We start from the raw sequence: 72,089 nt of genomic DNA, 5'->3' as shown, positions 1-72,089 counted from the left end.
TCACAGTTCAACATAGGAAGCTATACTGAGTCAAACCATTGATCCACCTAGCTCAGTATTGTCTACACAGACTGGCAGTGGCTTCTCCAAGATTGCAGGCAGGAATCTCTCTCAGCCCTATCTTGGAGATGCCAGGGAGGGAACTTGGAACCTAGATGCTCTTCCATTAATAGCTAGTGGCGGTCTTCCCACCTAACCAGAGTCCAAGGACAACAGGCCACCAGTGTGAAATAGGGGATTTTTGAAGAGCCAGATTGCTGGGTAGGGGCGAGCTGTACCCTTGGAAATTTCCTCTTCTGCTATTCCTCTCTGACCTGCTTCAAAATTAGCCCCATGGTATTCAGAGGAACTATGAGAGCTGATGTGGCAATGTAGATGACTATAGGGCAAATGGTGGAAGACTTGACACAAATCTGACAGATCACAACACAGAAGATATATGCTCTAGCAGTGCAGGTGGCAAAGAAGTTGATCTTTTCTACCCACATTGCTTCCAAAAATTAATTGTCAGCAGAGTTGTCTAGGATTGTGAGAGGCCTAGTATGTGCCCCTCCCCCTTGAATTTGAACTTGAAACCATCAGTCACTCTCTGTGACATCTTTAATGATTTATTTGCTGATAAAATCTCTCTGGCCAAATTGGATTCCACAGTTATTGCAGAGTCTACTATGGAGGTGTCCAGCATCTCCTCTTATAGGATTAGATTGGATCGCAATCAGTTTGTGCTTCCTGAGGATGTGGACAAACTGCTTCATACTGTAGATCCTACAACCTGTTCTCTCTTGATCCTCACCCAACTTGGCTTATTTCATTTGGTAATTGTACTATCTGCTTCTCTGAGGGAGGGCAAGATGCTTCCTTGTCTTAAGGAGGTTATATTGTACCTTACTTGAAGAAACCTGTGTTGGATCCCTAAGAGTTATCAAATTACAGACTGGTTTCAAATCTTGCATGGTTGGGCAAGGTGACTGAATGGGTGCTGGCTCTCAGCTCCAGGCAGTTTTGGATAATATAGATTAGACTCCTTTCAAATTGGCTTTGGGGTTGAGACTGCCTTGGTCAGCCTGATGGATGGTCTCTAGCTAGGTATTGACAGAGGGAATTTGACTCTGCTGATCCTTTTGGATCTCTTAGTGGTTTTTGATACCATCAAACATGATAACCTTCTGGGTTGCCTCAGGGAGGTGAGATTGGGTGACACTATTTTACAGTGGTTCCATTCCTACCTCTCTGGCAGATTCCAGATGGTGTCATTTGGAAACTATTGCTCTGCAAAGCAAAAACTAAAGTATGGAGTTCCACAAGCCTCCATACTGTCTCCAGTGCTCTTTAACATCTACATGAAACCACTAGGAGAGATCATCAGGAGCTTTGGTGCAGGGTATTATCAATATGACGGTGACACCCAAATCTATTTCTCCAGATTGACCTCATCAGGAAATGGCATAACTTCCCTAAATGCCTGCTTGGAGGGCTGGATGAAGGATAACATATTGACATTGAATCCAGATAAGCTGGAGCTACTGATTCTGGGGGATCAGGACCCAAGGGGTGGTTTAATTATTTTATTTTATTTATTTAACATATTTCTATACCGCCCAAAACTCACGTCTCTGGATGGTTTACAACAAGCAAGATCTGCCTGTTCTGGATGCTGCACTCCCCCATGAAAGAGCAGGTACATAGCTTGGGAGTGCTCCTGGATCCAAAACTCTGTCTGGTTTCTCAGATTGAGGCAGTGGCCAGGAGTGCTTTTTGTCAGCTTTGGCTGATACGTCAGCCATGCCCATTTCTGGAGGTAAATGAACTTAAAACAGTGGTACATATGTTGATAACCTCCAGGCTTGGCTACTGTAATGCATTCTACATGGGGCTGCCTTTGTACAAAGTTCAGAAACTGCAGTTGGTACAGAATGCAGCAGCCAGATTGGTTGCCAGATCATCTTGAAGACACCACGCTACTCCTATATTAAAAGAACTACACTGGCTACTAATAGGTTTCTGGGCAAAATACAAGGTCCCGATTAAAACCTATAAAGCCCTTAACAGCTTCAGTTCAGGGTACTTAAGAGAGTGCCTTCTTTGTCATGAACCCTGCCGCCAATCTGGGGAGTTCCTGTTATGGCTGCCACCAGCTTGTTTGGTAGAGACTCAGGACCAGGCCTTCTCTGTGCCTACAGGGCTTTGGAATATGCCCCCTGTCAAAATAAGAGCATCTCCATCTCTGATTGTTTTCAAAAAGACTCTCAAGACACATCTATTTTCTCAGGATTTCAACTGAAATTAATTTTAAACTCTTAAATACTTTTTATTATGTTAAATTATTTTTACTCTATTTTATATTTGTTGTATTTAAACTGTGTACCCTGACAAGAGATAAACATATCAAGTGGTATATAAATATGAGAAACAGACAAACAAATATTAAAAAGGTTATTACAGTTTCTAGCATAGTAAACATACAGGAAACTAATTTTCCTTTGCTTTGGCCACCCAAAATGTCACTTCAGGTAAAATCTGAGTAGTAGATATGGCCCCATGGTTATTCCTGGAATTACTGCAGGAGAATGTGAGCTGAAGATCACTACATAACCGTGTTATGGATCTGAAGGTTTTGAATGTGAATGAATTTTGAATGATTTTATCTTAAACTGTATAAGATAAAGGTGGCAGTGCGGGAGGGGTCTGCCTTGTAAGAAGAACATATAAGAGCAGGTTTGGATCCACACCAGAGATTAAAGTTTGCTTTCATTTACCAAGCAGTTAATGAGAGTAGCTGAGGGCCAGGCTAGATGTGAAAGTGGAGATGTGTGAATATATTTCTCATTGCTTTGTTCTGCTAAAGCAGCATGGGGAATTTAGATCAGGGTTGTGGCATGAGTGTATCCCTTCCATTCATGTGACTTCCATTCATGCCACCACTCCAGAGTTGCCATCAGGTGTGGAGGGGAAAGCACACAGGAACCTTAATTGTCCTGTATGCCATAGACCAAAGTCAAATTTATCTCCTCCCATGGTAAATAAATTCTCACGAAATTTTCACAAATATCCTGCCATATAAGGTATATCAAATATTTTCTTTTGATGTATATAAAAAAATGGGCAGTAAGACACCACTGCCCCCAACAGAGTTCCCTATCCTTGCCAGCTGAGAGTGCCAGCCTAGGGCTGCAGTGGTGCAAGGGTTCTGACTTCCAGGCTAAGGATGCACCGTTGCGTCAGGGGAAGGGTAATTTTTGATGATCTCCTTTGAAACCCACTGTGTATCATAAAAACATGTCCCTGCTGGTAGCATGACCCTCACAGACATATTTGTGATGCATGCTGGGCTTCAGAGGAAAGGGGACTGTTGAAAAGAACACCTTCCTCTGCTCATGCAATGGTGAAGACATAGGCTGGAACTTAGCATTGTTGCATAAGTGTGCTGCTAGTCTGGATGTCAGCCATTGTGATGTAGTGAAAGGAACAGGGGACATTTAGATAGTCATTGCAAGACAGTGACAGAGGTAAATGGACTGCTAGCTTAGCAGTGTACTAACTATGACTGCTTATTGGCCAGCAGAATCAAGTGTTCATGCAGGCCATGATGTGAGCAGCCCACACTGGACATTTCTCGTCAGTCAGTTTCTGTGCACCTGTACAGTTGTGACCTAGCAGCCTCTGCAAGCCATGCCTCCACTATCTAAGCACGTCTGCTGACCTTGCATTCTTTAGGTCACTGCTCAGTGGTGGCAGCCTCTTGTTTCCTAATATATGATCTCAAATCTTCCTATCAAAGTGTTAAGACTAGCTGCAGATCTAGAATACACAACTGGCATTCTTTGAATACTGCATTTTGGCCACAAGCTTATAAATAAGATCAAACTAACATTTGATCTAATCTATTGTTCCTCTCTATTATGCTTATCTGAGACACATTAGTAAATGGTATTTAAAAGATACCTGAACTCTGAACAATACACCTTGCTCTTTGATCTCATCTTTCCCTGAACATTAATATTGTTTGATCTCCCTACCTCAGTTTGGCCTCACAGTCTTCTATATTCAGAATTTTTCTTTGTCTCTTTTCTCTGTGTGAGACATGTTCACATCAGAAGAGAAAAAGGCAATATGTCCAAATACCATGGATTCATTAGTTAGGCTGACAATTCCACTGGAAATCAATAGAAAGATATGGTGGGGATCAAAGGTTGTAAAAAAAAATGGTTTGAGCAGCTGGATAACTCAGTTAAAAATAACTCAATTTATGACTACTGGTGTGAGTAACCTAATGTGATTCATGTCAGGTACATCTTACTTGTCATCCTGATCTAGCCATTCATTCTTCTATTTGTTGCCACCAACCTGATAGAATAATCACTAACTATCACAAGGAATGGTAGGAGGGCTGGTAACAGAGGGGGCTATTCTATCACTTGAAAAGTGTTTGCATTTCTAAGATAATGATGTGATGCTATAGGGTGAGGCTGTTGTCTGTGTAAGTCTGAATCTAGAAGACCCTTTTACAATTTGCAGGACTTTGAACTTTTTATGTGTGCAGTTGTATTTAAGTTATTCCTGAATTCAGGCCTGTGTAATTATTAGTTCTTCTAAAGCAGGGAGGGGCACATTACAGTAATGACCAAGGAAATGCTAGAAGAGTCTGTTGTGAGCTAGGAACAAGAGTAGAAACGTTTCAGTGTTAGTATAAGTATTTTTTAAAGAATTAAAAAACACTTTTTTATAAATCTTGCATGCTTTAACTTAACTTTGGATAAAGGGGAATAGCTATTGGAGGGGTGGGGTGGAAATCCCTTGGTTTACAATAAATCAGGGCTGATTCAGACAATACTTCTCCAAAGAGCACAACAATACTTAATAAAGGATGTGTGCATGATGTGACTGTGCATGTCCTTTCCCACTATCAATGTGCTGGGGTGTCTCTCCCTAATTGCTTTGGGAAGTGTTAGTTCAAAACACCTTGCAGTGACCAGTCTCCCCCTCACTCTAAAGAATTAATACGAAGTGAACTGTCTTGACTGACAGACTGGTGACCTCCAAGGCTCGACCAATCAGTCCAACAGGTGGATGGGACATGAAAGCTGCGGGGGGGGGGGGATTCTGGGAACAAGAAAGGAAGTCGTTGCAGAGAATGCACACTAGCATGAGGTCAGATGCCTCATGGTGGAGCTGCAGGATAACCTCTCAGGGTGAGAGATCTGCAGGAGGCTTGATTCTCTTCAGGAGCTTGGTGAGTTCAAAGGGACAGGAAGCCAAGGCTAGTGGCTTTGGAAGTTTAGGGCAGGAGAAAGTGTTTTAGTAAGAATTTGCATTAGAATTTCTGTTCCTTTGGTGTGTGTGCTTTGCATTTCCTAAATAGTTGTTCTTTGCAACTGAGTATTTAAGTTTTAAAGCAAGCCGCCCTGAATACCCTTGGTGCTTTTGAAGTAATATTGTAACCTAATAAATATTTTAAATTGTATCTAAAAGTTGAGAAAGCCTCAGACGGAAGTAGTCTGTAGTATTTGAATAAAAGCTTTCTTTTTTCTGTTCTTTACTTTTCACAAGCCTCAGAGGGTTAGCTATTAACCCATCAGGAGGTGGGAGAGGACTTCTCTGGTGCAAAACATCAAAAAGGAGAGCTTGGCCAAATTAACAATTAGCTCCACATGCAGGCAGATGCACGGGAGAGAAATGTCCCCCCCTCCATCTTCATTCTGGTCCTGTAACAAAAGGGAAAGAGGAGGGAGATGGGAATTTTTAATCACTCCAATTCCCGTTAGGGACAGCTTGGTTGTATAGGAGAGATTTGGTGGCAGCAAGATTTACCCTACCAGAATATTTTCTTCCTCCCCGCCCCAGTTTTGGATCTTCAAGATCTTTAAGTCATTCAGTCTGCTTCTCAAGCAGAGGAAAGGGGTGACTCAGCATTAGTTCCTTCCCTTGTGCTGCAGAGGTGACTGAGACTTGTCAGTGAGTTAAGCATTAACAGGCTGAGTCAGAAGAAAAGGAAATTTTCCATACCCACAATTCACCAGATACCTCCTCTACACAAGATATAAATACTAGTTTAAAATGTGCTCCAACACAATTAAGGAAAGGTGTCCAGACACACTGGGAGTGGAGATGGACATGTGCACACATCCTTGTTGTCTGTGGCTGGGCTAGTCAGAGAAGTATAATTAAAACTGACCCATAAAGGTTCAATTATCAATATGGTTGTAGGTTCTCCTGAAGTTGCTCTCACACTGATTGGGCTGGCTTTGCTCCCCTAAGTGAACATTGATCTGGTCCACAACCCTGGCATCATGTTGTAGATAGTAAAGAGTTCCATTCTGTTGCATAGAAGAAGGGAACAGTTGATTACAATTGAGAAAACCAACGAAGGGGGTATCGTAATTGGTGCCACACCAGCCATGTCATTCTAAGGGAAAGGGTGATATGGAGAAGGGAACTGAGTTCTCCCTAGACAAACTTCCTGCTTACCCTTGAGTTGGGCTGGTCCAACACAGTGGCAAAGGAATGCCTCTAGGGATGTGCAGAACTTCCCTAAGAAATTCAATTTGCCTTCTAGAAACCAGTTTTGGTTCTCTTGAGCATTCTCAGATACTTCATCTTGGGATGATCCTGAACTTGTTTCTAATTATACCTTTTTATAGGAAAGTTCAATAAATGAAATCCAGGTAGACATCTAAGATCATGGAGTGGGGGAGTTCACAATATTTTTGTGCTTGACCTAACCCCAAAATTAGGGTAAGGTTCCTTAACTAAACAATCCACTCTTGCAGCAAAAGTGGATAGAGCAGCCTGCACAGGGAAAGCTTCCCTGTGCATCAGCGGAGAAGTATGGGGAGGTGTTAAATAGTAGGGATGTGCGTTTTGTTTTGGATACAAAACGTTTTGTGCACAAAGCAGGCCATTTCGGCTGTTTTGTAGTCAAAACAAAACACCCAATGCTCAAAACAGAAAATTTTGTAGCCAAAACAAAACGTCCCTGTTTCGGATACAAAACATTTTGTTGTTTCAGCTGTTTTGGAACTCCATTTTGCAATCGTGAAAAGTCTTTCTCTTCCGGTCTCCATTTTGAGTTTTGATATCTGTTTGTATTTCTGGCCCTTCCAGCCTGCAGATTGGCCAGAGAAAGCATGGGCTGATCTGCTGGCAATTGCAAGCAGATTGCAAAGAGCCAGCATGGTGTAGTGTTGACCCGGCCTATTTTTAAAAAATAGTTTGATCCAGATCGTACAAATGCCCCTATAATAGGCACAGTGTAAAAGAAAAGAAAGTAAGACAGAGTCAATGTCACCCGAACCACATGGACAACCAGTTCCTTAGGGGTATCCCCTTAAATCTGCCATCCAAAATGGCAGAAGGCTCTCCTCTGATTTAAAGTGGTCAATTGGATGAGATATGCAGCTGGCCAGGGGTAGTTTGAAAAACCACCTAAAGTACTACTGATGGTAACCAGACTTAAATCCAATTGCTTCTCCATATCGGCCACACGCTGCTTAATAATTTCTTTGGCAGCATCATGACCCAAAGCGATTAAATATTGCAGCGAGAAGCCATATATGCCCAAACTGACATAGAGGCTCTTGCAACAGGTTGAGTGAAACTCATCTTTCAGTACCAAGGAGGCAAGGCCCTGGGGACAGGCATATAATTTAAGCCAATAATTAAATGTGCAAAGCCACGCCTGTGCCTCAACTCTGGTCAGCTCTGTTTCTAAACACAAGATAGCATTCGATATGCATCTGGGGACTTGAAAAATGGCATGAAGAAATCCAGATTGAACTACTTCCAAGGACTTAAAATTACAGGTGGGACAAATCTGGACCCTGTACAACATTTGTGCAAATATTTTAGCCTGATACACCCTAATTGCCTCAGGAATGTAATGTCCCTGAAGCCAGAATCCTTCCTGCTGGGAATAACACAAGGAGTATTTTCTACAGCTAATTTAACATTTTTAATGTACGCTTCCACGGCGGCCAGAATAATATATGCACAGAAATGGAAGAGTAATGAACTGCCCTCAAAAGAAGATTGGCTGATAAAAATTTTGGAATATGCGGAGATGGCAAAACTTACAATATTGATAAGAGACCAACATTTAGAATGTTTTAAAGAAGATTGGAAACCATTCTTGTTTTATCTAAAGAACTATTTTCCTACTATTGATTTTACAACAGGGTTTGAAATTTAGTAATAATTGCAGGTGGGGTAGATTAGAATCGTGTTTGTAAGGTTTAAATTTATGTTTTGAATTATTATCATAGCAAGGGTTAATTCTATAGTTGATGATTCATGAGGAGGTGTGAACAGGAAGTCCATATTTGTTTAATTGTTGTGAATGTTAATGTTATTATTGTTAAAATTAATAAAAATTTAAATTTTTAAAAAGGAATGTAATGTCCCTCAGTAGTGTGAAAGACTTTGAGTACAGCAGATGCACTCCTCTACGCACTTGCTGCTGTGTAATAGCTTGCATTAGATGAAAACTGCTGAAATGTTGGGATGCTAGAAGATATCCTTGCAAACTGGATCTAGGAAAAGATTGAGTTCATGATGTATAGGGATGCTCATTGTGCAAGTCCTTATGAAAGAAATGGTTCAACAACTAAGTGTATAGTCTGCAAAAGAAAAGAAACAACTGTTCTGATTGTTAAGCAGAGGCTCATTATCTGTAATATACTCTGACCGCATTTGCACGTAACACAGAACTGGAGTTTTAGGGGGCAGAGGTTTTCTCACCATATTGTCCAAATGCTTGCAACTCTGGTTCCATGAGCTGACTCACCTTTGGTTTCAATTTTGTAAGTGCAATCTGAACCCTCAGGTTGTAGTGAATTTTGTCTCCCCAGCTGGAGGTTCCATGCAGCCTGCGTGTCATCCAAATTCAGAACAGTAGGCTATGTTAGCTGTAGGTGGAGTTGAGGGAGGAAACTCCTCCCTCCCTCCCTCTAGCTGTGATTGGCTGTGTGGGCTTTCATTCATGCCAGAAAGAATCCTCATAGCCAGTTCCCCCTCCTCCCTGCAATCTCGCTGACTGCAGAGAGATTGTTCTCCGTGAAGTCCAAATTCAGACAGGAGAGTGGGAGGAAGGGTAGTGGAACTGTGGGTCCCATGCTTCTGCATTATGTGCAAATGTGGCCAATATGTAAGAGTGTTTGTATTTCATCATAGAGAACTTGCTAGGTTGCTAGTAATAGAGTAAATCAGGTTGCTTACCTGTAACAGTAGTTCTTCTTGTAGTCTATTATCCTTCACACTTTGGATGTCTGCACCAGTGTAGACATGTCCCTGGAGCCTTTTATAGCTGTCACAGCTTTTTGGTGGTAGCCCCACCCCCTTTGATGACATATCCCTTATCTCAGGGTTTACTTCCCTCAGTCCTGACCGCCGCAATCAATGTAACCAGTTAAGTGACCGCTACAGCAGGGAGGAGGGAGGGTCGTGTGAAGGACAATGGACCACTACAAGAACTACCGTTATAGGTAAGCAACCTGACTTTCTTGTTAGTGGTCCTATTGTCCTCCACACCTTGGAGATTAGCGAGCTACTCATCAAGATGGCAGGAGAAGTAGACATCAACTGAAGAAATGTGTTGAGGATTGCTGCTCTAAATTGTGAATGGGCTCTTGACCTGGTATCCAAGGCATAGTGGTGAATGAAGGACAAGGATCCATTTCACATTGCTGCTCTACAGATAGCATCTAATGGAATTCCATAGAGGTAAGCTGTGGAAGTAGCCACTGCCCTAGTAGAATGTGCTTTAATGGAGGGTGGTAGTGGCAGCTTAGCTAGTTAGTATACCTGCTTGATGGTTGATGTAATCCAAGTGGACAATCTCTGGCCGGAGACTTACTTTTCTTTGTTTTTCCCAGCATAACAGATGAACTGGATTGACAGAATGGATGAGTACGATGAAGGTAAAAAGATAGCACATGTTTCATGTCCAAAGTATGCCACAACTGTTCTTCAGCCAAAATGAGTGAAGGAAAGTACACTGGAAGGCAGATGTCCAGAGAGACATGGTACTGGGACACCACACTTGTTAAGTACTGAACGTCCAGTCTAAGGAGGACCTTGTCCTGTTGGAAGGAAATGAATGGAAGGTCTGCCCATAGTGCTCTAAGCTCTGACACATGTCGGGCTGAGGTAATTGCCAATATGAATGCTGTCTTAAGGGCAGAGGCGTAACTAGGGAAAACGGCGCCCGGGGCAAGCACTGAAATTGCACCCCCCCACCCCAGTTTATATCACGCTCTCCCTCCAAGTAGCCCAGTGTGTGTGGTGCACTACATACTTAGGTTTTTCCTCACAACAACCCTGTGAAGTAGGCTTGTGTACACACACACCATATGTACACACACACCATATGTACACTCTCAGCTTGATTACCAAATGTAATTGGCAGTCTCATAACTTCACACAAACTTGACAGTACTCCTCCCCCCACCCTTCTCTGTTAGTCAGCCCTCTGCAATGTAAGTGGATTGGTTAGTTGTTTACTGTGAGTCTCTTCCTGTATGGCGGCAGATTGTTTACTCTGCAGAGAAGTATATGTGTGTTCTGAGATAATTATGGATGCATTTTGTGTGTTGGAGACTATCCCTAACTTGGCCGAGAGGGAGAGCGTGTTGTCCGCTCCCCTTTGCGAAGAAGAAACCAGCTTCTGAGCAGAGAATAGTTTTGCAAATGAGTTGAACTTTTCCTTTTTTCCCTTCCCTTTCCTTTTTGCCACTGGCCTCCTCTTCGAGCAATTCCCTTACACTGAGGCTTCAACACATGGATGCCACTAAAGGAAAGGGGAAGGTGGAGAGAATGCCTTTGACTCTGCATGTCTACGATACCATTTACAAAACTAAGGCTATGGTTCTTTGTCTCATTTGGAAGCAAGCTCCACTGATATAGCCTCCCCTCATGTAGGTTTCAATCTTGCGCACACTTTCCCAGCCCCTCACTGAACTCCATAACCAGGCAAAATTTTTTTTAAAAGGCTTCGATTCCATGCCCGCGCTAGGGAGTTAGTCCCATTGAAACCTGTACTTCTCAGCACACGGGACTAAATTGGCGCGCGCACACACACACACACCGGTGCACTTCGGGGCGTCTCTCACAAAAATCAGTGAAGGCTTAACACACAACAGCTCCAGCCAAAAGCAAAGGGAAAACACCGCATCTTCTCGGGGGGGGGGTCCAAAAAACTAGATTATTTTTTTTAAGGAGAAAGAATCTTTGAAAAGGAGGCAGGGGGAGCGGAGCCAGAGGAGATGCTACATAATTACGCGTTACTCTGTGGCAGACCCTCCTCCCCGCCTCCCTCCCTTTTGCAAAGCACACACATACCATATGATACACACAAGATAGGAAACATTTGCATAGATAAGCAGAGCTGTTCTTGTCTCTCCACCACCACCACCACCACCACCCCCGCCGCCACCAAGCAAAAGAAATACCCCAAGAAAGATTTACCTCAGCAGTGCATCCAGTAAATCAATTCCATCACCCTTTTTTGTTTTGTTAATGAGCCTTTTCCTTTCTCTCTTTCTTTGCTGTGCCTAATGACTGTGTGTTTGTGCACTGCAGTTGGTTATGGAAACTAAGGCAGTGGATCTGTAGCTAAGGGTAATCCTGTTTTTTACTTCCTCCATCTTCAGGGAGAGCAGGGTTAGCCTGGTCAAACCCCGAGAAACCGATCCGGCAAACTCTCTCGCGTGCGCACACACACATTATACACATCTCACCCAGACACCCTGAGCCTGGGAGAGAGAGCGAGAGAGAGATCTGGGAAGCGTGTTGTCTGTGCTTGGCAGAGCCGCTCAGCAGACTCAGCAATCGATTACAGAACAAGTGTTCAGCTTGATCTGAACAGCAGATCTGCTTGATTGATCAGCAGATCTGCTTCTTTTCCTTTCTTTTCTCTGGGATGGCAAGAGCTACACAGCAAACAGAAACAAAACAATGACCGGCAATTTGAATAAAGTTAACTTTATTTCTAGTGCTTTTGTTTACTTGCTTGTTTTTGTTCTACACCCTCCAAACCCCACGACTGGGGACGGGGCGGGGCAGCGGGGCGGGGAGTGAGTGGAGTGATGTGAGCGGAGTGATCTGATGAAGAAAGAAGAGACGAAGAGGTCCGCTGCAGACGCTGAAGCAGCAAGCAGGCACTGCAAACTTTAGGCGCCTGCACCGCAGCGCCCAGCGCCGGAGCCGAGCAATGGGGAGGGGGCGCCGGGGAGGGGGCTCTTTGTGGACTGCTGCGCAAAAAAAAAAAAGTCACCAAAAAAAAAAAATCACCAAAAAATTTTTTTCCCAACAAAGGCAGGGATGGCGGGGGCACTTTTTGGCGCCCCCTGCCAAGTGGCGCCTGGGGCACCTGCCCCCCCTGCCCCCCCTATTGTTACGCCCTGCTTAAGGGTCAAGAATTTGAAGGTGTAGGTAGCCATAGGTTCAAATGGCTTATGCATAAGGGAAGTCAGAACCAATTTCAGATTCCAAGGAGGTGCCAGCCTTGGGGCCAGGGGATACAAACCGAGTAATCCTTTAAAATACTTTTTAACAGAGTACAAAGAAAAACATTGAAAATGCAAAATGTAGGCCACAATGGCAGCAAGATGAACTTTCAGCGAAGGAGCAAAAAGATTCAAATTCTTCATATGTAACAGATAAGAGAGAATGAAGTGCAATGAAACCTACTTGGAGAAGAGCCCCTTGGAAATTGCAAAAATAGTAAAACATGTACATTTAGCTTTATAGGAGAGTTGTGTTGAAAGTTTCCTGGTGGTCAAGATGACATCCAGGACTGCTTGGTCTCAGATCACTGGCCGATGACCCTTCATGCCATGAAGTGAAGACTCTGGATATAGGACTGATCCATGCTCCATGGTGAGTAGATCAGGATGGCTGGTTGTTGGATAGAGCGAGCAGCATGGAGAACCGGGCTTGTCAGGGCCACCGGGAGGGATGAGTATGCAATCTGCACACTCCTTCTTGATCTTCCATAGCACTGCTGGTATGGCAGTAGGGATGTGCGAATTGATTGGGTACAAAATGATTCTACCACTATCACGTTAGAATGTAGGGTGTAGAAACTAGGGATGTTCATGAAGCATTTTGTGCACATCCTCGGGGGGGGGCACTTTAAAAGGAGGAAGGCAGGTCTTACCTGCCCCTCTGTTGCCCCCTGTTGCTCCTTCACTGCGCTAGAGTGGTACTTTTCAATGCCAGGCTTTTAACATCAATTCTTAGCTCTGCTGGCTCTTCACTGTATTGTGGTGGTGCTGTGTTTCATTGTTTTTATTGTGTGTGCATTTTTAATCAAACACAAGCTTTTGATATTACTGTGTTTCTCATTGAGGCTATTCCCACAATCAGCCGAAATCAGGCTAGGGTAGCCTAGCCTGATTTTGGATGATTGTGGGAGCCACCAGGCTCGCAGCCAAGCCCGGTTGCCTCCTGGCAGTTAACCCGCCTAAGTACCCCTCGCCTTAAACCCGGTTTGCGGAACGAGCGCTCTGCAAACCTGGTTTTTCTGATCGTGAGTAGCCCCCTGGAGGGGAGGCAAAAAGCCGCCCCACAGCTCCGGGGGTCTTTCCAGTATGCTCTGCACGCTTGCACAGCCCCCAAGCTCCCCAGCCCCCGCTGGCTCCGTCACAGAGCCACCAATCATGTGGGCGGCTGACCCAGCTGCCCAGGGCTCCCGCCCTGCTTGTGTGCTCTCGTGTGCGGCCTGCTCATGTGCGCTAAGCGAGCTGAGCCCGCTCTCCCCGCTTCCCTTCCAAAACCGGGTCTCACTGATCATGAGACCTGGCTCGTTGTCTTTTGTAAATTTTGAAAGCTGACTTGTGAAGATTTTCTCTTAAAAGGTGGGGTAGAACTATATTTAAAAATAACCAATTTGAGTTTAATCCATGTGCATGGGTACCCTTTTTTAAGGAGAAACCCTCAGAACAAACAACATGCAGGGATTGGAAGCTTTTCCAGGTTTTATGCTGAATGTGTGTGTTTATACATGCTCTTACTCCACTCTGCCTCATTTGTGCCTAAAGTTATTTGCTAATATATTAGCTACATGGTTTGAACATATGAAGCTCAGTATCATCGATGGTGCTTGGTAGCAGCTCTCCTGGGTTTTAGTCAGAGGTCTTTTCCAAACATAGCTGGAGATATCAGGGATTGAACCTGATACCTGCTGCATGCAAAGCAGATGCTCCATCATTGAGCTACAGTGATAGTTCACATCTCCTTTCAAGTTGAGATACTGTCCTACCTCCATGAGGGAGACTGATGCACACAAAGAGAGAGAGAGAGAGAGAGAGAGAGAGAGAGAGAGAGAGAGAGAGAGAGAGAGAAGCAGAACTAACTCCGCACAAAAGAAGGTGCTAAGTTTCAGTCAAACCAAAAGAGAAGAGTAGATGAGATAAGAAATTTCATGTTCTCAAAAACCACAAGGGCTAGAAAATGGTTTTTTCCTTTGCCATGAAATCTGAGATAAAACATTCATCAGAAGCTGTGGGTTAGTGTTTTAAATGTCACATTCCATTCCCCATTGCAGAACTGCAGATCTTTGAACTGTCTACCTCAACACAGTATATTTTCCCAAAAGCAAATGGCATTTTCGTGTTCAATTGTGCTTCCACTGTTTTATGCATGTCATTTAATTGTTCTCTCATTGCAATGCTTGTGGAACATTAATTTCATTAACATGTAGAGCTAACTGCTGTCAATCTACAGTTCAGTTCTATATTTCCCTGTTTTTTTTCCCCTGCTGATAAGTTAATAGCTGCCACACTGCACATGATATGAGGTAGCCTGAAGTGATGGAAAGCATATGAAAGGAGGATAGGAAAAACCTGATTAAAATAGCTAGATGTCACATTCAGTATTTGAACATTTATTCCATAACACCTTTTCTATCTTCATCAGAAAACTATACATTTGAAAGCTCACGGTGTGTCATGTTAGACTAAACAGAATAAAACATGTGTTAAAACAGGGCATAATCAAAGCACTATTCCTCCTCACAGCTGAAGAAAGTGAAGACGTGACCATGCTCAATCAGACAGGAAAGTTCCAGGAGAGATTTTAATATAGAGCCTGTCTGAGCTCTTTTCTCCATTTACTAAGCAAAGAAGAATATGTTTATTGCTGGGTTACCTATCCCTTAAGATTTGGACTGGACTAGAGATGTCTTATCAGTTCTTTTTTTTTTTTTTAATTCCAATTAAAGCTATGGTTCACTACATGTAAATATCTAGGGAGTGCCTGCACCCCTTTGACTTCTGTTATCAATTGGGAACAGCCTCTTAGATTTACTGTTTATGTGTCAAGTCAGTTATATAAGACAGTTTTATTTAGGTGAGATTTTGGTAACCAAGAAGAAGATGAGATACAGAAATGATAAGAGTTTCATAATAGCAATTAGATTTTAAGTTTCAATGTACGGTTACCCAACTAAGCCTCTGAGATGTGCTTTCAATGAAATCAAATCATACTCAACCTGCACACTAATAAACTAGGGATGTGCACAGAACTGGCTGTCTTGGTTCGGTTCAAGTCAAGACAGGACTCGAACCTGACTGGGCCAGTTTGGTCTGGCACCCCCTCAACCCCCCCCCCCGGCTCGGTTTGGTCTGGGTGTGTGTGTTTCATGAATGTGTTTTTTAAATAACATTTAAAAAAATACTTTACTCCCCCTCAGGGGAGTTCCTGGAGGCAGTGGGGCATCTGCAGAGGTCCCCCCCCGTTCTTTTTATAGCCCCCTCTGGTTGGTTTGGCTGGCTCTTTGGCCAGTTTTCAGCTTTCTCCCAGCAGTGCAGTGGCCATTTTGGAGGCCAAGCACCTGTGCAATTGGCCTCTGCGTGGCCCGGGTTACACAGAGGCCAATTGCGCAGGCACACAGCCAGAGCTGTATAAAAAGAGCTGGAGGGGGGAGAGGGAACCACCGCGGATTCCCCCGCCACCTCCAGGAACTCCTCCGCAGGGGAGTAAGGTTAAAAAAAAAAGTTCAAACATTCACGAACCCCCAAACAGTGGGGGGGGCGTCTTCAGGGTTGGACCGAACAGGGGGTGGTTCAGTTCAACCCCGAATGGTCAAACCAAACTGGTTCGACATTGAACATGTTTGATGTTGAACCTGTTTGCTCACCCCTATCACAAACCCCCATAAAATGTATGGCTGTTACTCACTCCTAGAAGAAAATTATGAGGTGATCCATGCAATCAAAAGTTGTGTTCTACTCAGGTTTAGGAGCTTTGTGTGCTCACAGTTTTCAGTTGTGTGGAAGCAAGGTAGGAGGAAAACCTGAGTAGCTTTTCTTCCTACCTTGCTTCCACATAATCACTTCTATCCAGGTTTTCTTTTCTTTAAAATAACAAACAATAAAACAGGATATATCTACTGAAGAGCTAGTGAGGTCATTCATATACAGTCAAAACCTATGTTCTATCTGGGTTTGGGAGCTGTGTGCTCCCAATTTTCAGTTCTGTGGAAGCAGGGTAGGAGGCAGAGCTACCCAGCTTTCCCTCTGACTTTGCTTCCACACAACCGAAACTGGGAGCACACACAGCTCTCAAACCTGGGTAGAACCCAGTTTTTGATTGTGTGAATAACCCCAATATGCTGCACTTAAAGATAATGCTGCAGTGAAGGGGGTGGGTTGGGGTGAATATATTCCAGCCAGTCCTGACAGTGGGAATGGCACAGTCTAGAAAGCTGAGGACTCCTTTAGGGGGCAGTGGAGTCCCTGGCATTCTAGGGCCGGGGACTGAACAACCTCTTCCACCCCACTTTTGGTCTTTACAATATAGAGGACATCCCTCCATGCACACCCCACCCATCATAATGATGGGCATTTTGCTAGCACATTTTGGCCTGGTTCACACAGTGGTTCAAATCTAGGTTTACTACTACTACTACTACTATGAATTTTTAAATACCACTTTTCAACCAGATGTGGCTGAAGACTGTGGGGGCAAAGAAGAAAAAATGATGCTAAGAGAAGTCTTCAACCAGAGGAACAAAACAGATGTTGAACTGCACTGGAACGATGTGAATATTTGACAAGGTGAGGGCTGGGTTTACTGTTTTGTTTTGTTAAAAATAATTTGTTGAGCTACTTTTGAGACAAATATACAAAAATTCAAGAATATTCTGTGCAGTCTGTGTACAAAAACAGTACAGTGGCTCAATGCCAGTTTGACAGTTTGGAGCTGAAATATTTCATTGGTAGTCCAGCATAGGCATATGTTTACAGCTCCCCGGATACTTTGGTGTCAGGTTAAAGCATAGTCAGGCTGAGCCATTTTGCCCTGATGCATAAGAAAGCATATATAAAGATTCTCTTCATTTCCAGCACAGTGTTTAATTGAAAACACATGAACAATCATCTTTAAATCAATGTGAATATTTGTAATTAGCAAAGCAAACACACACATTTACAAATAGGACCCAGAACTGTGATTTTAAGAATAGTTTGGAAACAGAGTGAAGCAAATATCAAAGCAGATGCATGAACAGTGCAGCATTGCCAGTTTACCTAATAAGGAATTCTGACAGACTAATTTCAGTTAATTACAGAAGTCATTATTTACAGAGATGTACTTACTGTAAAAGATGGCTTGGGCACTGCTGAACCGGATGACACAAATCACAGATTTGCAATTTGCAGGAGAGCTTGTTATGGTGTATGCTTGTTAATTTTCTTCTTGTTATTTTTTGCCCCCATTTTTAAAGCATTGTTTAAAGAGCCTCATATTAAGCTGTCAGTATTCATTCAGATTCACACTGGTTTATCTACTTTTCTCCTGAGCAAAACAATTCAAATAATTGGAAAAATCATTTTCCCCCTTGCTTTGTTTACAAGACAATGTTAATTGCAATTCTCTGGCATGAAAATCCTAGTGGTGACTAGAGATGGTTTAATAACCTCAGTACAATCTTGAAAGCATTCAGATGGACCAGATGAGATATCAAATAAGAAATCAAAACTGTAATATTGGACACCTAAAAAACCTCCCAGATATGCAGAGGCCTTTAAGACCTGGGGAAAGTCACTTCCATAATCCCTATTAACCATGGTATGAATATCTTAGATCCTGTAATGGCCTTCCTGGCAAACATTTAGGTAACCAGTTCTACATTTTGAAGCTTACTTGGGTGGGGTGGGAGCTCAGTTGGACATCAAAGATCATGGGTTCATCTACCAAAGAAATGGTTGGCTTTTGGCTGTTGACTCAGAAGGTAGAAGAGGTTCAGAAGGCTCTGAACTTTAACTGTGGCATATGTGATCACCCTTCGTTGCTTTCTTTCCTTTAAAAAAAGGGATTCTAAAAAGTAGTAGTTCATTCTGAAAGCTGTCTAACAAGAGGGCTGTCTAACAGAGGGCTGTTCAGACATACACAGAGGACATTTCTTTTCATTAGACTCTATAGGAGGCAAGGTATTAAAAAGATACCACTTACTGACATCTGTATACATCTCAGAAAGAAAGACAAATTGTACTACATTGTAAAAGCTGTCGACAAAGTGCACAGCCTCTGAGTGTGCACAGAGTACATTTCTCTTCTTTTTAATATCAGGCTTAATGGTCACTATCTCTTTCTTGTTGGACTTATACAAAGTAAGAAGGGAGGTCTTCTTTGAAATATAATAACAGATCCCATCTCCTGTGGGAGGCTGTGGAGTGTGTGTGCTAGGCAAGATGGAGGTTGCTTTATCACATCCTTTTAAATAATTGTTCCATTATTTCCGCCCCCTACTCTTATTTAAAAGGAACTTTCCATTGTTTTCCCCTTTTAAAGGGGTCTTTCCATTATCTGCTCCCCTCATTTTTTAAAGGAATTGTTCCATTCTGAGAGCAGAGATTGCTGCCTTGTTGAGTTTCTTTTTTGTCAGTACCTGCCTAAAAATATTGACCTATGTGATATGTACAAAATTGCAGCAGATTGGACAGATAACTAATAAAATGATTGGATGTTATGACTGATAGAATGTTCAGAGCTAATTATGGCAGAATGCATTTCTTTTATGTCTCACCTCACGTTGACAGACACAACGATGTCTGAAAAACTACAAGAGAATATCAGGCAACAAAATATACATAATCAATAAGTAAACAAGAAGCCAATCCCTGCAATAAATCACAACAAAACATTAAATAATTTCAGCACTTTAAAATCACTTCCATATGTTAAATTCCTAGAATTTCTTCTTTGTAGGTAATGCTGTAAATAATAGTACTAATTAGAAGGAATGAAACAAGCCTCATCCTGAAACAGTATCCTATCTCACATTGGTTCCAGTTTTTAATTAATGACTGATATCCAGACAAATGTTGCACTACTGCAACACACAAAGATACACATGCCCAAGAAGGTCATGGAAGTGAGCGGAGGCAAAAAGTTGCTCAGTGTCCTGAACTCTTGGTACATTGATGCTCTTAGTCTGCTTGCACATGCACAGCATAGTGGCCAGCTTGGCATAACTCAACTGGAAGAGATTTCACAGCATGAGGAAGGGTGCTCACGTGCACCCTATTGCATCAGCAAAACCCTAGTCTGGATTGCAAGCTCCCTAGTCTGGAAAATTAGCTAGCACAGCATGCTTGCACTAGTACAACATGTTTGCACTAGTGCAGCGTTCATCTGGATGTCAAGCAATGTGGGTTTTTTTTTTAAAAAAAAGTTCCATTCAGAAGGAACAATTTGGGCAGGTTGTTTAAGCAAAGTAAATGTAAACATTTGAAACTCCAGTGAACTGTTTGGTTTGGTTTATTCCACATTTCAATGTTTGGATTTTTAACTCAGGGATAAGTGGAAAGAACGTACACAAAATAGTTGACATGTATTACCTGCATCAATGTAATCATAAAAGTAGTTCCAATTTACTAAATTGTTGTTAAAACTAATTTTTAAGTAGTGGTTAGTAGTTGGAATGTGTGTGTGTTTAACTACTTTTAAAGTCAGTAGTGCCCCACAGTAGAAAAAGGAGAAGCTACAGTCTAAATTCATGAATATTTCATTTTCCCTTAAGTCGTCTCATTACACTCTGGTGCTCCTTTTCCATCTTGTCAAATCCTGCCATCTCCCACAGCTTGCACTAGCTCAGGCTAAGTGTATCACAATCAAAAGACATTGCTACTCTAGTTCTTACTAGAGTACCACCGCAGAGCCCTGTGCCTTGGGATAGTTTTGCCTTCAGCCAAACCAGCAGCAGCAGCAGCAGCAAAAAAAAAAAAAAAAGGAGCAACAGTATCGCTCACAAGAGGCAAGCAGGTGCCGATGCTATTCAACACTGTAATCAAACTCACAGGGCCCTGGGATCCTTTCCATGAGTGTTATAACCCTCACTACCAATGTCATGTTTATTATTACTAGTTATATACTAGGATTCCCTTTATTTTTATTTTTTTATTTTTTTGCCTTTTAGAAAGCTCAAAGAAAGTTACAGGGTGTATCCCATCCTACCATTGCACTGATATGTTTGAATAATGCTACAGCAACTGAGACTTTGACAAATTAGCAATAGCAATAGCACTTACATTTATATACCGCTCTATAGCTGGAAGCTCTCTAAGCGGTTTACAATGATTTAGCATATTGCCCCCCAACATTCTGGGTACTCATTTTACCGACCTCGGAAGGATAGAAGGCTGAGTCAACCTTGAGCCCCTGGTCAGGATCAAACTTGTAACCTTCTGGTTACAGGGCGGCAGTTTTACCACTGCGCCAAATTTCATTCTATACTCTCTCAACAATTATTTCACAGTAATGGTTTGCTTCTTTTCCATCTGTATTCAAATCTTAATGTAATGCAGTGAGATCAAGTGGAAACTTTTCCACTATGATATTAGATAACTGTTATGTTAAATAATAGAATTAAAAGGAACATATAAAGCGGCCTCATACTTAGACCGTTGGCCCATCTAGCTCAATATTTATGACAGGCTGCTGCTTGCACAGCAGATTGCACAGGGTTTTAGAGGGGGTCTTTCCTAGCCCTACCTGGAGATGCTGATGACTGAGCTTGGGACCATCTGAATGCAAACCATGTGATCTACCAGAGAGGCATAACCACATGTATGTGTTTTAAATGTCAACAATGTAAAAGCATAACATGCTGACAGATGGCCATCCATTCAACCCATGCCACAGATTATCCATGCCTTGCTGGGTCAATCCGTCATCATTACAGAAAGACCAGACCACTTCTGGTGAGCCTCTGTAGTGGTGATCCAGACTAATGCATTGAGGATCTTTCCAGAAATTCAAGGACAACTCAACCTGCTGGTGTGGCTCATTGATTTCAACCATGGCACTTTCCTGCATGGTATATCCTGTGGGTTTAAAATCCATCTTCCCCAGTGCAAAGACCCAGTGGAGACCTGTTTGTTCACCACTTCTCTATGGGTCTGTTCAGACCACACATCTGCCTCTGGCTTATCCTAATAATGTGGGGAGAAAGTGTGGGTGTGCATCACTTTCCCTGATCTGGTGTACTATTTCACTACTACCTAATTGTGATTAGTATTTTGTTTGCATCCTCAAAGTTCAGATGAGCGACACAGCCTGCGTGATCAGGTAGAGGTGAGACAGTATGTTGGGTAGGGGGAGATGTGCATCCCCACACTCCTTAGCCATGTGATTAGGATGGACTGGCAGGTATGTCATCCAAACTGGCCCTCTGTCATGCACAAAATTGGCTTTTCAGAAAGCATAGCTTAGTCAGCAGTAGGAACTAAACTCTTGATAATTGAGGATTTGTTAAAAAGGAGGTAATTTAATTATCCTGTTATGTCCTAAATTTGGCATTCTTATTGACAAGTTTGCTTTGTTAAAAATTCCACGAGGGGGGATCTTGACATTTTAGCAAACCAAAATTGTTTATATATATTTTTAAAAGCTAAAGACTGACACTTCTCCCAAAAGGCAAGTTGGTTTAAAACATTTCATCCTATACATTTTTTCTCACTAATTATTTCACAATCTGTTGTGTGCTATTTCCCCTCTTTTCTGCTTTTATTCTAGTCCCAATGAAATGCAGTGAGATCAGGACTGAAACTTTTCCATAATGATATTAAGTAGTTGTGTTCAAGAATAAAAATAAAAAACCATACATAAGTTTTAAATGTCAACTGGAAATAAAGCAGGCTTGCTCTGCTATCTATATCTATATCTATATCTATACACACACACACCTTCTGATAATGGAGGGGACCCATCACACTGGAAAACAATACAGAACCTGTTTCAGTGTGAGACTAAGCATATCTGGATTCGGTGTAAAAGAACTCACTGCCATCTGCTGAAGAAAGCCCTCCAATCCCAACACTGAGTTAATGATTCCATATGTACGTACCTTAATTAATAGCTTTAATGTGGATAACAGGCAGTGTGATTTAAACATTGTATGTTGCAGATTAAAGTGGGCAATTTGGTTGCTGAGTATAGGCAGGCAAACATTAAAAGGAAACTAACTCTTGAAATTGTTGTTTCAAGAAAAAATTATATATGTTTTCAGACCATATATGGATGAAATATATCACAAAGCCAAGGACATCAAATGTTTGGCTAAATTAAGCATCTTGCTACCCAAACACAATACAATCCAAAGAGAAGCATCTGTTAGAGGCTTTTATCAATAATAAACATTGGCATTGATACAACAGTAGGCGATATTACCTTGAGATTTGATCCAGTACAGCCAGCCCAATAGCATTTGCTCAATGCACATAAGGCTGATGAGTGATGAGGTTCAGGAAATGTTTTCATCTAGGAAAAAAGAGCACCAATGCTCCTGCTAGTCATCTGTACTTGGATGCCAAGTCTGATGGGGCCTCTTCCAAAGAGGAAGCTCTCAGTACAACCTATGTGCTATGTTTCCTAGCAGAGACTGGGACTTGGTCCCTGAGGAATAGCTGCAGGCATGTCTTCCAGATGATACTCTGCCAAAAGAGGCTACAATATTGAGGGGACAATGCCCCTGATGGGACCCTCAGTCCAGCTCCATTTAATAGTAGGGCCTCAGAAGCAGAAGTGATGATGAGCCTATGCTGCAGCAGCAATTTGGCCATTCAAAGCCTCCCTTCTTTTATCACTAATTTGGCATTAGCATATGCTGCTAATTGGGCAAAGAGGCACTTTGAAGTGGTGGCTTTCTGATATGTAGCAAGGGTATAGCCACTATCCATGTTCAAACCAGTATAGCCTCCTCCCAGTGCTATAGCTGGTCTTGCTTTTAGATTGTGAGCTCCTTTGGAACAGAGAGTCAAATTATTACTTCTACAATGTAAACCAGTTTGAGGATGTTTTTGTTGAAAAGTGTTATATAAAATTAATAGCAAAAATAACAACAGTGCTGCTGCTGCCCATTCCAGACTTAGCATGTCAGCCTGCCCAGGTAGACCTGTCCTCCAAGGCAGGCTAATGCACCAAGTCTGGAGCAGAGGGTTGGTCTACTCACCAATCTCAATTGGTTAGACCAGCTCTCCTGTTTTTCCAGGGAGAGCTGGTCTGGCAGTTGGGATCAGCAGGTCAGGTAGAGCATAGAGGTGTTCACAGAACCAGCTGGTCTGGTCTGGTTTGAGTCTGAACTGGCACCGCACTGGACTGCGCCAGTTTGGTCCAGCACCATCTCCTCCACCACCCCACCAGTCCATTCCAGATGACTTGTCCCCTTAGCTAAGCAGTGTCCACCCTGGCTGCATATGAATGGGAGACTTGATGTGTAAGCACTGTAAGATATACCCCACAGAGGATGTTGCCACTCTGGGACAAGCAGAGGGTTTCAAGTTCCCTCCCTGGCTTCTCCAAGAGAGGGCTGAGAGAGATTCCTGCCTGCAACCTTGGAGAAGCCGCTGCCAGTCTGTGAAGACAATACTGAGCTAGATAGCCCAATGGTCTGACTCAGTATATGGCAGATTCCTATGTTCTTATGTTCATGAACATTTTTAGGGTTTTTTTTTTTAATTACCCCCTTGGGGGAGGGGGTTCTCCAAGACAGAGGATGTGTGTGTGTGTGTGTGTGTGTGTGTGTGTGTGTGTGTGTGTGTGTCTGCGGAGGTTCCCCCTCCCCCCCACAGGCCTCTCTGCTTTCCGAATCCAGCCCATTTGGCCATTCTTCAGCACATTTGGGCTTTTCCCCTAGTGCGGTGGCCATTTTGCTGCACCAGGGGAAAGACTTGAATGGGTTGAAGAACAGCCAAGCAGGGCAGTTTTGGAAGGCAAGGAGGCTGGCAGGGTGAGAGGGTATCTCCGAAGACACACACCCCGGCGCCCTGGAGAACAACCCCCCTTGGGGGGTAAGTTTTTTAAAAAATATATTTTTACCTAAAAATGTTCTCAGAACTCCCGAACCAGGGGTGGTTTGGCTAGACCCTGAGCCTTTGAATTGAATTGGTTCGACTTCTAACCAGTTTGGTTCTGAACCTGCTTGCACTTCCCTAGTAGACCTGCCCTCTGGTAGGTCTACCCAGGACAGGTCTCTCAGGAGACCTGTCCTCTGAGATGGGCTGATGTGCTAATCCCGGAGCGGATGGATGGTCTACCTACTGCTCCCAACTGGTAGACCAGCTGTCCATGGAAAAAAGCACAATTTTGTGGGCCATTTCCCCAGCGAAACAGGCCCCCCCAATGGCATTTGAATCACTCAAATTGTTTTGGGTCAAGTTGGGGTTGATTCTCCTCGAGCCTGCATCATGTGATTCAATTCAAGATTGAATCTGCAAATCACCCCCGATTTGACCCAAATCAATTAAACAGAGAATCAGTTTGCTCTTCCCTAATGGTGATTATATAGTGATATCCTACGAATGGTAGGCATAGCAGAGTGATGCTGTCTCTACCTCCAAACCATAACAGTCACCCAATTGAGATTAACAAATGAAGTCAGATAATCCCCAACTTTCTTGCCACCTTGCCAGCCTGATTTGTAATGATTGGCACTTCCCACCTTTTCTTTTTACAATGACACTGAAGCCAGATGCAGAAACCAAGGCAGCTTAGGAGGAATGGGAAGTTGTGGGCCTCTTCTTGAAATATCTTGTGTTCTCTAGGACTGAAAACACATCAGTCTCCTTCTCACTTTCCGAGTGGGACAATAGCAGCAGTTGCCATGGAAGAAGAAAGCAATTCCTGCAGCAAGGAAGTCGACTTTCAGCCTCAGAATGACATAACCTGGACACTGCCGACTTTTCTCCCCATCTTCTTGGAAGAGTGAACAAAATCCCTGTTGATCTGAGTTCACCCTGTTCTGTTCTCTGTTGTCCTTGGGAGACACTGAGGCACTACATGTTCACATTGCATGTTCCTAGCTTTGAGGACCGTGCAAGTCTGCAGCTACCAGAGCTTCATGTGTTGATAAAGCTCTGAACATGGAATTAACAAATTGATCATCATGGATAATAGCTAATAGATCAATCCTATCTCCCTTTTAACCTTTTTTTTTAAACCCACATAAACTAGTGGCCATCACCATAAGAATTCTGCTTCTGTCATAGCACAAGATCACACAGTGTACATTTTCTGTAGGAAGAAATGCTGTTCCTCAAACAACAATGTTCACATACTTTTGTGCTGGAATAAATGTTACTGAGAATTTAGAGATGATGCCAGTAAAGCCTGTTGAGATCAACTTAGCATTACTAGAAAAGAGGTTTTCTTACAGGAAATATTCTTTCATCAAAAACTTACACTTAATTGACGTGTGCCTTAACCAGGTCTTTAATTTTGTACCAGCAATCAATTATGGGCACAATTATGCAAGTGCAATCAATTGCAAGCACAAATCATCTTTCTCTCCCCGATTTATTCCTACAATTGATTGCACCTGTTAATTCTGGAATGTAGATTCTGACATAAATAATAGTTAACTGAGGAGCAACAACTTCTTTCCTCTTTTTTAAAATAAAAGACTGTAGATGGCTATTTACAATTCATTATTCCGAAGAGGGTCATTTGTGGCATGAAGGGGCATAGCCACCATTGTGTGAACGGGTTCAAAGAACCTGGGCCGCCAATGGTAGGGGCAGCTGAAGCCCCCAGGGGTGTGTGGCTCGAGATCCAGAAGAGCCCCAAGCGAAACCCCCCCTCACGCCCAGGCTACTAAGAGCCCTGAGCGAGCACTTGCCCATCCTTTTTAGGCAGAGTTTGCTGCCTGAAAGCATCTATTTCCCTTTCTCTCCCTCCAGAGAGGGCAAGAAAGGGAGAGTAGATGCTTTCAGGCAGGAAGCGCTGCCTGAAATGACAGGTAGGGGCTTGCTCGAGCTCTTTGGAGCTCGAGGCCATGCCCCCTTTGCACATCACACACAAAGGGGCATGGCCTTGAGTTCCAAAGAGCCTGAGCGAGCCATTCCCTGTCATTTCAGGCAGCGCTTGCTGCTTGAAAGCACCTATTCTCCCTTTCTCTCCCTCCCTGGAGGGAGACAAAGGGGAATATATGCTTTCATGCAGCAAATGCTGCCTGAAAAGGATAGGCAAATGCTCACTCACGGGTAGGGAGGGGATTTCTCTCGGGGCTCAGGCACGCCCCATGTGTGTGATGTCACATGCACAGGACGTCTTCAGAGGGGCTACTGGGCAGGGCTGGATCCAGGCCACCACTCAGCTGGCTCCACGCCTGGTGGCATGCAAAATCACACAAGGGAGTGAGTGACCTGTGCACCTGGGAGAGGACTGGCAAAGGGCTCAACTGAGCACTCTTTTCTCTCTCCCCCTCCACAGCTGACCCTTGGAGGTGTTTATGCACTCTAATGTATTGGTAATTCCTTTCAGTGGAAGGCTCATTACTCCCATTTACACATCCCACAAATTATTCATTCTCTGAGGGCCAGTCAGGGAGAGGGATGAGGAAAAAAGGGCTCCATTGAGAGGTTCCTATGCTGATCTCTTCCCATGTACACAGCTGCAACCAAAGGGAGATGGATTGTGCCTACTGGGTAGCTAAAATGTAGCAAATCAGAGAGAAAGATAGCTAGCTACCACATTTCATCTAACGTACCCAAGGAACTGGATGTGTTATATGAAAGAGCTTTAAGTCTAGCAAAATTTCTCAGGAGGGTTTGCACGCTCCTTGTTATCACTGAAATCTGCCAAAAGCGAAGACCCGAGATGATACATCTACTTGGACAAAACAATTGAAGAATTTAGAAGGAACAATTTTTGCCAGACAAGTACAATTCTTCAGTAGGAGTTTTCACATCATAATTTGCTCATCTTTGCTAGGAGAAAAAGAACCAGTTTTAAACCTAGAACAGAAACTGCTGTAGAAGTGAAGGTGTATGCAAAACTTCCTTTAGCCCAGCTGCAGAAATGATGTTAACAGGAATACTTGGAGATGTACTGTTAGTGAAACTGCATGTCTAAGTATTTTTTAAAAGTGGCAAAAACTCATAGAGTCAGGCATTGCCTGCTGGCGCAACAAAGAACAAGCACATGGGTTCTGTTAGTAGGTTTGAATGAACAGGTGGGGATTAGCAATGGTAGCCTGGATGTGGATTCCCAGGGTCTCAGCCCCAGGCCAGGTCCTTCAACACCAGTAAGGCCTCAGTGTTAGGAGAAGTGTTGAGGAAGTGAGGAGGTTCAGATATCTTCTGTTCCATCGTCATCTTGTAGTCCTTGGCTTGTTCTTTGCTGGTGCTCAGCAGGGGAGATCACGCAACATCACTGAGTGATGCAGAGCCCATGTGTCCTCCTCACTTTCATCATTATTTATTTATTTATTTATTTATTTATTTATTTATTTATTTCTATACTGCCCAAAACCTATGTCTCTGGGAGGTTTCAGAACATTAGCTCTGTTCTGAAACAGAGACTGACAGTGTCAAAGCTTTTGTGAGAGCTCTAATCCCCACCACACATAAGCGCAATCCAGCTGATGATGGGAGTCTCACAAGAGCAAATCAATCTTCCCCCAGCTCCTCCCTCCAGTTCACCAAGACCTGGCAGTTATAGCAACTGTCCCTGATGTCTCCCTCTCAGCCCAACCAGTGCCGACGGGACACTGCTTTCTCAATACATGGCTCACCATGCGTTCATTGCTGCATGGATGGCTTTGTGAAGAGGCTTCTGTCTGCAAGCAAACTGCAAAAAAAGAAGAAGAAGAAGAAGAAGTCTTTCTTGAATTGGTCAGATGTGTTCTGCATAGATGCATATAGCCCAGAATTCTATTCACAGTAATGGCCAATACAAATGTACAAGGTTATTATATTTCAAATATTCAATCAAATTCAAAAGAGCAGTGTTTTGAAAGAACAAGGTGGAATACTCACTGGAATGATGTGGATTTTGAATTTATCTGCCAAGCTTTTAATCACCATAATTTAAATCAATCTAATAGCACTAGCCTTGTTCATGTTGTTTTTGCTAATAATCTGTTAAAACACAACTAATTTGGCACTCACAAGATTGATTCACAAGATTTATTTAGCGGCTTAATTTTTTAAAAGAGCATAATAATATTAGCAGATATCTATCTATTTATCGATATAGAAATTTTGTGTATTCAAAGCACATTTCCTACATTGTCTCAGTAATCCTGTAAGGTAACTCAGTATTATTATCATCCATATGCTGCAGATGGGGGCTACAGACACCTAATAGATCCATCACTGTGGTGAGATTTGAACTGTAGACTTCCTCTCTCACGTTTCACATTCTTAACTAATATATTACAATACCTCTCAGAGCGTTACTACTTTGTGGAGTGTTCTTTTGAACAAGTTTTAAAATTTGAAATCCTAGGTTGCAAATTAAATGTGTTGCTTTTGAAGTTCACTGCAATTGTTAATCTCAATGCTAATATTTCAAACCAGAGTATAAATATTTATGATCTAAACCAAGCTTAAATGGCACAAGCACACTTATGTTCCCTTTGGAAGTCACCTTTAATATTTTTAAATAGGCCTGTGATTGTGTTTGGGTGTTTTATTCAGTCCTATTACCCAAAGACCTGGAGCAGGTTACAACTAAGAAATGAGTTAATTAAAACATGCAACTAATCATAATTGCAAGAAGTATGTAAAATAAATTGTAGTTGTAGTTTCAGTATATAGCAGGAAATGTGTTGAGGAGAGGACAGCATCTAATAAATGTGTTATCTGCTGGTGGGCAACATGGGATCATTTTCCATTGGAGCCATGACGCATAACTGGTTGATCACCATTAGTTGGATTAGTTCCAACCAATTAGTTCCATTGGGGCCATGATGCATAACTGGTTGATCGCCACTTGCTCCCAAAGGTTGCTGCCCACTTGATAAGGTCATCTGAGGGAGCTCTGCTCCTGGTGCCGACAATGAGGGAGGCTTGGCTGTTGTGCACACGGGACAGGGCCTTCGCTGTTGCTGCCCACAGACTCTGGAATGCTCTCCCGGTGGCTATTCGCTCCTCGGTCTCCATCACAGTTTTTAGAAAGTGTGTGAAATATTGGCTTTTTACCCAGGCTTTAATGTGGTTGTCTCTACTCCTGCGTCTTTGTATTGTGTATGGTTATCTTATGCTTGTATTCTAAATCCTTTAAGCCCAATCTATGTTTTTATATTTTAGCTTGATATTTTAATTGTGTGATTTTTATAGTCTTGTTTTAATTTTTGTGTGAACCTCCTTGGGATTGTTTTAATGCAAGGCGGTATACAAATGTAACAATAAATAAAATAAAATAAATAGTTCACTGGTTGATCAGCATTAGATCATCAGCAGAATTAAACTTCAAGAAAGCCTTGCTTCAAGTGTCTCCCTTTATGTAGAAAAAATAAGAATCTGGGAAACTTCCAATAATGCTCCTTTTTCTCCTTGAATCATCAGAAACCTTAAATTAAATGTTTGGAAGCACCATATGAAATAAACATTTAGCCAGGTTCAGAATAACCAGAATGGTAGAAACTAAAATTGCAGCAAATCATGAAAATTGTTCTAATAAATGATTGAAAACCTATTCCTGGATCTAATTTCCTAGAAGGAGGTGGTGGTGGTTTAACCAGTATCACAAGTTATGAGCCTATACATAGAAATAGCAATGTAGAGTGAAGTTTGTAACCTGAGACTGTTTTATGTTGAGAAATACCCTGAGAATAAGAATTTGATTTGCCTTGAAATGATTCCCTTAAAAGGATAAGGAGTGATCCAGAAGTGTTCAAACAAGCTTATCCCTGTAAAAAGCTGCAACAGGCCTACACAATCAGTCATGTGGGGCAGCTCAACAGGGATTTGATGCATCATTTTTCCCTTGTATGTTTGAAACTGCAGAAACTATAACTATAGATACACACAAACACACACACAACTTTTCAACAAAAGTTCTCAAAGTGGTTTACATAGAAAAATAAATTATACTGGCATAGTAATGCCAGTATAGTTAAGATGAGGAGTGTTTTCAATATCCCACCGTTATAAGCCATGAATATTCTATTGCTTACAAAATCAAAGATATCCATCCAATCTCCATGAAATTTTGCACATGTCAACTAGGGGACAGGAGACACCACTCCTCCACATTTGATGCAAATTTGTTGCAAAATGTCAGAGATACCTCATTTTGCACTTTTAACTCCTAAAAAGAGGGTTCAAAGTGTTGGAGACCTTTTTTCACCACACATACTGTATATTTTTAAATGTTGGATGCCTTTTCAGTATGCCCCCAAAATTCAGGTCCAAACTGGACTGGAGCCTTTTGCTGGTTTGAAAAACACCAATCCAGTGATTTTTTTTCGTATTTATTGTCCAAAATTCCCATTATCAAGATACAATGAGAATTCAAAAGGACCAATAAACAGTATACTATCAATCTTAGTGAAAATTTAATAATATCAGAATTCACAAATATGTCCCCAATTATAACAGTTATACAAATAACATATAACAGTTATACAGATCAATTACTTGATCTATATAATAAAATATTTGTTCTCATACATAAATCGATTATACAAGTAATAATAATTATTAGTGGTGATGCTCTTTATTTAGCAAGGGGAGAGCAAATGGCCCTAACCATCCCCAGAATAGCATCCCTCCATGGCTGATCCTGGTGTCTATCTTATGCTTCTTTTTTAGAATGTGAGCCCCTTGGGGACAGGAAGCCATTTAATTAATTTATTTATTTCTATGTATGTAAACTGCTTTGGGAACCTTTGTTGAAAAGCAGTATATAAGTATTCATCTTATTTGTTTTACAAAAACAACTCATTGTTCATAAAACATGATTGTGTAACTAGCAGATACAATTAAATCTATGGAAGCCATACAAGGGAAATAATTGATAGTCCTCATGTGAAAAAGTCTCGGTATTGGTCCAAAAATGTATGTGTATCGCTTATTACAGAAGGGACTGTCAATAAATTCTTTGGTCTATTCGCATGGAGCCTGCTTTTGTGTCAGCACCAGCTGGGAGCAGCCAGCTCTCGCATATGAGCAGTTAGCCCAAGTTAAGAGTGCACTCGTGCCCTTAACCTCGGCTAACTGGCAGGCTCCATAAGCTGGACTGCTACTCGCGGTACCTCCAGGAGCCACTCAGTTCCCACCAGTTCTCACAGGCAGCCAAGCCCGGGCTTAGCTGACCTAGCCCAGTCTTGGCTGCTCGTGAAAACAGCCTCCTTAAATTGAAGTCAGATGTGTTTCGAACCACTGGTGGGTCTTCCTCAGTTGCTTGAAGATTATAAGAATTCAGTCTCCCAATGTTGTGGGATCTATGATAAAATGTCATCTATGATAAAATGTCAAATACAATAAGATATAAATATTGATAAATAACCCATTTTAAAAAATGTAATAAAATCATAACAAATATACTCAAACATCTAAAATACGTGAAAATCGCTGATATTCAACCCTTACAGTAAATGAAATCCTATTGTCATTTACTACCAATGTTCTGCCTTGGTGAAACAGAAAATATTAGACACGGAGCGGCAGGAAGATTTATCTAAGTCTCCGGGTTTCTATTGTAACGATACCACAAGGTACCTTGTTGCTCTTTTATCTTATCTGCAACAATTAGACATCCCCAGATATAGGTTGGCTTTTACACAGGCCAGATGTAGATGCCTTCCCTCTGCTGTCCTTGAAGGTCGCTACAGTGGGACTCCGTATGTGGAGGGTCTATGCCCCTGTGGTGATGGGGAAGTTGAAACAATCGAACATGTTTTGATTTATTGCTCCTTTTATAGGGACTTACGTTTAGAACTAATATCTCCACTGTTAGCTCATTTCCCAGGAAATCCGCCTAGTCAACAAGTGGCTTTCCTGCTTGAGGACAGCATACCTGCCATCACTTGGAAAGTGGCGGGTTTTTGTGCAGCAGCTCGAAGAGTGCGCCAGTTTTTAATTAAGAGTTCTAGTGCTGCTCTATAACCTTTCAGTTATAACATTGTTGATGGGTTAGACTGTTGACTTGAACTGTGCAGAGTCCAAAACCTTTCGACTTCCAGTTGGTCTGCCAACGTAGCTGCATGCTTCTCTGAAAGAATTCAATTAGAACAAAGCTGGAAACACATGCGAGAGCACTAAGGGAATACTGTAAGATCCAAAAGATCTCTCAAGGTCTCAGAGTTATTAAAGATCCAGGAATGTTTCCCAGTGATTATAATTTCAAGAATAAATGGTTTGCTGTTTTAAATAAATGTTCATTGCATTTGATGATATTATTAATTGAGACCTCTCAATTGGAGATTACATGTACTGAAGAAGAAATCAAAGTACTTAAAGAAGAGTTAAATAGAAAATTGGGGGAGAAGATATTTCAGGATAAAACCATGACATTAGAGGAGGACTTAGATACACAATATAAAGAACTCAAGGAAAGAAATCAAATTTCATGAGTTCCAAAGGGATTTAAAGGACTATGCAGATAATAAGGTCTGTTCTTGGTGAGATGGTAGTCGTATTAGGAAGCACTCTGGATGAGAGTTAGTCAGTATCTTTTGATCTTTCCTCAAATACCAAGCTAGATAATGTTAATGGGACTGCTCCTGGGGAATTGGCAAACACCCCTGACTAATTTTTTGGGCTTGTGTAGGGAACTAGTAAGAGTGAATGGAGCAGCCCACCTTGGAATAAATTAGTGCAAAGCTTCAACTTGGAAAGAACTGACAGAGAGTTTGAAGTTAAAAAAAAAATCAGATTTATTCTAGGATTTAGGGGTAAGTAGTGATTAATAGGAAACACAATATTTACTAACAAAACTATCAAGACTAACAAATCAATAGGACTAAGTTACAGCTCACAAAAAGGCAATTTGGCTCGAGTTCCTAATTAAGACCACTCAAGGCTGATGAGAGAAACAGTCTTTATAGAACAGCTTTGGATTCTAGAGGGAGCAAGAAAGGAAGGGAGCAAGGGGTTTAGGAGCAGAGATTAGTGATAGGACCTAAGTTTGTCCGATGGGATGTGTGGGCCCTTGTGGGCCCTTGTAGCTAAGCTGATGCTGAGGGACCTCTCTCCTCTGGGACAGGCAAGAAAGTAAAAGGCAGGAACGGGGACCCAAGGGCCAAGTGATGATCTGGGAACCAGGCAAAATTCAAAGGGGGCCTGATCTCGGGAGACCAGTATCTTGCAGTCAAATGTGCTGCACAGATTGAGCATGAAAAAGGGGCCAATCTGGAGGCAACAAGCAGAATATGAGCAGAAGTCCAGGCAAGGCAAGATGGAGTGGCCAATGCCCAAACGTATGAACATGCAACTGTTGAATCCGAGGGAGGGACACACTAACTGATTGTGTCTTGACTAGATACAGACAACATCTTGCCCTGAGGCAGCATGCTGACCACACCTTTCTGTTGACAAAGGTGACAATAGGGATAGACAAATAAGCCCTTTTTTGTCTGGTTAAACTTTGCTGGCAGTGCTCTTTCAGCACAATAGGTGAATAGGTTTGAGAAACCTGTGTGGAACAAAAAGAAATGGCACATCAGGGCTTATCTTGTGCTTTTAGAAAACCTTGGGAGTAACTAGGAATGTTTTAACAAGCTAGCTTCCCATGCCCTGAGCCAACCATGAACACTTTGTTAAAGAAGGAAATGAGCTTGTTAGCTCTCATCAGTCCCTTCCTGCTCATAAGATCATAAGATCGAACTGATCTAATGTGCCAACATATGGGGAGAGTATTTGGCTAATTCTTGAGAAGAATAGTGTTTAATTAACTCGTGTCTGCTCCACTAAACTAATCAGGGAGGTGAGCACAGGGATAGTCCTTCTGCAGGCTCGGGTTTGATCTAGAGCCACTTTTCCTCAGGCTCCATGCCTGGTGTCAATATGACTGCGTGTCAATATTCCTATGAGTTATCTCATGTGATTCAAATGGTAATTTGTTTCCATGAGTTTTGAAAGGAAAAAAAAGGAAACTACAAGCCTGTAACTCCAAACCAAGTATAGGGGTGCTCCTGGGAGCTCCCAAACAAACTATTTCGGTAACAATAAGTAAACTTCTACAGTTAGTTACAAGGAACCAATAGATATTACATCTCCGGCTAGAACCACATCCAGTTTAAGTAACATTCCCTAAGAAGACAGACCTTTTGGGGGGTCAGTCAAATCAGAAATATAGGAAAGAAAGGCAGGACAATGGAATACCAAGCATCATACAACAAAGAAGTCTGAGAACAGTACGATAATAAATCTATCAAGACATCAATTGCCTTTGAAGGAAATGCAGGTTTTGGAAAAGGCTTTGTCTTTTATATAAAATGAGATTAGCTGATTTTTTTCAAGGATAATGAATAAGATAATAAGGTCTCTCCAAGGTCTTTCCTGACCACACAAGATAAGCTCTGATGTGCCCATTTCATTCCACTCTGCACAGGTATCTTGATACAATCATCCCATTGTGCTGTTAGAAGCACACCCAGTAAAGGTCCAACAAGACATAATGGATTCTTTTGTTCACTATTGTTGCCACCTTTGTCCAAGGACATAATGCCTCAGGGCAAAATGCTGTATATTTCTAGTCAAGACACAATCAATCAGTGTGTCTTTTCCTCACTTTCACCAGCTGCTTGTCATCATGTTCGCGCATTGGCAACTCCATCTTGCCTTTCCTGGACTTTAGCTCCTGTCTCGCTTGTCACTTCTGGACTGGCCCTTTTTGCATAGCCTGGTCCGCACAGCACTCTGGATTGAGAGATCCTGGTCTCCCATGATCAGATCCCCTTTGGGTTTTGCCTGAGTCCTTTGCACTTGGCCCTTGGGTTCCTGTTCCTTCCTTTTGCCTGTCTGCCTGTCCTGGAGGTGAGAGGACCCTCAGCATTGGCTGAGCTACAGGGGTTCACACACCCCACCAGGGTAGTATCACTAATCTCTGCTCCAAAACCCCTTGCTCCCCAACTTTCTTGCTCCTTCAAGAATCCAAATCTGTTCTTTAAAGACAATTTCTCTGGTCAGCGTCGAGTGGACTTAATTCAGAACTCAAGCCAAATTGCCTCTTTGTGAACCATAACTTAGTCTTATTGATTTATTAGTTTTGCTAGTTTGTCAGTTAATATTGAGGCTATTCCCACGAACACTGGAAAGCAGGCTAAGAGAGCTTAGCCCGCTTTCCAGGAATCGTGGGAACTACCAGGCTCGCAGGTGAGCCCGGTACTCCAATGGCAGCTAGCCTGTCTAATTCCCCCTCCCCTTAAATGAGGTTAATGGAGCGAGCACTCCATTAACCTCATATGGTTGCTTGTGTGTCACCACGGCAAGCAGCTCCCCGGGCTCGAGGGTCTCTCCAGGATCCCCCGTTCTTGTGCAGGGCATCCTAGAACTTCTGGGTGCCTCACAGCCCCCAATCCCCGCAGGTCGTACCAGCTCTGTGAAGGAGCCGGCAGCCGTGTGGGTGGCTGATCCGGCCGCCCAGCTACAAGTGGCTACTCATCTGCGGGGAGAGTGGGCTAAGCCAATTCTCCCCGCAGACCACATTGAGGCACTTTACAGCAATCATGTGAAGCTCCTCATTGTGTTGCTCATTAATCATTATTCCTTTTCCTGTACTCCCAAACCCTAAAATAAACATGATTCTATTTTTGAAACCTCAATCTCTCTATCAGTTCTTTCTGAGATCGAAGCTTTGCACAAATTTATTCGGAGGTGGACTGCTCCATTCAAGTTTGCTAGTTCCCACACAAGTCTAAAACTTAGCCAGGGGTATTTACCAATTCCCTGGGAGTAGTGGTTAGAGTGCTGGACTAGGTCCAGGGAGACCCGAGTTCAAATCCTCATTCAGCCATGATACTAGCTGGGTGACTATGGGCCAGTCACTTCTCTCTCAGCCTAACCTACTTCACAGGATTGTTGTGAGGAGAAACCTAACTATGTAGTACACCGTTCTGGGCTCCTTGGAGGAAGAGCGGCATATAAAATGTTAAAAAAAAAAAAAAAAAAACCCTGAACAAACCTAGATCTAAATTTAATCCTCAGTCGAATAATCCCTTTATTGAAGTCCTCCAAGAACTACTTCTTAAGGATATTTAAGAGTTGGAAAGTAAAAATATAAATACATGGCATAATCTTACCAAAGCTGAATGCCAAGCACTGTCGGATTTACATCAAAAACAGGATAGTATATTTAAGCCAGCTGATAAAGGAGGTGCATGAGTAATTCTAAATCAATATGATTATCTCCAGGAAGCTTATCATCAATTAGATAATCCTTTACACTATACAGCCAGTCCAACATATCCTACATAGCAAGTACAGAGAGATATCATTGATGTAGTGGGATCAGCATTTGATAATATGACTACATATGATTTCCTATTGGAATCCCTACAGAGAATGCCCCTTGTCTATATTTTACCAAAAATACATTAAAACACCTATCTGGTTCCTATCTATTTAAATGTATTTAGAAACATTTCTTAGACCCTTTGTTTCCAATATACCTACTTATATTGGAAATGTCCTGAATTTCTGCCAGGACATTTACTATAGTATGTAGCTTTTGCAGGAAGCACCTTGTAGAGATGCATCATCCAGAAATTCATCAGGGGCATCTCTAGGAAGTGATTGGGTAAGCTGCACCTGTTGAATATCTGCCTGGATGCATCCTTCCCTTGTTCAGTCCCCAGCTGAAAGACCAAGGCAAGTTTGGGTGCATGGAGCCTCATTTCTAAATCCATCATAATCTACCAGACGTACAATGTCTTTGCAATTTATATGGCATGGAAGTTAAGATGGGCTCCTTAACTTTGAATTTCCATGCCTTTTAGAGCATGGATGAAAATGTAAAGCACCTTAACTCTCATCTTAAACTGAAAGTTTTTGGATGACAGAATAATAAATAAAGATGCTTCCCTGCCGCCCGCTCCCGCAATGGGCTCCTGTCATCTGCTCTGAAATTGAGGGGCTGGTAAAACAATTTAAGCTTGGTAAGGCCCCAGGGAAGGATTTTATAACAACTGAGGTAATATGTAATAATTTGGAATGGTGGGCCCCAGTATTAGCCTCTCTTTTTACTTATATAGATCGCACTGCTAAAGTACCCAAAGACTGGGGAGTTGCCATCATAATCCCTATATATATATAAAAAGGGGAAAGGGATGAGCCTGGCAATTATCACCCAATCAATCTTCTGAATGTCACCAGTAAATTACATGCTAAACACCTAAATGGGAAACTCCTGGACTGGCTTGAATCTAATAATATCCTGGAGGCCAAGCAGGCTGGTTTCTGCAAGGGGCGCTCTCCTATTGATCAGGCTCACATTTTGCAACATCTAGTAGAGAATTACACTAGCTGCCAGAAGGCTGCTTTGTATGTGGCTTTTGTAGATCTTAGAGCAGCTTTTGACCTAATGTCGAGAGAAGATTTGTGGTCAAAACTCGGGGACTCTACCATAGATAAGTGATTATTTTGTTACTTATTTATAAATTACATAAAGATTCACACCTGAAGGTGCGCTGCAACACTAGAGGACATTTATCAGCAGAAATTCCAACACAAAGGGGTGTTAGGCAGGGATGTATATCCTGGCCCCGATTCTGTTTTATTTCTATATAAATTCCTTGGTGTCCCACCTGAATAAACCAGACATTCACCCACCCAAATTGGCAAATAAACATCTGCCGATCCTGCTTTATGCAGATGATATGGTCCTGTTAGCACAGATGCCAATTGGGGTCTGAGTTTATATTGTGCTGAAGAAGCGCTGGGAGTTAAATACCCCAAAACAAAGGTGCTAAACGACCTAAGATGTGCAAAAGATGTGCTAAAGGTGCTAAACGGCCTAAGGTGCTAAAAGACCTCTTCGCTAAACGACCTAAGTCCCACTCATAGTCTATGAAAGGCCATGCAATTGAACAAGTTAGAACCTTTAAATATTTGGGAGTCGTCTTCCATTCCGTAGGAGGGCGAAGAACACACCTTAACTACGTGACACAAAATGCCCAGCAATCAGCCAATGCTATTAGGTCTTTTTATTTCACCAGGGGAGCTCTCTTCATTCTGGCTGCCACCCACCCCGCTGCCCCCGGAAGTAGTCCAAACCGAAATTTTAAGAGCAATATTTCAAGTGCCATACTCTGTGTCTAATACAGCTCTCAGAGATGAGGCAGGGGTTTTTAGATTAGAAATAATACTCTGGCTGAGTTTGTATTTTTGTATTTTTGTTTAAGTTGTTATTGTCCCAAGTGGTTTTGGCTCCCTTAACCCTTATAGATAACTACACTTCGAGATGGAAGGCGTTGTTAAGCCAGAAGTTACAATCTTACTACCTTTCCCAGGAGGAGCTTATTAGGATGGGGTATGACCAAGCAATACGGGTCATCAAACAGTGTGTATTTGATATGGAAATACAAGAAGAGTCAGCCAAGCTGCCTAGAGGGATTTATATAGGTAATCAGTTTTCAAATATAAAAATCTGCTGAATACCTAATCAACCCCAAAACAGCAAAATTTAGAAGAGCTATGACCCTTGCTCGGCTAAATGCACTTCCCACTACAACTTTGGAGGGGAATTTTAAGAAATTACCATACTCAGCTCACTTATGCCCTTATGGTTCGGGAGATATGGAAACTTATTACTCTATTGTACATTTTACAAGGATATTTGAATTAATTTTATTTCTTCTTTTAAAATGGAATTTCCTGGCCACACCAATGAGTTTTATTTAGATTATTTGTTGTCAAATTGTAAAGACTCAGTGTCTTGGAATGTGGCCATGCTCTGTTATGTAGTTTGTAAAATTTGCAAAGAATTCACCATCTAATTACTGTCGGTAGCTGTTATCTGTTTATTGTTGCTGGTCAGTGACCGAAATAGAGATATCTGTCTATCTATCCCTGTCCCCAAAGGACACACAACCTAAAAAGAAACATAAGGCATCCCTCCAGTGGTTGCTGACACCAGTTAAAGCCACTGGAGTGACACCATGCTGAGTTTGAAAAGGGACAATTGCTCGCTCCCTGCAATTAGTGGTAAGAGAATCATCACTTCTAAAGGTGCCTCTTTTTTCAGGTAGCAGTGGTCGTAAGAAGAGATAGTCAGCAAGCACATGAACATAACTGACTGAGCAATTGAACTGGTGCACCAGAACCCTATCTACATCATGTCCCTGATGGAGCTGAAGTGGAAAATATCCTAGAAATAATTTGCTGAAACTCAAAGGGCCAAGAGATGTGTGATGAGATGAGGCTGGTGTGTGTTTAAAGAATGTTTAGTGCTATGTGGTTGTTTGGGTTTGGAATGTTACCTGGGCAAGAAGGGGTTATATCAAGAGTCCAGCAGAGAAAAGCCCTACAGCCAAGACTGAGAAACCTTAGTGGAGGGAGGGAGGGAGGGAGAGTTTTAAAATGTTCTGTTAGAAAGCAGTTAGAGTTCAGTTGAAGTGAGCAGTTGCAATGGAACTGTGTAAAAATGTCTGATGTACAGCCTAGGGCAAAAGCTGGGGGGAAAGTGGGATTGAGTACTGTCCTGTGTAAAATATGTTAAAAGTAGACCAGCTGTAAGAGCTGTGGAGAAAAACAGCTGAAAAAGCAAGATTCATATAAAAGTTGTATATCCTTTTGGATCTCTCAGCGGCTTTCAATACTATCGACCATAGTATCCTTCTTAAAGGATACTTCTTACCTATAAAGTCCTAAACAACTTAGGCCCTGGGTATTTAAGAGAACGTCTTCTTTGCCATGAGCACCAATGCATGTTAAGATCATCTGAAGAGGTTTGTCTGCGGTTGCCGCCAATTCGTTTGGTGGCTACTCGGGAATGGGCCTTCTATGTTGCTGCCCCTGGACTTTGGATTGCACTCCCTATTAGGGATGTGCAAAATGATTTGGGCACAAAACAATTTGTATGTGAATCTGGTTAATTCGGGTGATTTGTAGACAAAACAAATCACCCCTGTCCTCAATTGCCCAGATTTGGGTACAAAACAAATCACACCCGATTCGGATCCGAAAAATTTGGAGATTCGGACCTCCATTTAATAATATTTTGGACTCCCATTATTCCCTATGGGAAAAATGCTTAGAGATGCACAAACTTCAGAAATTCTTTAAAGATCACCCCTTTCACCAATTTACATATTTGAAATATGGATGGTACAGGCACCCATTGGGGCACTACCACCTGACCCACTCTTCTGCCCCTGAAACCCGCTTTGCCCCAAATCTGCCCCAAAGACATGTCAACCTCAAACATCATTTAAAAATCACCCCTTTGCCCAATTTCTTTGAAGTTTGAGTGGTAGCTTCCTTGCACCTACCACAACTCACTCTGGGCCACTCTGATGCCACCCCCCTGGGGAGTTATAACTAAGGCTGCTGAAATCCCCATTATTCCCTATGGGGAACAGCTTAAAAATTCATAAACTACAAAAAATCATTGAAAAATCACCCCTTTGCCCAATTTCTTTGAAATATGGCTGGTAGCTTCCACCCATTGGGAACTACTAACCACTCCACTCTTTTGGCCCTAGGGCCCTTTTTTTTAATCCAAATTGATTTGGATTTGGATTCAAAAACTTCAGGTACAAATAGAATCTGGGGTGATTAGGAGGGTCAGTTTTGGACCCAAAACAATTCAGGGGTGTTTCTATTTGGGTACAAATCAAAACAAAAATATCAATTCATGCTCACCCCTGTTCCCTATTAAAATAAGAACCTCCCGATCTCTGGCAACTTTTTAAAAGGCACTGAAAACACATTTATTCACTGAGGCTTTTAATTAGATTCATAGTTTAAAATTTTTAAATGTTTCTAATGTTTTAAATGATTTCAATTGTTAATTGATTTGATGTTTTAAATGATTTGAATTGTAAACCACCCAGAGATGCAAGTTTTGGGTGGTACAAAAATATTTTAAATAAAATAAATATATGCCTGAAGTATATGAGAATATATGGTAATGTTCAAAACAGTCCTGTAACTAAGCAAGTAAACTATCCTACTTTCTAAGTAGAGAACCAAGCTCTAACTTCAGAACTTATAATTAATAAACTTCTATTTTATTCATCTTTAAGGAATATGTGAGTAATATAGTCTGTACCCCCCTGCCTAAAACACTGTGGTACCTCAGCAGAAGATCTTTACATACTTCAACCCTATATATTTATACATAGAATTTAAATGGTGGCAGAAAAATAAAGGAACTATGAGAAGAATAAAAACCTGAGTATGCAAATACTCGCATTCTAGAACCCTACCCCACCCCTGAAAACAGGGAATAAGAAACTAAAGACGGAGAAATTCCACTCATGAATGAGAGATCTGAAAAATTATTCTAAAATGTCAAGAGAGGCACCTTACTGCTATTTGGTGGCAGCAACAGTGGTGTAATTTTCCTCTTCCTTTTCCATTTATACAGTGCCTTTGCAGGCAGTGGCAGCAACAGCAATGCTGAAAGTGCTAGGCCTCTTCCTGGCAGCTGGCTCCATGCAGCTGCCACGTTTGTTTTTTGGAATGCCCCAGAACAGTGCTTTTTCATCATCCTTAGGGGACTTCCAGGGACAGAAAGAAAACTGGACATTGCTAGAAGCCAGGAAGATGCTTGGTGCTTCCAGTGCTGCTTTGCTGAAAGAAGTAAAAGCATAATTTTAAATTATTCTTATTTATAATTATTCATAGTTGGCTGAAGAAGAGTTCCCCTAGCGTCTGAGTAATTCCTCTAGCCAAAGTGTAATTCTTCCAGAATTGACTTGGTGCCTTTGCTGTAGACACACAACTTGGATTCATATGTGTGTAAGTCACAAGCCCATGCAAATGTGGTAACAAAGGCCCAGGGCATTTTGGCAATGGCTTCTTCAGAGGTACTACAAAACTATTAACAATTGTATATAAATATGCAGTGTAAAGTTATTCCATAAATATCACATCCACAGTACAGACTGAATGAATTGCAATTGTTACAGCCTAAAATAAAATGAATATATAAAAATGAAAGAAATACATGAAACAGACCACATCATGAACTGATAAAAAGGACCCTTTACAGAATAAACACAAGCTCCATGTAAGATAATTTTGAAAACAGCTATTTATACCAATACTATTTCAGCAGAAAATAGGATTTTTAAAATAAAATATACACTATACGACAAAAAACAAGAATGTGGTTATATGGTCACCAATAACATTTTAAATGCTTGTAAGAAATTTAAGGATACTTTAGTGAGTTCAGAAATGAAAAATGGAAGGATCTCTAATGCCTTACGGCAATTTTGGAAACAAGACCAAGTAACTCAGAACTTCAAATCTCAGGAGAAATGTGGTTGAGAAAATTTTGGAATGAAATTCTGAATGAGTGAGAAGTGGGCAAGTGGTGTGCAAATTGGAGCATATGCCTTAAACAATGTCCATATCAGATGTTTGGTTATATGGTGGATTATACATTATATCTTCCAGCCACCAGAATTCAAAAGGCAGTTGTGCATGGCAAAACAAAAAATTATTAATGCTTTAAATCATTTAGGAATGAATCAAAAGGTAGCGTCCTGGCAGATGAATAGCTTTACAGATTGTCGCTTCTGCCGTTTGGAGCCCAGAAGTGGTGGCAATCCAGCATAAGACACCTGTTCCCTTTTGACCTTGCCAGAGAGCTTTCATTGCTCACGTCTGTATATGAAATCCAACTTTTGATGTCATCTTGGATATTCTTAAATTATATTATGATATGTCTGGGCTATTTGTGATGGAGTTGTGCTAGGAAAGGTCTTTCCCCCGTCCCTTTGATGATCTCTTTTGATATCTATTCTGTTCCAAAGCCAGGTGGCCTTTATGTTAGATTTCATTTGAAGTGGTTTCACTTATGTGTCATCTGAACCAGATGCCAATATATTTCCCATTGTGCCACTTTTCTAGTACCACTTCTGTATTCTCAGTGAGTTTGAACTGTGCAGAGACCAAAACCTATTGTTACACCTGTTAATTTGCCAGTAAATAAAAGAATGGTTGGTGCCCCCACAAAATGATACTGTACAGATGAAATAAAGCTAATGAATTTCATTCTTCTCTAAACAACTTTCGAGAACAGAGGGAATGGAAATGGTTTTTTATACCATCATCAGTTCACACTGATGTGAGCTGCGAGAATGCACAGCACAGGGACAGCATAGCTATGAAAGAACCAAGCAAAGTGGAGCTGACACCATGTCCATCACTTTTCTTGCTTGCTTGATTAGTCAATGGGTGCAGGGAATGTCCTGCTTCTTCAGCTGTTCCAACAACATTCAGCAACACTCTCACTCACTCACTCTCTCTCTCTCTCTCATAGAACTTTTCTCCCACAGTCCTCTTCTTCCTGGCTGTTCAACCCTCCCTTTTATCCAGTTCCAAAGGATAACTAACTATTAACCAATCAGGGAGTTTCTACCCTCAGGCATCCAGAACCTTCCGTCTCTGCCTGGAGACAACCAATCATAACACATGGTAGTTTTCCCTCCAAAACTCTGCAGCAGACAACTTTTACCTCAGACTTGGCTATTAGAGGTTGCTAGCTTTTAACCCCTCCGAGCCTGGAGGGGACACAGAACAAACAAATAAATAAAAGAAAAGAAAAGAAACCACAAGACATAATGGGAATGAGGCATTCCTTTACACCTACCCATAGAAAACTGATACATATGAACATTGCTAAAGGTAGTTAACCATACTCAGGTAGCTCACTAATTACTAGGTTGATGATATTCCCATCTGCATTAATTAGTTTTCAGTTCTTCTAAGGAGTATTGTGCAATTTGCTTAAAACCCTTTAGCACTTTCTGATCAAAAAGAGGACCTCTCTAGACTTTGTGTGTCCATCAGCACTATGAGTCAGTCCCCCTATTGCTTAGCCCCAGTGCCAGTTTAATGCCATCTGAAAATGTTGGCTGCCCCCATGCTCCACTGGTCCCATTCCTTCCATGCCTAGGTACCATCCTCTTCCTCACATGGTCCATTGCCACCCCTGACTGCTTGCATGGCATGGAGTGGCTACTTGGGATCTCTGTTATTGCCTGCTGCACTATTAAGCTGGAGGTGGCAGCAGCTCTCTCCGTTCCTGTCCTCTGAGCATCAGGAGGGAAAGGAAGCTAGTCGAAGGGATAGAGGGAGAGGGCTGCCACCGCCACTAGCTTAAAGGCACAGCAGCTGGCAACCGAGCACCCAGGCAGCCAGCCCATGCTTCCTCCCACTGGGCAAGCCATACAGACAACGGGTGGCATCGGCAATGATGGCTCCTGGGTGGGATGAGGCAAGGGCAATGAGGGGTAGGGCAGCATCAGTACTGGCACCTGCCTGAAGTGACACTAGCATCTGTGACCAGAGGCACCTGATGGGCAGTGGGAGGTGGGCAGGGGTGGGAGCACATTCTCTTGCCCCCAAAAGTACCTCCAAAAGGTACACACACAGACACACATACAGTTCATGGCAGGTTATTCTCTCACTTCCCAGCCCTTCAGTAAGTTCAGTTCCCAGTAAGCGAATATAAGTCCACCCATGTAAAACTGCCTAATCCTTGAGGTCATCTACTGAGGCTCTGCCAGAAGTATGGTGAATGAGCATGAGGGACATTTCCTTTTGTGTGGTGGTTCTGAAACACAGTTGCTCATCTCTTATTTATCATATTTGTACATCTTTTGGTCGGGAGCTATACTCACCTTTTCCAATTTTAGGCATATTTTTAAAAAGAGAAAATGGGCTTCTGAATGCTTCTGTTTTTGTATACCTTTCCATAGTTACTGTGCATTTGATTGTGCTTTTAGATGGGTTGTTCTTTTAGGATTTTGCTAGAAGAGTGGGATAAAAATGCTGACAATAAATAAATCCATGTTTGATTTTTAACAGTGTGCAGTCAAAAAGCAGAAGGTCTGTTTTCAGCGGCAGGGGTGGGAGGGATATGGTGAAGTATTTATATGAACAAATACAACAATGCCATTAAGATTGGATGGAATCTTGCTTCATATCACCAATTTAGAATTTCTACAAATTGGTCTTTCTGTAGCCTATAGCAGCACTAATTGCTTTGAAAGTTGCCTGCTCTAAGTAACAATTATTTGTGTAAGTTTTCACCTTTCAGAATAAAATGAGACCTTCATGATGAAAGAGAATTTGTGCTCTGTACAGATCATTTGCTTAAATATGGAGGATAGCCGCCAACTTTGGGTTTTTTTGCAAGTGAGATTATTAATTTCTCTGGGTAACAGCAGAAGGGGATGAATATTGGCTGCTTGAGTGTAATGACAGCTTAACATTCCTTTGAAACACATCATCAAGAAGTACTGTGCAGCTTGCTTTTGAATGGTGTCATCCTAACTGACATTTGAGTTGAAATAATGAGATTACCTAATCTCTTTAAAATCACCAAAATAAAATCTGTAGATTAGGGATCAGCAACTAAATGGCCAAGGCCAAATCTGACTCAATTAGTATCACAAATTACTCTGCAAATTTGCCAACTCCGTGACAACAGAGATGTGTGGAGGGCAGGGTGAGGACTTGCTGGTAGGCCACATTGGGAGATAGAGGAAGAACTCTTAACCCATCATCCTTCATTCTGCTTCAAAACTAGCCATATGATCACTATATTTGTCATTTGAAGCCTCCACTTTGCCAGAAGAATAAAATATTCCCAGTTAACATCTTTGGGTGTTTCCAGATGGAGAAATACAGCATTTGAAAATGCAAGTTCTTTTCAGTTATCTACTCCACATCCAGATGATGGACTTCCCTGCCGCACAATTTCACAGTGCCATCTGCTGACCATCTTGTGATGAAAACTGCATCTTTGAGACGACTTGAATAATACTCTTTGGGTATCTCAAAAAAACGTGAATTTCATCATGAATTGTCAGCAAATGGCAAGGAGATGGTGCTGCAAGATTGCACCATGGGAAAGTATGTCTTTTGGATGTGGAGCATATAAATGGAAATAACTTGCATTTCCAAATGCAGTAATTATCTGTCTGGAAACATTCTGAGAAACCACGTATTTGCCAGATGCTTCGACTTGTGGTTTAGCAACCAATAAAGCAAACACAGTATTTGGCAGACCTTATTCACTTCTGGGCCACTTGAAAACAGATGTGAAGATAAAGTCTGCATTTCAAGGCTGGCTTGTTAAGGATGTGTGATAAGGCAGACCTCTCAGAAGGTGGATTGACAGAAGCAGCAGTGGTCATCTGCATCAGCTGGCTTCCCATGCCTCCACATCCAGTGATGCCGCTTAACAGGCAGTGGCAGCACTGCCACTACTTTGCCTCTTCATGCTCCCATGGCTTTTGAAAAGGCACATGATGGGAAATAGAAAGAGGTGTGGTGAAGTAAAGTGGTGGGATAGATAGGAGGAAGAGGCCGAATGACAGCAGCAGCAGACAGGGAAAGGAAGGGAGAACCCTTCCTTTCCCTGAATCATGGGGAGGCAATGGTGACTGGAGGTGGGGAGTGGTGTGTGGCATGCAGTGTATTGTGTACACTGCGTAGCACCAGGGGCAGAATAGGGGTTGGCAGAGGAATGATGCCTCACTATACTGCCTCAGTCATGGCTGAGACAGGGCCTTCTGGGTTTGAACATAACATATATAATTGTCCTGAATGCTCGCATCAACTTTCATTCTGATATCTCAGTCTTCCTCAGATTGTTGTGTAGTGTTTTACATAGTTGCTGGCTCTCTGGTGGGAGCAAGAGGTTAATCTGGGAGAAGGGTTAGATGGGGGGTTGTCCTTGTGACAGTGAATGTCGCCGTAAATGTACACACATTCCTGAGATCTAAGTCTTGAATAGTTTTGTCATCTTGCACTTTGCTTTCCCTTCCAGCTTTTGAAAATAGTTGCGCGGGTCAGAGAACTGCACTTGAGGTGTATATTCCTGCCCTGAATATGTATATCAAGTTCCATTCCAGTGTTTCATGTTCCATGGCATTCTTATTGCTTTACAAATAAACTTAGAAGTATGGTGCTGAACAGCTGGGTTAAACTAAATCAGCCATATTTTGCCTGGCTTCTGCCCAACACTGTATATTGGACAATAATAAGGGAAAAATGATATATGTTTATTTTTAGGGATGTGAAAATCAATTTGACTCAAATCTCAGTGATTTGAATTTGAAGCAAATCACCTCTTTAAAGGGAAATTTAATTTGAATTCTATTTGAGAGCCATTTGGCACCTTTATAAATCATTCAGGCCCCCGATTGGTTAAAAAGGTGCCAAAACAGGGCCAGATCAATTCAAGTCTGATTTGCATTCAAACTGAATTTTTGAACCAGATTCAAATTTGATTCAAATTCAAAATGAATTTTCAGAATTCAATTCAAATTCAAAATGAATACAAAAATTCATTTCGTGCACATCTCTGTTGATTTTAGTGTAAAATCAAATGCATAGTTCATACATATCTTGGCTGCTGATGGGCTTCTTATGCTGAAAGAGTGGTGGAGCAGCCATCCTCATGCAGGCAGAGTCACTAATAAGTCCGGTCCACCACATGATTATACAGCAGAACCTACATATGATTTCCCCCCACTTTTGTGGAGCATGTTCATAGGGCCCCCATTCAGTCAGGTGACCAGATGGATAATGAAGCTCACATAATATGTATAGTGATATGGAAAGGTGTCTCATCAGTCCAGTCACTGGAAGCTGCTTCTTGCAAAGCTGTGTATGAACGGGAGTTTATCAAGCCACTAACTGGTCACCGTTCATATAACTGGTAGGTATGTACATGGAATCGGTGGGGTGCAGCTCAAAGGTGGGGGGATACCTTTAAGGGTGGGGGAGGGTGCTCTTACCCCTCTGGTGGTCACATTTCCCCCACTGGTGCTGCACTTTAAAAGGGCCCAGCAGGGCGGCAGCATACCTCCCTGCTGCCCCATTGGACTGGAGGTGACCGGAAGTACCTGGCACATGTGCACACGTCGGCTGGTTGAACACATTTCGATTTGTGCACATCCCTAATAATTGGTGGGCTATGTATTTGGCTTGGTGGGTTGTGAGCTGTGCAGGTCTTCTGTCTGTAATCCGGGCTATGATTTGTCTGTTGGAAGTAGTCCTAATGAAATAACTGTGGAGATCCTTTGCTCAGATTCTGAAATTCCTGTCTTTTTAACTGCTGTAGTTGCATAGGATTACAGTTAACATGTGCTTATTTTTCCCCCTAACTCAATTAGACATCATGCTGTTTCTGGCGACCCAAATCATGCCCTGCTTTTGCCCCTCCCCTTTCCCTCTACCTTAGCAAACTCAACAGTTGGGGCCACACACAGGACATGTTTGACAGAGCAACAATGCAGATGCCAAGGCTTGGAATTAATTTTTAACTGCAACATCTGTGTCTGTCAAGGCTGTTTGCTGATTTCTTGGCTGGCTGCTGCATCTGTGACCCCTTTGCTGGCTATGCTAATGGGTTTGTAAATGCTGGTGGTACTCCCGTGAGGGAAGTGGACTGCCGAGAGGCTGGCTGAACTTTCTTGTCCCTGGATTTTATTTTTGCTTTGACTGACCTGTAACTGAAGGAAATTGCTCCTTATTAGAGCGGCAGACCCTGAAGACATCCTCACAAATATTGTTTACATGGTAAATCAATAACGCCAAAAGTTTCCCAGGAGAGTAATGGACAAATCCATAACTGTGCAAGTACTTTAATTCAAGCCAGTATCTATCCCATATTCCAGGTGACTTATCACCTTAAGCGGCACAGCAGGGAAATGCTTGACTAACATGCAGAAGGTTCCTTGTTCAAATCCCCGCTGGTATGTTTCCCAAACTATGGGAAGTTTCCCAAACTATGGGAAAAACCTATATCAGGCAGCAGTGATACAGGAAGTTGCTGAAAGGCACCATCTCATATTGCGCAGGAGGAGGCAATGGTTAAACCCCTCCTGTATTCTACCAAAGACAACCACAGGGCTCTGTGGGTGCCAGGAGTCAAAATCAACTTGACAGCACACCTTACCTTACCTAATAGCCTGCCATTATTTTTTTGCTAGTACAATGGAGTAGTAATATTGCACCTAGATTTCACTTTCCTGAGAAATTCTTATCAAAACCATGTGACACCTGTTTCTATCCCCAATAAGGAATCTCCATATTTGGGCTGAGTGGTTTTTTTTGTTTTGTTTTTAACGAAAATGTCTGTGGTAACTGTAAACCTGAGTCTGTATCTGGCCACTTCACTAGTCACTAGGATATCCAGTGCTGGAAAGAGGCAAGTGAAATCTGAAGAACAGCATGGCAGCCTCACAACTACAGGTTATGCCAAATAAATTTTAGTCTTTAAAAAAACCACTGAACTGTTTTGGGTACAACACACTAACTAAGCTACTGCTCTGGAAGCAACAGCGATGTTTTCTGTGAGTCCCAGGTAATAAATGTGTGGAGTTCCCCTGTGAAATTGGAATATTTCTCCTACAAGAAAATGAATTTTCTGCGAGGCAGCTGACATGCTGTTTATAACAGGATTGTAGTATTTTAGGAGAGTACTACTGGGTTATGGGGAAAACTGAGCATTAGAAATATGAATACAATTTCATGACTTCCCCAGTAGGTGGCAGTCATAGAGCCTATTTTTCCCCCTCCATCTCACTTTTATTCATATTCTGAGGGAACTATAGAAGCATGGTGAGCAATAGGAGAAGAAAGGAGCAAATAGAACTTTTCCTGCCATTTTGCATAAATGAAAATTACAATCCTGCACAAGCCCAACAAAACTGAACCCTTTAACTGATCAGTGGAGTTAGGCAGGAAATGAAACACACTGAACAGCAAAACATGTTCTAAGCAGGGTGGATCTAAAGCAGGATGGACGTTTAAATTAAAATATTCCTTGATGACATTTGAATTGCGACCCCCCCGCCCCCGTCCCTCAATAGAATGGCAAAAAAGAGGAGTTTTTAGCAAACTGGTAGAATTTTAATAAGATGTTTGCAGTTAAATGAGAAAAATCCCTGAAAGATTCCCCCTGTATTAATATTAGTATTATTTACATACTATGTAAATGATTAAGTGTATTTTTGTTCGATTTCTGGTTTTTAAAAAAATTTGACTATGTAATTATGTATCACACCCTTATTACTTTTGTTGTTTGTTTAGCTGAATTAAAGGAGAGAGAGAGAAACAGATAAAAAATACATCCACTTTACACTTGGGCTTCCCTTCAGCAGGTCCAAATTTCCAAGCATTGCCAATCTTGCACAAATGTCTTGTAAATTCTGGTGGGTAAAATATACATTTTGAAATGAAAACAAACTAAACATTTTACTCCACAGGATTGTTACAAAGAAATATACTGGTGTGTCCCAGAGAAATCTGCAATTCCATGCAGACTTTCTAGAGAGTAAGTCCCATTGCACTGAATGGAATTTACTTCTGAGTAAACATCCTTAAATCATCTTGCTAGTAATGCAGTAATCAGATTAGTAATAGGCCTGCCACTTTTACCTTTCCCATGGAGAACATTGTAGGATTTTAATGGCGAAGAGCATGTGATATTGTGTGCTACGTGGAACCATAATAATTCCACTTCCGATAATCCCATCTCCAATTGTGCAAGAGCTTTGAAGGGCCAAAATTTCCACAGTCAAAAAGTGTGTTCTACCCAGGTTTGGGATCTGCGTGTGCTCCTGTGCTCTCAGCAGCGTTGAGGAGGGGTGTTGTCTGGAGGGACAGGAAGGTTTTCCAGTCTTTCCTCCGCCTTCCTGAATGGTTGTATGAATGCCCTCAATCACTGCTACCCAGGTTCCCCTCCTATCTTGCTTCCACACAACTGAAAATGGGGAGCATGCACGGTTCCCAAACCTGGGTAGAACACAGTTGTTGATTGTGTGAATTACCTCCAAGTTTGGAAAGGACCTTAGACCATTTCACACATCAGCCTTTCAGTTGATATCCTCAAGTTCCATGTTTTTGTTGTCAGTTGTCTTTCCCATACCTTTTAGACTTTGATTATCCATCCTTGTGGATGCAGGAAATTATGGCTATTCTTTGGAAATTGTTCTTTCTGAGGCATAATGTCTTCTTTCCCATAGCAAAGTAGAAGCCATAGACATTTTCTCTCTTTTTTTCTCATAGAAGCAATTTCCACAAACACATTTTGGTTATGGCTAGGAACGCCTTTTATTCTTCAGTCCCTAACCATGCCAGCAATGAAACTCATTTAGTCATAGGTGCATGTCTCCCCATGGTGCCTAATCATGAAGAAACTTCCACTCAGGTCAGTCATAGGAAATCATCCCATAGACTTTCTGAATCCCAAACTTTATCCACTGTTCCCTTCATGAGTGTGAAACATGTTTCCCATCTTGATTTCTCTCAGATCTGGGTGACTTTGAAAACCCAACATCAGGACTTTGATAAAGGGCAAGCTGAGGGCAAATAGAACGGCACATAGATCAAGCAAGATTCAGGGAGTGTTAAGACAAAACCAAAGCAAAATCAGCAGGAGAAACAACAAACAAGAATCATAGCATTACCAAAGAGCTCTCAACATGAATCATCAACCCACCTGTCATCAGCCTCTTCCTCTGCCCTTTCACAGGAAAGCTTGGAGGCTAGGACTAGGACCTGAAAGATCATAAGGCAGAAGACTTCCTGAGACTCAGCAGATTTGTGACTGGATCAGAGATAACCTGGGAAACCTTTGTACCCTGCATTGTATTTCACAGAGGAAAGGTAGAATGTAATGTAATAATTAAAGAAGCACAGAGTCTCAAGCCAGCTTGCATTGCAAGGCATTGCAGGACTAAGTTATGATTTCTGATCTTCCATTGCTACTGTTCTCTTGTCTCTTATTTTAATTATTCCACTGCTATTTAAAAATCAGTTACAGCACTGACACAATAATCATGTTGATTCTGGTAAATATAACTGCAGAACCATTGGTGGTTGGTGAGAAGCTGTAGTTGCTGCCACTGAGCAGTGACTGCGACGAAATGGAGGAGGCCCTTGTAATTTTCATTGGATTTTGCAGGAAACAGTAAGGTCAGCACTAGTGTCTTGCACAGGGTCAACTGAGGGCATTAGTGGGGTGATGGTAACCTTGCCATCCCCTGCCTTTAATACTATTGTGCCATGCCTGCTGGTAAAGACAAGGGCTGTGGTCATTTACTCTCCTACGAAGTTATATAGGCAGCCACTGTCTATACCCTCTGCCTGGCCATTACTGGCATTAATGAAATAGATCTATGAAGGCCAAGAAAATGGAGCAAGCAATAAGTATGAAAATAGGTTACCTTTAGATGAGCAAAAGCACCCATTACTTTTCATGATCATTAATGTTTTATGTTGTCTATGGGTCTTTGACTGCTTTCATATATAAATTTTGTAGAAGTGGATGCAAAGGTGATTTAGTGGCTTGATCAAGATGAACTACAGCATCAGTAGGGATAATTAAACTTAAGTGTCCTTATTCCCAATATAGTTCCTTCTCCAGTGGGATATTGCTATTCTCAGAGGCTCTTGACCTCTCTCGCATATACTTACATTTCTACAAGCCTCATTGATTATTGTGTTGACACAGCAGCTCCTGTTTTAGATTTAAGTATCCATTTTGGACAAGCAAAATGGTCATGTAGGATAGAAGCTTGTACCATTAAGATAGGAGCTTGGGAAAGGTAGAAACTGCACCCAGGGCTCTGGCATTTTAAAAAAAAATGCTGACCAGGCAAGCAAAGTTCCTAGGACTAAGTGGAGGCTGAGTAGATCAATCTGACTCTAATGCAATCAGCTCCATGCCACTGATTTGGCACACCTAGAGCGCTGTCTGCATTGTGCACCTACCAATTAGTGCTGTCTCATCCATTTAGCCCCCATTACTTTTCACATATAATATAAACACACACACTCCCTGTCTTTTGTCACTAGGAAGTCACTATTCATAAGGTTCCCCTGATTTCTCTCTCTTTTGTTTTAACTGGTTGTTTTCACATTCACACATAATATGAAACCAGACATCCCTTCACCTCCGGTTTAAGAAACTGTACATCCAAATGCAAGCAACTGCAGTTTCGTTCAAAAATGGACCCAGTTTCCCTCCCTGAACTCTGATATGTACCTTTGTTCTGAATGATGTTTTGTGGCCTTCCACTCCGGTTCAGCCTTACATGCCAACATTGGCACTGCAGTTTCCCCCTCCTGCAGCTGGAGTTGAGGCAAGAAGCTCCTCCCTTGCTCCAGCTGCTGGGGCTGTCCTTCAGTAAAGAAGAAGCGCCAGCAGTCAGTTCTCCCTCCTCTCTGGAGTCAGCTGAAGTGAGGCAGCCCTCTGTTTCATCTGAATGGGGAGGGGGGCATAGAGCTGTAGGTCCATTGGACCCATGGTTCCTTATTATACCTGAAGGTGGCCTTATAATTAACCTGAACTCCCCAAGCTTAGTGTGCTTCAAGAAACAGGCTTGGTGACAGACACTCTGCCAAAAGCTTTCCCTGGAATCCCCAGCTGAGTGTCTGTTCTTGCACTCTTCCTTGCACCCCAAACCCAACTGTGGCACATGACTGTTCTTAAGCCCGGCTTGGAATCTTGGAACCAGAGGCCCACCTTTGGAGGAGTACAAACTGTTGTTTCTTTCTAATCTTTCTTCCTCTGTCTCTTTCAAACTACACTTTGGCTTTTCTCATAGCAACTTGACTTGTCATTCCCCAGACCCCTCCCATCACTTTAACAGTCTTCAGATCCAATCTGTTATGCTTGCTCCAGCATCTAATATTCAATAACTGATCACTGGTCTCTTGAAATAAAAAACATTTCTGTCTTTTGAAAAGTCCTAGCCTCCCAACTCTGTTTGCACCTGTACTTCAGAGTGATGCATCATTATCTCAACCTGAACCAAAATTATACCTGCTTGTTAATTTGGTGTACATTAATCTGGGCCCACTTTTCTGAGTGGATAGCTGCATGCTTTCTTGGCTGGTTAGGGTTGGTTGCAGAAAAGAATGGTTCTCCTTGTATTCAAATAATTTCTTCAGCTGTAAATAATAACTCCCCCAGAACTGATTTGGTGTCCTTGCTCCACACAAGCAAATTAGATGCACATGTATGCATGAGATACAGGTATGTCCAAGTGTGGTAACAACAGTGGAATTCATAAACTTTTCAAATTCCAGTAGAGAACAGAACAGACTTTGCAGAGGGAATCATATAACGAGTCTTTTTTGCCTGTTCACAGGGACATTCATTGTTCTGGATGGGCTGTTCCCTCTACGCTTCTTCAAACATCACTATGACTTTGAGTTTTAATTGTAGTCCTATTCACACATCAGCCCTATTCAGGTACTATGTTGTATGAGTGTACATATGTCTGTACATTTGTACATATTTTTATGCAAATGACACAGTACGTGTGTTCATTTTGAAAATGAACCTGGATACATGCCCCTTAAATGCATGGGTACAGATGTCTGTACACTTGTACAACATGATGTCTAACTAGAGCTTGTGATTTATCACAGTTAGTCTACTTTAGAGTGCTCAAACTGCTTGAGATACATTTCTTCAGGAAAACACAACAACCAGTAATCCAGTGACGATTACTGCCCCAAAACTCCTATTTGCCCTAAGAGGGAAGTTGGTATTGGAGGCAAATACAGCATGGGGCAATTTTAAATGGAACTGCAGTGCCGGGGGGCAGGTAGCATTTCTAATTATGCGGCATTCACCTGCACTAAATTTCCTATGCTCTATGAAGACACATCAGATGCATTAAACATAAAATCCATTTGAACTTTTTCCCATGTACAGCTAATATGGATAGTCTGTTGCTTTAAAATATGAGATTTTACACTCCATAGGAATAATTTGGATGGCATTACAGGTCCCAGATGCCATGGCTTGGAAACGGTTCTTCCAAAGGCAGCATCTGGCACCTTGGCACATTTCATTGGTTAACTTTGCAATGCCCCTGGCTCTGTGGCATGCTTGGATGAGCCTGAACACTAATTTTCATCCTCCTGAAAATCAAGATATTTTTACATCTTTGGGACTTCATGTAATATAGTTTGGATAGATGAATAGTAGTTAAATAATCCTTATAATTTTAGCTAGTATTTTGCTTTTTTGCTGGTAGCATACCTCTATTCAGTGAACACATTTCCTTTCCAATGTAGTTCAAATATAGAAATGTTGCTAAAAAGGGAATACCTATAACTTATGCTTAGGGTAGAATTTTCTTGACTCACTATAGTAAAACTTAAAATAAGATAAAATAAAAATGTCTTACAGCAATATCTAATTGAATTAGGAACATAGAATCATAGTTAACTGCCATATACTGAGTCAGACCATCGGTCCATTTAGCTCAGTATTGTCTACACAGTCTTACAGCAGCTTCTCCAAGATTGCAGACAGGAGTCTCTCTCAGCCCCATCTTGGAGACCCCAGGAGGGAACTTGGAACCTTCTGTGTGCAAGCATGCAGATTTTTTTTTTTTTAAGAGTGGCCCCATCCCCTAAGAATATCTCACATTGCTCGCATGATGTCTCCCATTCAAATGCAAACCAAAGCAGACCCTGCTCAGCAAAGGGGACAATTCATGTTTGCTACCACAAGACAAGTTCTCCTCCTATAGTTCTATAATAAAATAATAAAATCTGAGGTCACAATGCTATACTTACCTAGGGTAAATCCTCATTGTACATAGTGTAATTGCTTAAGACTGAGAAGCTTTGTGTTCTTGATGTAAGAAAAGGACTTGCCTCATAACAAGGCAAATGAAGATGGTTGCCTCAGGAAGCAGACTATCAGGGGAGCTGGGGGGCGGCTGTGGCTGCCTGGGTTGGTGATGACATATGAAAAGCTCCTCTGTTCTTCTTCTTGATGCACTGTATTTGAAAAGGAGGAGCGTGACAGAGTGGAAGAGGAAAAGTGGAGGAAAAGAGAGTTGTGAGCTACAGACACTTCTACCATCCTCCCCTCCCCTCCCCACTTTCCCTTCCATTCCATCTGCTTCCTCCTCGAGGAGGAGGATCACATCAAGGAGGAGAATGGAATGCCTCTGTGTATGTTGCTGCTGAACCAGGTGACAGTACAGGCCTGTGCCCTTGCTCTAAACATATACAATGAGACAGTGAACCCAACTCTGTCGTGCGGTGCATGGGGCCTTGCTGAGTGCTGCTTACACACTTGATAGTGGCTGGAATAGCTGAGCCCAACCATCTGCTAGATGAATCTGCATATTAGGGCCATAGCATGAGATAGAACTAGAGACATTATTTATTTCATGTACTTAACATGGGTACCTGACCCTGGGCTTCTGTACTGGGGAATTAACTTGGCTGCAACCACACCTTTCCTTCCCTACCTCCTCCCCTCCTTTGGAATTCCAGTTAGAGGATCTAAAGCCCAGATGCCAAGAAAAGAATTGGATGATATTTTCTGAGTCAAGTACCTCTGAGATGGTTTAATTGTACCCCAGTGGACGTGAATGGGATCACATCAAAGACCATCCAAGGATAACAACTTGGGGTCCAGACCAGAATGGCAGAGGGCTGATACCAGAGAGATACGTCTCATCGCCTCTCCAAGGCTGCACATTGAACTGCATCTTCACTCCCCAGAGACTGATAACTCATCAGGAGAGCTGTAGACTGGCCACCCACCAGCGCTTTCCTGCTCCTTAGTAAACAAGCTCTTCCTCTTCCCACCCTCCCTTCCCCGCACAGACTCTTTTCCACTTTGAGGATCTGGTATGTAGGCTAGGCAGTAGTATTCCCAGCTTGCCAGGACCTGGTTTTTGTTTATAATCATTTTAACCTGTTTCCTAAGCAAAATGGTAAAAGAAATCTTTGGCCTGGTTTCTCGAGTCTCTTCATGCATCCATAGACAAAGAATCTGTTGTGAGAGTAAGAACTGCCTTGGTTTATAACACGGGACACAAGAAGGAGTTCTAGAGGAATTATACTATGTGGGAAAGGCCTTTGGGCTGAAGAGCCTAACATCACTCCCTCGACTGCAAGGCTACCAACTGGATAACCAAATGTTGTTGAATGGAGCAGATAGCCAAATAACCAAATCTTGCTGAATGCCACTATTGTCTCTATTTTAAGGAGAAATTTGTAGGTGGAAAAAAACCCCACATCTGGACCAGATAGACACCACCACTCATTTCCTACCTGATCACCAGGACTTCCTTTAACAAGATCAAATAGGCAAGTTAAAAGAGAAAGCAACCTGGAAGTAAAACTTAGAGACTGCTCCTAAATCACAATGAGGCTGTGCACATGAGCAGCCTACCCTGGCTTGGGCTGCCCATATGCAGCACAGCATCAGGATCAAGGCTGATCCTGGCACTGCCTCCAACAAAAGCTCAACTTTTAACCTCAGCCCATAACAAGGGCTACAGGGTGCGAGCCCTCCAGCACTCCCTCAGCCCCAGGGCCAGGGTCATGTGTGTGCTCGGGCTGCATGCCGCCTGAGTTCCCACAGAGTCATGCGCCTAGAGTGCCCAGCTTGAAAGGTAATTCCTAAATGCACCACACTGCTTTGGAGGCTGGGACTCATTTCTCTGGTCTCCGGACTTCTGCCCTGCCGAGGGCAGTGTGGATCTTGTGGGTGTGTGAGCCACATCTTCCATACATAGCTCATGTTGACTGAGAGGAGGGAGGTAAGCTCCGTCTTGCCTTCTCTCCATGCCCTCCCCTTCCGCCAAAAATGATGGTGTGCAGAACTTTAAAATGTATGTGTGGGATGAAGCAGACATATCCACATTTACACTTCTGGAAATAAAGGAACACTGTGTCAAAAAGGTTTGTTTTAAAGAAAAAGAACAATCAGTTAAGCTGTACTTTAAAGTAAAGCATTTAGATCCATGGCATCAAATGTATAATAATTCTGCACTGTTGGTTGAAGCAAAATGCCCCAGCATGAGACTAACTCAGACCTTTAGACAGCAATTTGATACATGGATCTGGAGAACATGAAACAGGGCTTAGCAAATTAGTGCAGAAGCCGGATAGTTAATTAGTTCTATTGATTTTTTTTTCTTCCTTTAGTGGTTGCATGACAACATGCACCCATAAGTATGCTTAGATTTTAAAGTGTCTGGGAAAGCAAATGTGATTCAGCTAGGAGATCAATTACCTTTTGCTCACCTTTAATGGAATGGAGACTTCCCACCCCAGCCCTATCCCAATTTCTCCCATGTATTCTGAGTTACATTATCTTCTTTCCAAGGTGGAAACAATACATGCTGAATTCTCTGTTCTTTTTGTTTTAATTCCAAATTTTGCAGAGAGCACTGACCAGGTTTGTGACAGCTTGCAGCTTCTTCTCTAAGCTGAAGATGGACCAGAAAACAACTAATAAGAGGCTTACAATAAGGTCTCTCACTTCCACCAATAAATTATATTTCATTTCCAACCAATATCTAGTCTGCCATATCTTTCCAAAAGAAAATATAGATTCTGGCTCAATGCTCCACCTACTACACATGGCAGTATGAATTCTGGTGACATATAAAGCCAAAGTATTGTACAGAATGCTCAATATATCATTTCACAATTTAAAAGAGAGTTTGTTATCTTTAACATGCCCCCATAGTCTCATACCACCCAGTTATGGATCATTAAGGTATAAAGGGCAGATTTAGATGAGAGAGTAGGGACTTGTTTCATTTCCTATCCTCCCTAGGAGTTTCGAGTCCTAGAAAATTTGGTTCTGTTTGTCAGATTGATAATGTCCTTAACAAAATTGTTTTAGGCCATCCATTTCCCAATCTCCTTCTTCTTTGGCGTCTTTTATCCTCCTTTCCATTGGTCAAAGGAATAGATGTTACTTTATTTATTTATTTATTATTTATTTATTCTATTTCTATACCACCTGTCCAAAAATGGCTCAGGGCGGTTTACATAGAGAAATGATAAGTAAATAAATAAGATGGATCCCTGTGCCCAAAGGGCTCACAATCTAAAAAGAAACATAAGGTAGACACTAGCAACAGTCACGGGAGGTACCCAGTCTTTAGCCACTCTTAACCAAAAATTCCATCCTTTATCTACCAGATTTAAAGAATCTTGTAGCTGGTTGATCACTGCACTATCTATTTCCTAGATGGAATAATTTACTTTGTACTTTTCCCTAACACTTGCCTTTACATCCCCCTCTGAGAAATCATTCTGTATAGGGTAGAGGACTTGGAGGGTTTCAAAATGCCATCCTTGACCAAAGAACAACAAAAAAATTAAGCATGGTATCCATTGCTAAGAGCTGCTGTTTTACCTTTCACCAAAAGAAAAAAGAAAAAAAAGCTTCCAGACTGAATGTGCTGTAGAAATGCACTGCTTACTTAAAATATCAAAAGACAAATGTTCTTTAGAACAAGAGGTTTTGACTTTTCCATCATTTGTGAATTTCCCAGAAATAGAAGCAGGTATATATCACTATCACAGGATAGGGATACGCACAAGTCATTCATGCAGGCACAGGCAGGGCAGGGTGTGGTTTCTTTAAGGAGCAGGTAAGCAGGTCCTTACCTGCTCCACTGCCACCTTGCTGCTTTTCCAGGCATAGCACTCACTCAAGCAAAGGCCATGTGCAAAGCAATGCTGTTCCTGGCACTGTTCCCTGCAGGCTGCACACAAGATCAGCACACACATGGCCAGCACACATGCACACCAACCATGTGTGTGCCAACACCACATACAGCCTGCAGGGAACAGCACCGCAGCTGAACAAAGCCTTTGCTTGAGTGAGCACCATACCCAGAAAAGTGGCAGGGCAGCAGCAGAGCAGGTAAGGACTTGCTTACCTCCTCCTTAAGGGGACCACTCACCACCCCAGGAAACCAGTTCAGCTGTGGGCACTCAAGCCAGTTCAGGACTTCCCAAAAGAGGCACCAAACCACTTTGGTGGCACTTCCCTATAACAGGAACAACCTGGGGTAACATCCACATTATGGGTGCTGTTCAGAAGATCAGGCAAAGAGAATGGACTGAACTAATTTAAAAGGGGACCATCTAAGAAAAGCAAACTACTACATGAAGATGAATCTAGATTGTCACTAACATTCGATGTAGCTTTCTTTAAGGATAGAAGGCATCTCCTTCCCGCTCCAAGTGAAGTTGAAGACATTTTAAAATACACATTTAGTAGTCTCTGGGCTGCTTTTCTCTTTTGAGGTAGCTCCATACCTAAAATAGATCTTATCTGTTATTTAATCCTAAAATAAATCTAAACCCAAAGCATGTAATTCAGTTAAAACCAACCTAATTCCCCAAATTAGCTTTCAGTTCTATACTCCTGTATTCTACCAAAGACAACCACAGTTCTCAGCGGTCACCAGGAGTCAACGCTGACTCAACAGCAAAGTTTACCTTTATATATGCTTAGTGTCTTCCAGCATCAAATTTGATGAGTATGCTTTTTTCTTAATTAAATATTACTTAAGAAAAAAGCATACTCATGCAAAACTATCGCTTTTGGCTCACCAAGTGTGCCTTTAGCAGGCCATCAAGGCACAGACTCTGGCTTCCAGAGGCAGCTAGGCTCAGGCTGCTTTTGAAAGCACCTGGGAAGTCTCTGGCAGGTAAGCTGCTTGCAAGCAGCCACACCCTCCCAGCTCTGGCTAGAGTAAGGGCCTAATCCTGTATGGAGAAATAGGACAAACTAAGGTCATTCACATGACCTCTGGGGCTGGGGAGGGCTGGGGGAACTGCCTAACTGCCTCCCCCCACATGACCCATGTCACTCTTGGGTTCTGCCACAGCAAGCCCGACAGTGACTGGGAGCGGGGGGAAGGAAGCCGGGCCACTAGGTAACCCACAATAGGGATGTGCACAAACCTGTTCGGAGGCCCTTTCATGGGCCTCCGAACAGGTTCGAACACGGGGCCAGTTCGAAGTTGGGGGGGTGCCATTTTAAGGATGGGGGAGGGTGCACTCACCCCTCCCGCCACCCCCCGCTGCCGGTGTTAGTTGCTGTTAGATGCCTTTGGGGCCTCAGCGTACCTCCCTGCCACCCTGTTGTCCTCCTTGGCCGGAAGTGGCCAGAAGTACCGGGCACATGTGCGCCCATCACGTGTGCATGTGCCACACAACGGGTGCACACATGCCCAGTATTTCCGACCATTTCCGGCCGAGGGGGGCAATGGGGTGGCAGGGAGTTACACTGCCACCCTGAATGCTTATAACAGCAACAAGCACCGGCAGGGGGAAAGTGGTGTGAGAGGGTGAGTGCATCCTCCCCCGCCCATAAACTGGCACCCCCACCCTTAAAGCGGCACCCCCACCGCCTTCTAACCACCCAGCCGTGGTTCCGTGCAGATCCTTATCCCACAGTGCACCATGCACTGGGATATCTCTGTGCTGTTGTGCTGCTCCTCCCCCCCTGGTTCTATAAGGAAGAGTGCTGCTGGCAACCTGGTCACCCACATGAGCTGGCAGTGAGGTAGGAGGCAGATGCACATCCTTGTACCTCACTTTTTAGCCTCAATTTGAAACCCAGACCACACAGGGGAGGAGCACCGGGATCAGGAGTGATCTCACCAGTTCTCACAACCTTCCCTACCTGGGCTAGCACTGCCCTACCTGGATAGGGATGGTCGTGAGAACCACCTCATGGTCTCTAGCCCTTTGCAGCTTTTTTACTTCATTCACATTCCCCCACCGCCCAGTCCTCATTAATAATGCACACGAAAAATGAACTTGCCCAATTTGGAAGATCACAAGCAATTACAAGCCAAGCAAAAACCCATTCAGATGCACAAGTCATCATATTCTTCGGCAATCATCAAGAGAAGAACATGCATTTGTGAACCAAACTAGATGTTTGTATGCCTCACATTCACTCTTCTGAGGCAACTTGACAAAATCTGGAGGAAAGTCAAAGTGATAAGGAAAGTCAAGGAGGAAGGGTTTCATAAGGAGCAGCTGAGACATCAGGATGGGATACACCAGACTCCATTTTCTATTGTTTTGTAGAATAGAAAAAAAAAGAAAAAAAAAGTTGGGGGAGGCTTTCACTATGTGTAACCAAATCTGCATACTTAATATTTGGCACAAAAGCATTATTTCAAGGAAGTAATTCACCCTAAGCATGCTACAGTAATCTGGTAGATTCAATATCATAAGCAGAGATTTTAGTTCCACTGCTGCACTCAGTTATTCTGAACCCATGCTCTGTCAATTCTATTTGATTTGTTTTCCATCACAAAATAAAAAGATGGGGGCTGGATGAGCAAACTTTTGTTCAAAGCAGCAGGAAGGTTACAAATGGGGGTGTGCATTTGAATGCATGTAATTGAAAGCAACAGACAGCATCCATGTTTAGATGTGCAACTAATATCTTATTTATCCATCTTATTTGTTTATTATTTCTCTTTGTAAACCACCCTGAGCCATTTTTGGAAGGGCAGTATAGAAATCAATCAATCAATCAAATAAATAGTATGGTCACCCTTTCTTTAAAAAAAGGTATTACGGACAAACTGAGGAAATTTATTTATTTTATTGTTATTGTTAAATTGATATACCACCTTTCATTAAAACAATCACAAGGCAGTATATAATCCAATCCAAGCTCATGGGAAGAAGAAGAAAAAAGTGGAAAGAATGAGAAAGGTTTTTCACATCCCTAACTCTGTCCCTGGAGGGTGACAGGCAGGCACACATTTGTTTATAGTGTTTTCTGGGCAGTATTCAAAGTTGAAGGGTTTGTTCAAGCATTCTTTCCAGAAGAACTACCCTAGCACCCCACAGAGACATCCTGAGTCAGGAACAAATCCAATATTTTCTGATACATTTCCTGTATTGACACTATAGTTCTCACAGTTTTTCATTTCTCCTTCCTTTTTGCTTTGCCCTCAAGCTCTTGCTGACAAATTAATATCATTGTGTCTTTTGTATTTGCATTAGTCATTCTGTCCACACCAAGAATAGCCTGAGAGCTGGACCTCTGTATGCACTTGGTTTTGAAGATACTTAAAGTCACCTTGGTCAAGAATACTTTGACTAACAATTCTGCTGTCCTAGGATTTATAAGCAGTGTCAGATCAGCTCTGCTAAATGAGGAGCAAGCTACAGGCTATCTGTGAGCAATAGTATTTAAAATGAAGATGTATTCATTATCATTCAATCTAATTTATTCATCTACAATAATTAGAGTCAATGCCAATTAAGGTAGATGTTTCTTGCCTGCACAAACAAAAGCTATATTTTGCTTAACTCTGTAAAATTACATTGATGAATTCGATTATAACTTGGGACCTAAAATATCTTCTGCCCATACTGCTCATTACTAATCTTGTGTAACTTAGGTCTAGGTTTCACTGAGATGATAAACCTGTATTTTTGTTGAAACCACTTCAGCCTTGAAGTGGGCACTTACATTACTGAGTGCACCTCATCAAGCACATGTAAAACTGGATGTCAGAGGGAATAGTTCAAGTCTGGACTTCTCCCTGACAGATTAGTTTTACATGTGGAAGGGTTGTTGTTTTTTAATGAAGAAATATCCAGTCATATGAGCCTACCTGGTCTGAAGTGGTACAACCCACTCACTGAGGTGATTCACACAATAGCAATAGCAATAGCACTTACATTTATATACCGCTCTATAGCTGGAAGCTCTCTAAGCGGTTTACAATGATTTAGCATATTGCCCCCCAACATTCTGGGTGCTTACACAGCCCTACCTGGGAAGGGTTGCTTGTGTGGAGTGCTGGGATCGGTCCCAATCACAGAACTCTACACCAGGGTGGCCTGGGGTTTTTTTACCCAGGCTTATACTGTGGTAGAACAGCATGAGTGTACTCGTATACCCCAGTCCATGGTCATATGAATCCTCAGCTTTCTGAAGCCTGAATATTCAAAGAGCCGGGAAGCTAGAGTGCCCAGCATTGGGGAAATCCCCCTGCTTCTTACATGGTATATTGTAGGATGTCTTGAGGCTGGACTCCACACACACACACACCGCCATCTCCAGTTAGCCATGCTGCTCACTGCAGTGAGGCTTGTGTGGACACACAAATGCTGCAGCTGAAGAGAGACCCATGTTTGTCTGGGGGAAAGGTAGGACTCATTCTGCCTTCCCCATCACCCTCTTCGGACCCATCAACAGGGGTCATGTGAATGACCTTACAGATTTACCATCTCAGTGAGAACTAGACCTTAAACTTTGCTGGATATTATGTTCCTTTCACAGGGAAGATATTTTTATTGAAAGTTCCCTGTAATGTTGGCAATATAGTTTTACAATACTCAGCTTTGTCTCATAAGAACTCTGTGAGACAAGTTATGCTGCAAGTTAATGCAGTTTCCCAGTCTGTATGACCCTCACAGCTGGGCATGTAGATGTAGATGTGCTTTGGCCTCCTACCACTTATCACAACAAGCTTTCCACTGGTCAAGGGATGCCACTAAATTCCTTCCCAGCTGCAGCCAGGTTTCTCCCAGGAATGAATGGTTTCTAGACTGGGGGTTTACCAAATCCAGGTGGGGATCTTAGCTTCCAGACTCTACTAGGTCTCAGTGATCATATGGTGATAATAATATGGTGTGATGACATCAGCATGTCACAGCCAGGGCCTCTTGTGCATGCCTAGTATGGTTAGCTGTAGCTAAGCATGTGCATCAAGACCTCTGGCATGTTTCTGTGCTAAAAACATCAGTGAAATGGTGGAGGAACTAAGTGAGACTTAGTGACCAGTTCAGCCACTGTTTGGTCCCTAGACTTCACTGCTGAATAAAGCCTGGATTAAAGTTTTCTGTGGACTCTGGAAAGTTGATGGTTCCTCCAAAATAATCCTAGAGATGGGAAGAGAGCAATTCCACTCATACCTATGGCCATCATTCTAGGCATCACACTGGCAAAAAAAAAAATCATTAATAGATTGTTCAGTGATTATAAAGAATGAGACAGAAGACATCTCAAGTCTTTGGATATCCAGACCTGTACTTCAACCATGCATTTAAAATAAATGCTATAATTTTCTAAACACTTTTCCTCCACTGCCACTTTTCTGCTTACCACTGTGGTTTCCTCATCGTTCACACTGCTCAACTCTGACAGATTCCAAAACAAATGCCATATTGTCAACTTTCTTTGGCTCAAATATCCTTTTCACAAGTTCTGCTGTAAAAAGAACTACAAGTTTTCTTTGCAGTGAGGAGGACCAACTTGCTGTCAATATGTTCAACCTGAAGGCTTTTGAGTAGTTCTTTGGGAATTAGTTCAGTGGTGGAAATGACAACTGGAACTACAGCAGCCTGTCTTTGGATGCCTCTTCTTTTTACCTTATCATTCTACTCCTGATAGCTCTTCACCTGTCATTTGAGCTCTTCCAAATTTTTATTGACCAGCATAGTGGTGTCTACAGCCATGTCATGTGGTAAGCAGCCCCTGAGTTTAACTAGGAAAAAATATCCTTGAATTCCATTGTTTTGTCCAGTCATTTTTCTCTCTTTTCCATGTTGACTTGTCAACAAATGGAGCTGCCTTATACTGAATCAGATCTCTGAGCCTTCTAGCATAGTATTGTCTGCCCACCACTTTAGGGGTTCAGATAGGGATTCTTTCCCAGCTGAAAAATGCCAGAGATGGTACCAGGGACTTTTGCAAGCAATGTATGTGCTGTGCTATGGTCCCACAGAAGCTTTGAATATATCTCACGGAATGCATTACAGAAGAATTGTAGAGATATATCACCTTCCCACTGGATCTTAACAAGAGGCACCAGGTATCAAGGCCTGGATAGCTACCATTGAAACATTCCATTTAGATATTTCCAAACAGCATTGTTGGTATGAAATCAACACAAAACACCAAGCTGCCCTCTGCTCCAAGAGCTTTCAGCATATCAGTGAATGATGGCTGGTCAGAATGCAAACCGAATTCCATCTAAAATGCTCAGGGATCTGCTTTTTATGTAGAAATTACCTGGTAATGTGAGGATGCTGACATGTCATCATACTCATGTTTTAGTCAATGCCAAAAGGCACAGCTAGAATAATCAAATTTTTTTGCAGACCATTCTAGCATTTTATTTCTGGGGGCCAATTGTAATGAAAGTTAAGCAGATATTTGTATTAAGGGGACTGTGAAAATAAAAGTGCACATTCATCTACTGGGTCAATGAGAATATGGAAATACACAAAGTAACCCTATTCATCAATCCACTTGGCAGCCACCTGGATGCCAACCTAACAGCCAACAATTGGTGTAAAGGGGGTGAATTCATGAATTGCTTATTTTCAGGCTGTAAAGGTAGATCAAAAGGAAGTGTTTGAATTTCCATTTCCTTTGATGTCTATGCAACCAGAATGTGCTGGGACTCCCTTTCAACATGGCAATATTTCAGCTGAAGGAGCGGGGGGGACTCCAAGTTATCATACTGGGCACGTTATCTAACACAACATAATTACCTATTTCCCCATTGTAGAAAAACTGGCTATTTAAATATCCTGCACTGTCAATCACATATTTGACACCCATAAGAGGATGCATTCTCATTGCATCTCAGAGAAAATAAAAATATTGGTTTTCTGCAAACGATCTTTATCAGACAGCACCATACTGACTTCTGCTGCCTATGTTCTTCTTCAGACACTTAGGGGCTCCCACAGTTATGCGAGTGTGTTCAGCCACAGGATAATTCACAACACATTGGGGATCACAAAGCAGTGCTGATTGTGTGTGTGAGGGTGGGATCAGACAATCAGTGCCTCTAGGATCCTGAGCTGGGATTAGCTGGGATCCTGACCAGCTCTGTAACACACACACACACACACACACACACACACACACACACACACACCTGAGTTCACTGAAAGTGGTGCTGATTTTGAGAAGTAAAAAAGAGGTTTCAGACCTATATACTTAGGAGACAAAATATCATATATTAGGTTCATAGACTAGGCACTCTCTTGGATCTTGCATTGATCCTGGATGACAAGATAGCAGCAGAGGCCAAGAACACCCTTGGCTGATATTGCCAGCTAGACCATCTCCTTCAGTGAGAAGATCTGCCTGGCATCACCTATCCCCTGGTCACACCCACAGTTTACTATGTGCGACTCTATTTGAGCCTGCTTTTTAAAAGAGTTTGTTATGAACAGTCTATAACATATCAGAACCAGAGGTACCAGCTCAGAAGTATGGGCCTGTGTCTGATTCCATTTTATATTAAGAAATGAAATAATACCTGAACTCGAGGTGAACTGGCATACTGCTCCCTGCTCTGTGAAGGGAGGAGGCAATCCAGTATTGTTTTGTAAAAATGGATATGCAAGGAAACACAAAGGCTTGGCCTGGGCTACTCATATGCTAAAATGCAACTGATGTCTGTGGAAGAGGCCAGAGGCTGAACTCCTCTTTCCTGCTGCAGAAGTTTGTGTTAATGACAGTGATTAACTCAATTGCTCTCTATAGAGGTTCAACAGAGATCCGCCTGTAGACTTTAAATCTTACCTCACTGATGCTACAAATGTATTGAACGTCTCACACACCTTTTTCATGTTACTTTAAATATTCTCTTGTTTTCAACTACAAGAAAAACACTAGGTAGAGATACACAAGAAATAATATAATGGCTGTCTCACACCAAATAGGATCAATTCTCTTACTAACTCCTGAATTTTAACACCTTTTGGGGGCCAATCTGCTCAGGATGCAGATTTGCTGTGGGCAATGTCCCCTCCTCCCTTCTGAGCACACAGTTTACAGAAGATGGGATTGAGAACTCTCTGGACTGGCCAATATCCTGAATAATTAAAAAGACATTGTCTAGAAAGTAGCAGCGAGTTGTCACCTTTTTGGGGGACCCAGGAAAAGATGAGATTTTGAATAGATCTATGAGAGATCAAAGAGAAATACACTATAAGAATGAAGCGATTAGACAGTGAGTTTAGCAGTTCTTGTGCCTATAACAAGATTTGCTCATGAGCGATCCCAGAGTTTGCTGCCCAAGCCGTGGGGCTAGATTATGTTGTTAGTCTTTATACTCAATAAAGCCCATTGAACTCTTTGAGGATTGGTTTGATCTCCTTCTTCCATGCGTCCAGATCCTACATGGTCACCATATAAAAGAACTTGGTCACTTTTGTGACACTATGAGCCAGACCTAATTTTGTATGCTAACTAATAAGCATATTTGGTATATAAATCAGGCCTGGTCTGTAACAAGTTCGGAAACAATGTCTAATCTAGAACATAGCCCCAAGCATATCAAATGCAGCCCTATTCAGACATCATCTTGTACAAGTGTACAGATGTCTGTACACTTGTACATGTTTTTATGTGAATAACTGTTCTGCATTTATTTTAAACGTGAACTGGGGTACAAGCCTCTCAAATGCACAGTAGAGGTAGGAAGTGTACTGCTGTGCTTGTGTTCAACATAATGTGTGAATAACTGTACCTGAATACAGAACTGTACCTGTGTACACTCTACACTTGTATGAGCATTATACATTATGTGTCAATAGGGCTTGGGAAAACCATCTATCTCTCCAATATTAGTCCTATTCAGATGTTATATGCAGGAGGCTGTACTTGCACAACTGCCTCTGATAGCACACCAGAAGTCACACTTGATGCATCTTTCACACAGTGCCCTCTCAGTCACATTTACAACGTTCGTCTGAAGAGGTCAAGGCTGTAAGTGTGATGATGGCAGATGCTTCCATGATCCGCAGGCTTAGATGCCTGAGCTTGCTGATCACGGAGGTGCCTGCATTATGCTTACAACGTTCAACTCTTCCGATGAATGCTGTAACCATGACATTGGGCTGGTGGTGAACTAATGAGACAAGCTGGGACTTCCCACATGCTTTCAGAGACTGTTATGTGAGTGCAGCCTCTTACATATAATGACTAAATAGGGCTTTTGTTGCAGTTTCATTGGGTCCTGATTGCTATCTAGGTCCAATTCAAAGTAACAATTGATGTTTAAAACCCTAAATGAAAAAACCCTGAATGAGGCCTAGATATATTAAAAACCAGTTTTCCATACAAGCCCATCAGCTCCCTTAGAGCTTCTTTGAGCCCCTGCTCTGTATCCCTTTACCATCAGAAGCAAGACACAGCATGCTTCAGATGGTACAAACCTGGTGGCGCCTTCCTTGTAGAACTTCATCTCAAGGGCGATCTTCCCGGCTCCATCATTAATTGAATTCATACAACAGGTTGAAGCACAGTTATTTCAGAGGACATTTGAAACTGCAGAGCAGTAGTTGACCCATGCCCTGCAGGGATTTGTATCTTCTTTTGTTAGTGCCTTCTTTTCTTTAAGTGTTGCTTTTTATTGCCCCCATATCAATAAAGACACCAGGCATTGAATTTGGAAGGGCACATCTTCATTGATCCAAACAGCCAAATCAAAATATACTGTAGTGGGACTGGACTCTCCACTCCCTTTATAGTGCTTGAATGCCTCTCAGTCCAAAAGACAACTCCTTTCCCTAACTCTTGCTGGGGGATTCCCACCCTGTGCTCAAAGCAGCATCACATCCTAAGGTTATAATCACTTCTTTTTCTAGCTGATCCATATGAGGTCAGCCAAAAATCTGGTTCATGTTCTCGACACCTCCAATCTTGGCTACCACAATTTTCTTGTCTCCAGCCATCCCTGGAACACCTCAGTCCTCTCATCTCTGTAAAATAAAGGCCCTCTGCTGCCTAAAACACTCTTGCGATCCATTTGACACCACACCTAAAATCCTTTCAGTAGCTCTCTTCCTTTCTGTAGCAAGCAGAAGCACATTGTCGTTGCCTTGCCCCATTCTGTCTATCAGTCCTTTGTTTCTTGTTGCATCTGTATCTATGAACTCCACTCCTCCAGCACCTTCAGCCACTCAAGGGACCACTACCACCACTAGTACTACTGCTATTACTTCTACTACGAAGCGTGTTTATATACTACTTTTCAACAAAAGTACTCAAAACAGTTTACATAGAATAATAAATAAGGTGGGTCCCTATCCCAAAAGCATGCGCAATCTAAATGGAAATCTATAGTAGATACTAGCAACAGCCACTGGAGAGACATTGTGCTGGGGCTGAAGAGGGACATTTGCTCTCCCCCTGCCTAATATAAAAGAATCACCACTTTAAAAGGTGTGCCCTTGCTCAATTAGCAGGGGACTCAGAGAATCTATCATGACTCCAGCCATTCTTTCTTACTGTTCTCTATGCATGGGATTCTCTTCATGAAGTTGGAAGTCTGCATGCACAGAATAGGCATTCCATGCTCATGAATGTGCCAGGAACCTGCTGCACATGGGAGAAAGGATGGGTGCAGAACTCCCGATATGTGCCTGTTGGTACTCATCTGTTGTGTATAGGTAACCTAACCAACAGATGTGAAAATATATGCTGAATGTCAGGAATCACAAGTAGATGCCTATTGTGATGCTCATACATATGCATAGAGCAGAGGAGGATGTGCATTCCTATCCATTTTGTGATGTGAATGGGAATACTTTGCCTCCCTCACAAGCTGTGGCCAATCCATGTTGCTATTACTCATGTTAACGAGTCTCATGCAACACACTGTTGCCATTTCTGGATTATGGCTACAATGTTTTCAATGATATATTTCTACGCGACTGAGGCATTGCATATGACTCTGCACATGCCTTTTAAAATGAATTGAATGATCAGGTGCAGCTTTATAAACAAGAAAGCAGAAAGAACCTTTTATTAGATATTTATTAGAAAGGGATCAAAGTGAAAGTTGAGAAACTACTTTGAACAGTGAAAAAAAATACAAGCAGAGCATTTCTACCTCATATTATATGCATGGCATAAATCACAAGATTTAGTTCTTGTGGATAATTGTTCTGAGTTTTTGTTGTTTCACTTTTAAACTTATGGCAGATGTGTTCTTGAAAAATTATGCCTGTCACAGAAAATTTGGAGAGAGTCCTAGAATGCCCAATTATGCAAGAGTTATAGCTTGTATGAGGGACACCTACTGTTTTAAAGGGGGAAGTGGGATTTATAAATTTTCCACATAGGAAGTTGTGTCGGAAAGATTTAATGGAAGGGGGTTTGGAACAAAAGATATTCACTCTGGTTATTTTTGTTTTTCTGACACCACTTTTGGCAACACCAATTAATTATTAACTGCCATGGTGGTTTGGAGACCAAGCACAAACAGTTTACTTATGCATTCTTGTTATTAGATGTGTTGCTTAAAGAAGACTGCAGTAATACACAGGGCAGATTGCCAACTATTATATATTTCCCAGGTGTGTGTGTGTGATATATCTAAATTAGTTTGAGTGGAAAGAAGTTCATGAAAGGAGACTTTCTTTCCCTTCCTCCCCTCTGCAGCCCCCTCCTCCACAACTGAAAGCTGTTCCTGGAGGTTGTGGAATCCTCAAGAATAGGTCCACATATGGTGTAGAGGGCAGCAGGGGCAGAGGGCAATCCACTAAAATCAGGCTACAGCACTTTATTCAAGCAGAGTTCACTCAAGCTGCCTCCACGCACTTTCAGTGGATGGCCTCCTTCTTCAGTGCCCTACACCACATGTCGTCCTTGAGGATCATCAGGTACAGCTTTGCAGTGGGATGTAATTGGGGGCGGGGGGGGGGGAGAGGCAGGGACTTCCATGAACTTCCTTCCACATGTGCTTGTCTCAGTACAACCCCTGGTTATATTTTGTTTACTTATGTAAACTGGTAAGTTACAAGTCTACAGAAATATTATTCAAAATGATATGAATACTCTGTATTATGCAGATCAAAATCAGAAGATGAATATTATCTACAAATGGTTATTAGCAAATATTTTATCAAATCAGAAACCCA

General features: G+C 42.2%; 1 long non-coding RNA gene across 1 annotated transcript; it reads left to right on the top strand.

Moving 5' to 3' along the window:
- Window positions 1–43,865: 43,865 nt before the first annotated feature.
- Window positions 43,866–52,129, top strand: LOC128352090 (uncharacterized). The gene is made up of 2 exons (XR_008320200.1): window positions 43,866–44,021; window positions 51,670–52,129. It is a non-coding gene; the product is annotated as an uncharacterized LOC128352090 (long non-coding RNA).
- Window positions 52,130–72,089: the final 19,960 nt, after the last annotated feature.

This window comes from Hemicordylus capensis, chromosome 3 (genome assembly GCF_027244095.1).
Source record: "Hemicordylus capensis ecotype Gifberg chromosome 3, rHemCap1.1.pri, whole genome shotgun sequence".
In the NCBI taxonomy this organism is placed as follows: Eukaryota; Metazoa; Chordata; class Lepidosauria; order Squamata; family Cordylidae; genus Hemicordylus; species Hemicordylus capensis.
Note: the sequence above shows the minus strand (reverse complement) of the source record. Positions and strands in the feature narration are given on the sequence as shown.